The following is a 71,756-nucleotide window of genomic DNA, read 5'->3' on the forward strand; positions in this document are numbered from 1 at the left end:
ATTGATAGTGCAAGATCAACACTCTATCAACTGTGCAAACTAGACTGCACATAAATGCCATAAAATTTATCTGAGATTTTAGTAAATAAGGCCCGTTGCTGTCCGGGTCACGCAGCCGTCACGGCCCGCCCCCATACGGTCCGGCCATGTCTGCGTTGTCCGGACTGTGCCCCCAAAATGGCGGCACAACGCCGCTGGCCCGACTCCTCCTGCCCAGTGACCGCCTATGCCTGTCAATCAGGCAGAGGCGCTCACTGGGCAGAGATGCTGATCGCATCTCTGGCATGTGCCGGTGCACTGCGGCACCAGCACACACGCACTTCAGACCTGATCTCCTGTTGTGTGAATATGCACAGCAGGGATCAGGTCTGAATTAGGCCCTATATACAGCTGTCAGTAAGGCAGGGATGTGCTGCTGCCAGTGAGGCAGGGATGTGCTGCTGGTAGTGAAGCAGTGATGTGCTGCTGTCAGCGAAGCAGTGCTGTGCTGCTGTCAGCGAGGCAGAAATGTGCTGCTGTCATCGAGGCAGGGATGTGCTGCTGTCAGCGAGGCAGGGATGTGCTGCTGTCAGCGAGGCAGGGATGTGCTGCTGTCAGCGAGGCAGGGATGTGCTGCTGTCAGCGAGGCAGGGATGTGCTGCTGTCAGCGAGGCAGGGATGTGCTGCTGTCATTGAAGCAGGAATGTGCTGCTGCAGTGAGGCAGAGATATGCTGCCCACTATCTCCCTGTCACCCCTGCCTGAGTCACACACTTTCCCTGTCACCCCTGCCTCAGTTACCCACTATCTCCCACTCATACATGCTTCAGTCACCCACTATCTCCCAGTCATCCCTGCCTCAGTCACCTACTGACACCAGTGCAGACATTTCTGCTGCGGCCTCTCCACTCTCCAGCGTGAACGTCCTGACGACTGAGGAAATCCGCTTCCCAGTTGAGGACTCCGGGAATGAACACTGCCGATAGTCACACACTTTCCCTGTCACCCCTGCCTCAGTTACCCACTATCTCCCAGTCACCGCTGCCTCAGTCAACCACAATACCTGCGATCCCTGCCTCAGTCACCCACTATACCAGTCACCCCTGCTTTAGTCACCCACTGTCACCCCTGCTTCAGTCACCCACTATCCCTATCAACCCTGCCTCAGTCACCCACTATCTCCCAGTCACCCCTGCCTCAGTCAGCCACTATCCCTGTCACCCCTGCCTCAGTCTCTTACTGTCCCTGTCACCCCTGCCACAATCATCCACTATCTCCCTATCACCCCTGCCTTAGTCATTTATTATCCCTGTCACCCACTTTCTTCCCATACTTACCCAACCCCTTCCTATCACCCCTCCCTCAGTAACCCACTATCTCCCAGTCACCCCGGCCTCAGTCACCCACTATCTCCCACTCATACATGCTTCAGTCACCCACTATCTCCCAGTCATCCCTGCCTCAGTCACCTAATGACACCAGTGCAGACATTTCTGCTGCGGCCTCTCCACTCTCCAGCGTGAACGTCCTGACGACTGAGGAAATCCGCTTCCCAGTTGAGGACTCCGGGAATGAACACTGCCGATATTGCTGTCAGATGACATTCTACCCAATGGAGGATTTTTGATACTTCCAGCTTTGCCATGCAGTTTCGAGTGCCGCCAAGTTTCGAGTGCCGCCTTGATGATTTGTGTACACTACCGTGGTGGCGTTGTCAGATTGTACTTGAACAGGCCTGTTCTGTACTAGAGGCAGGGCCAGTGTCAATTAATTGAACACTGCCTGCAATTCCAGAATGTATATCAGGAGGAGAGATTCCTCCCTGGTTCACCGACCCTGGAGAAAGTGTTGCTCCAACACCGTGGCCCAGCCCAAAAGACTGGCATCCATTGTCAGGAGGACACAGCTGGAGATCCAGAAGGGATGGCTCCTGCTCAACTGTTGGTCCTGTAGCCACCAGCTCAGTGTCAGACGAACCTCCGGAGTCAAGGAGATCATTTGAGACATTATCCAATGAGGCAGGCCGTCCCACTTGGAGAGGATTAACCTCTGCAGAGGGCGGTAATGAAATTGAGCGTACTCTACCATATCGAAAGCCGACACCATGAGGTCTAGTACTTGCATCGCCATGTGTATCAACACTCTTGGGCGAGAGAGAAAGATACTGTCCTGAATTTTCAGGACTTTCTCTGGAGACAGAAACAATTGTTGGCTGTGTGTGTCCAGCAGTGCCCCTAGGTGCACCATGTTCCGAGCAGGGACCAGCAAGGACTTTTTTCAGTTGATGAGCCACCCGTGGACTTGTAGGAATTGGACCGCCAGTTCCAGATAACTGTGGAGAACCTCTTGGGAGTTCACCAGGATCAGCAAGTCGTCCAGATTTGGCAGGATCCTGATTCTCTGATGGTGAAGGGTCGTCATCACGGCCATGACCTTGGTAAATATCCGAGGTGCCGTGGCCAAACTAGAAGGCAGGACTTGAAATCCAAAAACAAACCAGGCACAACACTGCTTAGCTTCCATCATCAGATGAGATTGGACATATCCAGTGTGATGCGGCTGTAGATGATTTTTGCTGTTTCTAACTTCAACATCAATGAATAAGTTTCAAAATAGAATGCATCAAGAGAACGGTGTTGGTAGTATAAAACTACCTACAGCACCTGGTATTCCCAGGTGGTCTCACATCCAAGAACAAACCAGGCCTAAAATCAGGTGATATTGGGCATATACAGTGTGGTGTGGCTGTAGATGAGCTTAGTGGTTTCTGTTAGAGTTCTTCTACTTCTAACTACTCGTACATAAATGAATAAGCGGACGATTTATTAAACCTGGTGAAATGATAATTTGCATGGTGATAAAGTACCAGCCAATCAGCTCCTAATTGCCATGTCACAGGCTGGGTTTGAAAAATGACAGTTAGGAGCAGACTGGCTTGTACTTTATCACCTTGCACTTTATCAGTTCACTGAACTAATCTCCTCTTGTGCTATAAATAGTATGATATGGCTCAAAGTTCAATAAAAACAAATAAATAATTTCATATATTCTATATTTTTTATTACATATAAATATATATATATATATATATATATATATATATATATAGATCATATATGGCCCGGCACTCCTCCTCTGAGCATAACGCCCCGGTGCCCTCAGCAATACTTGTAGATAGTCAGGAAAAAAGACTGCGGCACTCAGGGTCTTGTATTGGTATGAAGATGTATTAAAAATACATAACAGAGAACATCAACGTTTCGGGGTGTCTAACCCCGTTGTCAAGATGTGAGAGAGTGAAGAAAGTGCTGAGGGTGACTTACCTATAAAGCGAAGAAACCCGCCAAACCGCCAGTGTGAGTCGGTCCGTGATCCCGGTGCGTAGAGCGGCGCTGTGTGATGACGTGCGTGCGCGGCTCGTGATGACGCGGCTGCTAGGTTGCTAGGCAGCAGTCGGGACGCCGGGGACGGGATGCGTGCACGTGACCTGGGCAAAATAACAGAGATCGGTGCAGTGAGACCTCCCCAGAACCCTTGGAAAGACATAGTAAAGGCATCTAGAATAACATGATAAACAACCAAACCTGGCGAAGAAGGAGGAAAGGGGGAGAGGGGGAGGGAAGGGGGGGATTATATGAGCCCCCTGTGTTGGTATGTGGGCAAGCAGCATGCAAGGCCGTGAACCGTGCATCACTGATACTGTGTGAAGATGTATAGAAAGAAAAGGGAAGAGCAGAGAGCAGTAAATGGAATGCAGACACTAAGTTGCCCAACAGAACAGACAAAGCTAAACAAGGCTGAGATCATGACGGATATCGACCATGATCCAGCAATTCTTGTAATCGTAAAGGCTGTGTTGTTGGAAAATCATCCAAATGTACTCCACACTATTCTTTCATTTAGTCCATCTGGCTGGGTAGTGTTGAGTCTGTAAATCCAAGAAGACTCCCTGCGAAGGAGTTGTCCATCCCTGTCCCCCCCTCTGAGGGATTTTGGAACGTGATCTATGATGATATGCTTAAGATCAGATAGGCGGTGCCTTGCTTCATAGAAGTGTCTGGCCACCGGTTGTTCCGAAGAACTCCCGGCGAGGGCCGCCTTGATTGCGGAGCGGTGTAAAGCCATGCGTTCCCGTAGGGATCTGATAGTCTTGCCCACGTAGCATAAGCCACATGGGCAAGTAATCAGGTAAATGATGTAGGTGGAGGTGCAGGTTACCACGTGGCGCATGACAATCTTCCTGCCTGTCCGTGGTACGATGAAAGTGGAACCTGTCAACATGTGGCTGCAGGTTGTGCAGCCCAAGCAGCGGTAGCACCCTGGCTTCTTGATCAAGAATGAATCCTTTTGAGACCGGATGGGAGAGCTCGAAATGTTGGAAATGTCGGTGTGCACTACCAAGTCCTTGATGTTCCGACCTCTTCTATAACACATCATTGGGGTCTTGTGCTTGAAGGGTAGACGTGGGTCCGAAGATACAATTGGCCAGAGCGCTCTATTAGCTCTGTTCAGTACCGCGCTGGAGGTGTCGAATGTAGTGGTCCAAACGATTCTGTTGTCAGTGGACCTCTTCTTGGTTTGTAATAAAGTGGAACGGGGTAGCTGTAGTACCTCCTTTTTGATGGCCTCCAGTGTAGTGCATTCGTAGCCTCTAGCGGTGAATCTTGACACCATCTTGTCCAATTCCTCCTCCAGGAGGTCAGGTTGACTGTTGATTCGAGCTGCCCTCATCATTTGGGATCTGGGAAGACCCAGTTTCAGTGGTTGCGGATGGTGGCTGTTGGCCCGCAGGAGAGTGTTTTTATCGGTGGGTTTATTGTATACACTGGTCTGTAGACTCCCCGCCTTGATGGCAACCTGGACGTCCAGGTAATTGATGGATGACATGGACCAGTGAAAGGTGATTTTAAGTGTCGAAGGTCTGTCATTGATGGATTCCAACAGTGATTTTAAAGCTGGTTCACCTCCTGTCCAAATGATGAAAAGGTCATCTATGTACCTGGTGAATAGTGATATATATTGAACGATGGACTGGTCTTGAAAGAACATGAGGACCTCTTCCTGGAACATGTACACGTTAGCGTATGATGGTGCCACATTACTTCCCATCGCGCACCCGGTTCTCTGCTGGTAGAATCGGCCGTCGAAGATGAAATAGTTTCGTGTAAGAGTTAATTCCAATAATGTCATGAAGAGGTCCAAGTCGACATCCTCCATCCTCTCTTTCACCAGGAAAGTTCTCATGGCTTCTAGACCCCCGGCATGCGGGATACTGGTATACAGACTGCAAATGTCCACCGTGCAGAGGATTGCTCCCTCGGGGACTGTACCATAGTTGTCCAATAAACGCAGAAAGGATGTGGTGTCTTTCAAATACGTCGCCTGCTTGAGGACCAACGGCTGCAATATGTAGTCAAGGAGCTGGGAAATAGGCTGATAAAGGGATTGTCTGGCAGAAATTATCGGGCGACCAGGGGGAGTCTCGAGATTTTTGTGTATTTTGGGAACAGTAAACAGAACAGGAACTACCGGAAACTTCTGTGTGAGAGCCTTGTGTAGCTTTTCAGAAATAAGGTTCTGTGAACAGGCTGTTGCCAAGATGGTATCCAATTCTTGTTTGTACTTTGCCGTGGGATCACCATCCAATAAGCTGTACGTATTGGGGTCTGCTAGCTGGGTCAGAATTTCCGAACGATAATATGCCATGTCAAGGATCACCACCCCGCCCCCTTTGTCTGCGGGGCGGATGACGATGTCGGTGTAAGATCCCAGGTTCCTGAGTGCTGCCCATTCCTGCTTGGACAAATTGTGATGATGCTCCTGGTTTGCCCTAGTGTATTTACTGGTTGCTTCATCTACCAAGCGTATGTATGTCTTGATGGAAGAGTTGGCGGACTGGGGGTCAAAGGTAGAATGACTCCTTTTGTTCAAAAACGGTTGAAAAATGGTTGTTTCGGCAGACTCTTGTTTGGGATGCTGTGCAAAATATTCCTGTCTGCGGAGCTTCCTGGCAAATTGGTACAGGTCAATCTTCCACTCTAGATCCTTGTGTTGATTGGTGGGGACAAATGACAGGCCGTTGTTGAGAACTTCTGTTTCGGCAGGCGTAAGGGTGCGTTGAGAGACTTAGTGTCTAACAACTGGTGCAAGCTACACGTAAGGCTCCAGTGTGAAGCGGTTATTTTGCACAATATCATCTCCTTTGCCAAGTGGCAGCATATTGAGGAATTCCAATATATAACAACTTATAAATATGTTATCTACTACATGGGTGCGAATTACAGCTGGTAAATTGATTTTTTAATCCAATATATGGACTGATTTTTATTTTTGAAAATTTCTCTGTGCACAGAGATCTAAGATCCACCTCCTATAGCTATGCAAATATATTGTTAGTGATTTTATTTGACCGGTCTAATAGTTTATTGTAAAGTATATATATATATATATATATATATATTTATATGTAATAAAAAATATAGAATATATGAAATTATTTATTTGTTTTTATTGAACTTTGAGCCATATCATACTATTTATAGCGCAAGAGGAGATTAGTTCAGTGTTCCAGTGTTACCGGAGACTTTAAAGTGCCGGTTCTTTTTTTACTTGATTTACCCCAAGTCAAGCTCTCTCCTGCAGCTTAAGTATACATTAATTGCAGTATTATTTGTACATAATTTTTAATACCAGTAATTTGATCACCAGAATATGGTGATGATGTATTAGCGCCTGGTTATATTCTTTTGTATTTTTTTACTTTATCAGTTCACCAGGCTTAATAGATCTGCCCCAATGTTTCAAAATGGAATGCATCAAGAGAACGGTGTTGGTATTGTAAAAATACACACAGCTCCTGGTATTTCCTGGTGGTCTCCCATCCAAGTACTAAAACCAGGACCAACACTGCTCAGCTTCCATGATCAGGAGAGATTGGGCAAATCCAGTGTGCTGTGGCTGTAGATGAGCTTGTGGTTTCTGTTAGAGCTCTTCTACTTCTAACTTCTGGTACATAAAAGAATATGTGTAAAAATTAAATGTACAGTACCAAGAAAAGGGTGTTGGTAGTTTAAAAACACCTAAATAATCTGATAATACATGGATGGGAGACTGCTTGGTATTAACAAAGTCCAATACTGCTTTGCTTCAAAGATCAAATGAGATTGGGCATATCCAGTGTGGTGTGGCTTTAGATAAGCTTTGTGGTTTCTGTTAGAGCTCTTCTACTTCTAACTACTGGTACATTAATGAATATGTATAAGGTTGTAGTTTATCCAATATCCCTTTACTACCTTACCTTCCCCCCCCCCCCCCTCCCCTCCCCTCCTTATAGCTTCCTTTGTTCTCTCCTCCTCGTGTGTGCGTTATTTGTTTTCTCATACGTCCTAGAGGATGCTGGGATCACATTAAGAACCATGGGGTATAGACGGGATCCGCAGGAGACATGGGCACTTTAAGACTTTCAAAGGGTGTGAACTGTCTCCTCCCTCTATGCCCCTCCTCAGGGCCGAAACTAGGACTACCGGCACCCGGGGCAAGACAGAAATTTTGCGCCCCCCCCCCCAAAAATAAATAAATAAATAAATATATATATATATATATATATATATATATATAATAAAATAGAAAAATAAAAAAAATAAGAAACAAACAAATTCAACACAGATATCCCTCAGACCAGCAGACACCAGTAATACACACATGATAGATATATATATATATATACACACACACACACACACACACACACACACACACACACACACACGCGTGTATATATGTACACAGCCACATACATATATTATATATCTATATATATATATATATATTTATATCTATATCTATCTATCTATATATATATATATATATATATATATTATATATATTTTATATATATATATATATATTATAAGGTCACGGTCGTGCCCTTATATTAAGGCTGAATCGAACAAACGGAATTCTCCCATAGGGAACTTCTGAGATGGGGGCATGGTGTTTGAGGGGCTACACCTCAAAACTGATTGGACGTACTGAGCTGAAATTTGCCATGGGAGCGTAGAATCGTCACACGGTGCTGCATGCCAAATTTCAGGGCAAAATAATAAAAAATGAGGAATTGGGAGTAACCTAAAGTTCCAACTGTCAGTTTTTTTCTGCCACTCCCTCTGTGGCTTTTTGACACCGTATTCCCATAGAGTGAATGAGGATTTTTTTGGGAAGGCATAACTCAGGATAGAGGACGAATTAAGACTTGGGGTTTGTTTTACTAGATAGAGTATGTCCCAGTGTAGTGCCTTTTGGGGTTAAGGTTTTTCAGGAAGTTACAGTTTTTTTTTAATTAAGTAAAATATGCCCCATTATAAAGATAGGGCTTTTCAATTTGTTGCGGCTGCGCAGTGGCCGCCAGCAGGGGGTGTACAGAGAGTAGCTCTGGCAGTTGGGCACGAGGAGACAGAGTGGGAAGGAGTCACGTGGAGCTGCAGGAGGACAGCCAGCGGTTCCCGGCGCGTGAGTTCACTGAGGTCCATGAAGCGGGAGGAGCTCGCCGGAGCTGCGTAGCACTGGGTGAGTTCTGTCAGGCAGCCCACCGCTGTGTACCCAGCTTCCACTTCTCCCCCGCTTGTCCGCCCTCCCTCCCGCTGTGTGCCCGGCCGCCCGCCGGACCTTCCCTGGTTGCTGCCTGCGTCTCCTCCCCGCGTCTGTGGTGCGGCTGGCAGTAGGAGCCGTCTCGGGCAGCTGTGTCCGGCCACTCCTCCCTCCTTCTCCTCCTGCTGTGTCCGGCCCTCCCTCCCTGCAGTATGCGATATTTATCAAGGTCTCTATGGTCACCAGTCCTCCCCTCCCTCCCTGCTGTGTGTCCGTCGTCCCCCACCCCCTCGCCCTCCCTGCTGTGTGTCCGTCTCCCCCCCCCTCGCCCTCCCTGCAGTGTCCCCCCCCCGCCCTGCAGTGTGTCGTCCCTCCCTGCAGTGTGTCAGGTGTGTCCCCCCCCCCTGCAGTGTGTCCGTTAGTCCCCCCCCTCCCTGCTGTGTGTCCGTCCGCCCCCCCTGCCCTCCCTGCTATGTGTCTGTCCGCCCTGCTGTTTGTCCTTCCATACCCCCCGCCCTCCCTGCTGTGTGTCCCCCCCCGCCGCCCTCCCTGCTGTGTGTCCGTCCCCCCGCCCTCCCTGCTGTGTGTCCAGCCACCCTCCCCTCCCGTGCTGTGTGTTCGGCCAACCCCCCTCCTCCCGCTGTGTCCGGCCACCCCCTCCCCTCCCTGCTTTGTGTCCGCCCCCCCCCTGCTGTGTGTCCGGCCACACCTCCTCCTCCCTTCCGTGTGTCCGGTCACCCTCCTCCTCCCTTCCGTGTGTCCGGTCACCCTCCCCTCCCTGCTGTGTGTCCAGCCACCCCCCCCGCCGTGTGTCCAGCCACCCCCCCCCCCGCCGTATTTCCCCCCCCCCCCTTGCCGTGTGTCCAGCCCCCCCCCCCGCCGTGTGTCCAGCCACCCTCCCCTCCCCTGCTGCGTGTCCGGCCACCCCCCCCTCCTCCCTGCTGTGTCCGGCCACCCCCTCCCCTCCCTGCCGTGTGTCCCGTCACCCCCCCCTCCCTGCTGTGTGTCCAGCCACCCCCCCTCCTTGCTGTGTGTCCGGCCACCCTCCCCTCCCCTGCTGTGTGTCCGGCCACCCCCCCTCCTCTTGCTGTGTCCGGCCACCCCCTACCCCCATCCCTCCCTGCCGTGTGTCCGGTCACCCTCCCCTCCCTGCTGTGTGTCCAGCCACCCCCCCCTCCTCCTCCTCCTCCCTGCTGTGTGTCCGCCCCCCCTTCCCCCCTGCTGTGTGTCCGGCCACCCCCCCCCCCCCGCTGTGTGTCCGGCCACCCCCCCTCCCTGCTGTGTGTCCGGCCACCCCCCTCCCTGCTGTGTGTCCGGCCACCTTCCCCAGACACGCAGCGCCTGACACACACAGACATGCAGCGCCTGACACACGCACATGCAGCGCCTGACACACGCATATGCAGCGCCTGACACACACGCACACACGCAGCACCTGACACACACGCAGCACCTGACACACACACACAGACGCAGCACCTGACACTCAAACGGACCTGACACACACGCACACACTCACACACAGCACCTGACACACACACAGACACGCAGCGCCTGACACACACAGACACGCAGCGCCTGACACACACAGACACGCAGCGCCTGACACACACAGACACGCAGCGCCTGACACACACAGACACGCAGCGCCTGACACACACACACTCACGCACCTGACACACACACACTCACGCACCTGACACACACACACTCACGCACCTGACACACACACACACTCACGCACCTGACGCACACGCACACTCACGCACCTGACACACACGCACACTTACGCACCTGACACACACGCACACTTACGCACCTGACACACACGCACACGCAGCATCTGACACACACGCAGCACCTCACGCACACGCAGCACCTGACACACACGCACACGCAGCACCTGACACACACACTCACACGCACCTGACACTCATACTCATGCACCTGACACACGCACTCACACGCAGCATCTGACATACACGCAGTCACGCAGCACCTGACACACACACAGCACCTGACACACAAACACGCAGACATGCAGCACCTGACACACACACGAAGACACGCAGCACCTGACACACACACACACACGCAGACACGCAGCACCTGACACACGCAGACACGCAGCACCTGACACACACGCAGCACCTGACACACACACACACACACAGCACCTGACACACACACACACACAGCACCTGACACACACACACACACACACACACAGCACCTGACACACAGACATGCAGCACCTGACACACACACACACACACACACACACGCAGCACCTGACACACACGCAGACAGGCAGCACCTGACACACACACACACGCAGCTCCTGACACACACACGCAGACACGCAGCACCTGACACACACACACGCAGCACCCGACACACACACACACACACACGCAGCACCTGAAACACACACACACACACACACAGCACCTGACACACACACACACACACGCAGCACCTGACAGACATGCAGTGCCTGACACACACACACGCAGCACCTGACACACACACGCAGACACGCAGCACCTGACACACACACGCAGCACCTGACACACACACACGCAGCACCCGACACACACACACACACACACGCAGCACCTGAAACACACACACACACACACAGCACCTGACACACACACACACACACGCAGCACCTGACAGACATGCAGTGCCTGACACACACACACGCAGCACCTGACACACACACGCAGACACGCAGCACCTGACACACACACGCAGCACCTGACACACACACGCAGACACGCAGCACCTGACACACACACGCAGACACGCAGCACCTGACACACACACGCAGCACCTGACACACACACACATACGCAGCACCTGACACACACACACACACACACAGCACCTGACACACACACACACACACGCAGCACCTGACACACAGACATGCAGCGCCTGACACACACACGCAGACATGCAGCACCTGACACACACATGCAGCACCTGACAGACACACACACACACGCAGCACCTGAGACACCCACACACACAGACATGCAGCACCTGACACACCCACACACACACACACAGCACCTGACACACATACATACATGTGGCATTTAACGCACACACGCACAGCACCTGACACACAATCATATACACTCAGAGCACCTAACACACACATACACTCGCAGCACCTCACAAACACTCGTATACACACGCAGCACCTGCCACTCACACATATATACACATGCAGCACCTGACACACACATACACGCGCAGCACCTGACAGTCACACACATACAGATGCGACACAAACACATACACGCTCAACACCTGACACCCACGTGGCAGCTGACGCATACAAATGCAGCACCTGAGATACACACATATACACGTGCAGCACCTGAGACACACACATACACGTAAGGCACCTGACACACACACATGTATGTACACGCGCGGCTCCAGGCACACACATACGTACATACACACGCGGCATTTAACACACACACACATACACGTGCGGCACCTGACACACACGTACGTACACGTGTGGCACCTGACACACACACGTATGCACACGCATGGCTCCTGACACACACACACACAAGCACGCGTGGCTCCTGACACACACACATGTACGAACACGCGCTGCTCCTGACACACACACACGTATGTACGTATATGCTCGGCACCTGACACCTACACGTATGTACGTATACGCACGGCTCCTGACACCCACACACATGTACACGCGCGGCTCCTGGCACACACACACACACACACACGTACACGCGCGGCACCTGACACACGCGTGTACGTACACACATGCACAGCACCTGACATACACACATGTAGGTACGCGCCACCTGACACACACACACACACATACACGCACGACACCTGACACACACGTACGTACACGCAAGGCACTGACACGTACGTACGCGCACGGCACCTGACACACACGTACATACTAGTGATGAGTGGGTTCGGTTCGTCGGAATCCGAACCCCCCGAACTTCACCCATTTTACACGGGTCCGAGGCAGGTTCGAACCTTCCCGCCTTGCTCGGCTAGCCCGAGCGCGCACGAACGTCATCATCCCGCTGTCGGATTCTCGCGAGATTCGGATGTCTGCATTCGTGGAAAGGGGTCCCATGTGTAAACATGGGACCCCTTTCAGTCCGTCTGGTCCGGGTGTTCGGTTTGTTGTTTTGCCAAGTACGTGGATTTAATCTGGAACCTGGATCAGGTGAGTATAATTATCTTATTTTCAGGTACCCGTGGATTCTACTTGGAGAAGAGGACCGACTGCTTCATGTCAACATAGGTAAGTATGTGTGTGTCGGCAGGTGTGAAATAAAGTTATACTTTCACGGTGCCTGTGTCCTGTTTTTATTTGGGTATTTTTTTCCCAGTAGAACTACAGGTACCAGCGGGCCCGTTTTTCTCCTGCATGCTGGTACTTGTGGTTCTCCAAGTACCAGCTTGCGGGGGAGGCTTGCTGGGACTTGTAGTACTACTAGAAAAAACAATATTCTTTAAATTTTCTCAAGGCTATCAGCCTCCCATCCGCAGCCCTTGGATGGGGGGGGACAGCCTCGGGCTTCACCCCTGGCCCTTGGGTGGCTGGGGGGGGGACCCCTTGATTGAAGGGGTCCCCACTCCCCCAGGGTACCCCGGCCAGGGGTGACTAGTTGGATATTAAATGCCACGGCCGCAGGGCACTGTATAAAAGTGACCCCCGGCTGTGGCATTATCTGTCCAGCTAGTTGAGCCCGATGCTGGTGTAAAAAATACGGGGGATCCCTACTCTTTTTGTCCCCCGTATTTTTTGCACCAGCACCAGGCGCAGAGCCCGGTGCTGGTTTTAAAAATACGGGGGATCCCCTGTCCGTTTTTCCCCCGGATTTTTAGAACCAGGACCGTCTCGAAGAGCCCGAGGCTGGTTATGCTTTGGAGGGGGGACCCACACAATTTTTTTTCTGGGTTTTTCACATTCCATTTAAAAAATAAATAATATTTTAAAAAATATATAAATAATACTTGTGCCTCCAAAAAAGACAAACCAAGTACCTAATCCCTTCTAATATAAATAGATATGCTATTACCAAAAAAAAAAAAAACAGCAAAAAAAAACATGTTTTTAAATTTTTTTAATTAGATTCCGCCAGCAAAGTGTTGCAGATTGAGAATGACGAATTTACTGTTTAAAAGCACTGTTGTCGAATTTACAAACTTCAATTGAATATACTTTTGTCGAATTGCCGCATTTGTACCATTGCAGAAAAGTCGAATTTGTCAAATGTCGAATTTTAAAGTCGAATTTTGAAAGCCTGTAAGAATAGGCCCCGCCCCCTTCTTCACATCAGCCGTCCCCTTCTACCCCTGTACCTTGCTCTCTCCTGTCTGTGCTCTCTCCCGTCTGTAGGACTAGGCCCCGCCCCCTTCTTACCCTCCTGTGACTGCTCTCTCCTGACAAGTGGACCAGGCCTGCCCCCTACACGCTGCTGGTGTCTTCATTGTTACTTGGTCTGGAGCTCCGTTGGGGAGAGAACTCACGTGAGCTCATTAAGAATTAGGAACTGGGATGTTTTAATTTTATTGTGAGTAGTGTAGTGTGGTGATGTAGTATGTTGTATGGGGGGTATAGTGTAATTATGAAGTGCAGCATATGGGAGGGCTGTAGCATAGTGATGTAGTGTGGCATATGGGGGGTGGTAGCGCATAGGCGTGCGTACAGGGGGTGCCTGGTGCGCACAGGCACTCCCTAATGTCCAGCACCGCTGCACGCCACGCTTGCTGTAGCACAGTGATCGCTGAGTGTGTGATCGGTGGAGCCTAGCCTGCAGCTCATTTCCGTACCTCCCACCACCGCTGCACCCGCCCCCCCTCTGCCTGCTGCTAATACTATGCTGAGTGCATTCGTCGGCAGCCTCACTGGGGGGACTGGCGTCACCTTGCAATGTGACGTGGTGATGTCCGCCCATGCTCTCCTCCCGCCCACCTGTGCTTTCCTCCTGCTGCGGTCTCTCAGTCCTAGTGTGCCGCGGCCGCCACACCACTGGCAGTGTTCCTCTAGGAGGGACTGGGAGCTGCTGGCAGACACATTCTGCTGAGACTTACTTGTCAGTGTGGGTTCCGGACGGCAGGCGGCGGGTGGGAGGGCAGACGGGGAGCAGGTGTCACAAGGAGTGTGTGGGTAACTAATTCACAATACTTCCGCTCAACGTGGCACTGCTGGTCCTTCATCTCCCATGTCTCTTCACCAGGTGGCGGGCGGCCCGGAAATTAAGTGATGTGTTGTGCAGCAGTCAGTGTGAAGTGACTGTGAGTAACACTGGTGGTGCTGATGATGATGCTGCAGAATCGGGAAGCAATTAATTCATAAATATAATGTACTCTATCAGTGTATTATACATACATAAACATGTACATACGTGTATTTGTGTATACATGTATATGCATGTATATACATGAGTGTGTGTGCATATATATATATATATATATATATATGAAAAAAAGGGGAATAGGGGTACCAGCGACTTACAGTGTCTATCAAATTAAAGTAACTATGAAGAATATAGCAGGATACGGTTTTAGAAAAAGGGTAACAATATATTTATTTATGCAATTTATAATATAATGATGGGATAAAAAAGTAGGTAAAAATTTTTTTTTTGATATGCAGTAAAAAAAAAAAGATTTTAAAAACATAAACAGGTAAAAATAGAGTATATAATTTAGCTAGAATCCAAAATCATGTAAAATCAGTAAAAACAATTTCATACTGATAAAAAATATTTCAGGATGATAAAAATGATGCTTATCTTTTTGAAGATGGAGAGTCAGTGGAGGTACACCCAACGCGTTTCGTCCTTAGACTTCATCAAGGGGTGATGAAGTCTAAGGACGAAACGCGTTGGGTGTACCTCCACTGACTCTCCATCTTCAAAAAGATAAGCATCATTTTCTCTGACGTCCTAAGTGGATGCTGGGGACTCCGTCAGGACCATGGGGGATTAGCGGCTCCGCAGGAGACAGGGCACAAAAGTAAAAGCTTTAGAACTAGGTGGTGTGCACTGGCTCCTCCCCCTATGACCCTCCTCCAAGCCTCAGTTAGGTTTTTGTGCCCGGCTGAGAAGGGTGCAATCTAGGTAGCTCTCCTGAGCTGCTTAGAATAAAAGTATAGACTTAGGTTTTTTTATTTTCAGTGAGTCCTGCTGGCAACAGGCTCACTGCATCGAGGGACTAAGGGGAGAAGAAGCGAACTCACCTGCGTGCAGAGTGGATTGGGCTTCTTGGCTACTGGACATTAGCTCCAGAGGGACGATCACAGGCCCAGCCATGGATGGGTCCCGGAGCCGCGCCGCCGGCCCCCTTACAGAGCCAGAAGAGTGAAGAGGTCCAGAAATCGGCGGCAGAAGGCATCTTGTCTTCAAGAAAGGTAGCGCACAGCACTGCAGCTGTGCGCCATTGCTCTCAGCACACTTCACACTCCGGTCACTGAGGGTGCAGGGCGCTGGGGGGGGCGCCCTGAGACGCAATGAAAACACTATTTATGGTAAAAAATACATCACATATAGCTCCTGGGCTATATGGATGTATTTAACCCCTGCCATTTTACCTCATAAAAAGCGGGAGAAAGGCCGCCGTGAAGGGGGCGGAGCCTATCTCCTCAGCACACAAGCGCCATTTTCCCTCACAGCTCCGCTGGAAGGACGTCTCCCTGACTCTCCCCTGCAGTCCTGCACTACAGAAACATGGTAAAAAAGAGAGGGGGGGGCACTAATTTGGCATATAAAAACATATATAGCAGCTATAAGGGAGAAACACTTATTTATAAGGTTGTCCCTATACATATATAGCGCTCTGGTGTGTGCTGGCAAACTCTCCCTCTGTCTCCCCAAAGGGCTAGTGGGGTCCTGTCCTCTATCAGAGCATTCCCTGTGTGTGTCCTGTGTGTCGGTACGCGTGTGTCGACATGTATGAGGAGGAAAATGGTGTGGAGGCGGAGCAATTGCCTGTAGTAGTGATATTACCCGATAAGGAGTCGACACCTGACTGGATGGTCTTATTTAAGGAATTATGTGATAGTGTCAGCACTTTACAAAAAACTGTTGACGACATGAGACAGCCGGCAAGTCAGTTAGTGCCTGTCCAGGCGTCTCAAACACCGTCAGGGGCTCTAAAGCGCCCATTACCTCAGTCGGTCGACACAGACACGGACACTGACTCCAGTGTCGACGGTGAAGAAACAAACTTATTTTCCAGTAGGGCCACACGTTACATGATCACGGCAATGAAGGAGGCTTTGCATATTTCTGATACTACAAGTACCACAAAAAAGGGTATTATGTGGGGTGTGAAAAAACTACCCGTAGTTTTTCCTGAATCAGAAGAATTAAATGAAGTGTGTGATGATGCGTGGGTCTCCCCCGATAAAAAATTGCTGATATCTAAGAAATTATTGGCATTATACCCTTTCCCGCCAGAAGTTAGGGCGCGTTGGGAAACACCCCCTAGGGTGGATAAGGCACTCACACGCTTATCAAAACAAGTGGCGTTACCGTCTCCTGATACGGCCGCCCTCAAGGAGCCAGTTGATAGGAAGCTGGAAAATGTCCTAAAAAGTATATACACACATACTGGTGTTATACTGCGACCAGCGATTGCCTCAGCCTGGATGTGCAGCGCTGGGGTGGCGTGGTCGGAGTCCCTGACTGAAAATATTGATACCCTGGACAGGGACAGTATTTTATTGACTATAGAGCGTTTAAAAGATGCGTTTCTATATATGCGTGATGCACAGAGGGATATTTGCACCCTGGCATCAAGAGTAAGTGCGATGTCCATTTCTACCAGAAGATGTTTATGGACACGACAGTGGTCAGGTGATGCGGATTCCAAACGGCATATGGAAGTATTGCCGTATAAAGGGGAGGAGTTATTTGGGGTCGGTCTTTCGGACCTGGTGGCCACGGCAACAGCTGGAAAATCCACCTTTTTACCCCAACTCACCTCTCAGCAGAAAAAGACACCGTCTTTTCAGCCTCAGTCCTTTCGTCCCCATAAGGGCAAGCGGGCAAAAGGCCAGTCATATCTGCCCCGGGGTAGAGGAAAGGGAAAAAGACTGCAGCAGACAGCCTCTTCCCAGGAACAGAAGCCCTCCACCGCTTCTGCCAAGTCCTCAGCATGACGCTGGGGCCTTACAAGCGGACTCAGGTGCGGTGGGGGGTCGTCTCAAGAGTTTCAGCGCGCAGTGGGCTCACTCGCAAGTGGACCCCTGGATCCTACAGGTAGTATCCCAGGGGTACAGATTGGAATTCGAGACGTCTCCCCCTCGCAGGTTCCTGAAGTCTGCTTTACCAACGTCTCCCTCCGACAGGGAGGCAGTATTGGAAGCAATTCACAAGCTGTATTCCCAGCAGGTGATAATCAAAGTACCCCTCCTACAACAGGGAAAGGGGTATTATTCCACACTATTTGTGGTACCGAAGCCAGACGGCTCGGTGAGACCTATTCTAAATCTGAAATCTTTGAACACTTACATACAAAGGTTCAAATTCAAGATGGAGTCACTCAGAGCAGTGATAGCGAACCTGGAAGAAGGGGACTATATGGTGTCCCTGGACATCAAGGATGCTTACCTTCATGTCCCAAATTGCCCTTCTCACCAAGGGTACCTCAGGTTCGTAGTACAGAACTGTCATTATCAGTTTCAGACGCTGCCGTTTGGATTGTCCACGGCCCCCCGGGTCTTTACCAAGGTAATGGCCGAAATGATGATTCTTCTTCGAAGAAAAGGCGTCTTAATTATCCCTTACTTGGACGATCTCCTGATAAGGGCAAAGTCCAGGGAACAGTTGGAGGTCAGAGTAGCACTATCTCGGGTACTGCTACAACAGCACGGGTGGATTCTAAATATTCCAAAATCGCAGCTGATCCCGACGACACGTCTGCTGTTCCTAGGGATGATTCTGGACACAGTCCAGAAAAAGGTGTTTCTCCCGGAGGAGAAAGCCAGGGAGTTATCCGAGCTAGTCAGGAACCTCCTAAAACCAGGAAAAGTGTTAGTGCATCATTGCACAAGGGTCCTGGGAAAAATGGTGGCTTCTTACGAAGCGATTCCATTCAGCAGATTTCACGCAAGAACTTTTCAGTGGGATCTGCTGGACAAATGGTCCGGATCGCATCTTCAGATGCATCAGCGGATAACCATGTCTCCGAGGACAAGGGTGTCTCTTCTGTGGTGGCTGCAGAGTGCTCATCTACTAGTGGGCCGCAGAAGAGCATATATGCTGGCGCATTCTCCATGATTGTGTCAGCTTATGTTTTGGTGCACTGCACTTTCCTTCACTAAGTTTTAGCCATTTTGGTTAAACGCAAGTGTAGTTGCTTCTCGCCCTTTTGGCTGTGATCTTGTATCGTGGTTGAAGAGTCTGCTGGAGGGATTGTTTTCTTCATTGGCGAGAGACTGAAGATATTCCAGGATGGAAGGCTTGGGAACACTATCCGTTTTTCAGTTGTGGAAGAGTTGAAAGACCGGATTGGACTACATTCTATAGTAAAGGATATCTTTGTATTTATTAATCCTCTCTTTATATGTGTCTGTCTTTCAATAAAGCTTCGGGCTTGTGATTCCTTCACCCTCTTACACTCCACACCCATAGCCTTATTAACTGTTGTATTATTGTATTGTTTAAATGTATAGTGCAGTTCATGATTTATAGTGTAGGCTGGCCTGTGCTGTAGTTCTTGAACTGTACTATACCGACAGCATTTGTATTGTGTTTTGGCTGTGCTGCAACACAGTACTTATGTGTGTAATGTTTATGTATGTTTTTTTGCTTCTTTATGTCAATAAAGACTGCTTTTTCAATCCAATATCTGAAAACAATCAATGTTTATCTTTGATGGCAATAGAAGTGGTATGATATTTGATGCTTTTGAATGGCAATATCTGATATGTCCCCTATCTGGGAACCATATATTAAATGGCTTTTCAGAAAAGGGAGATGGGAGAAGAGCTTTCAGTACTTGTAGGACCGATGCTCATTTCCTATTCTAGCCTCCAAAAACAGATTCAGTTGCATTTTCCAGCGTGTTTTGGATGCGCCTTTGCAAATGTCTTACATCGACAAACTTATTTAGTACTATTTTGCAAATAGGGTTACATTGTTGCAACATTGTGTTCCCTAATTGCTTGATTTTTTAAATGCAACAATTGATAAAGACACCTGATAACTGCTCTGTGGAGTCTTATTTTGTGTCTACTTCTTATCTACATTTAATTCTCTACCTCTAATCAAGGCATTTTTAAATGCCGGGGGCTGCCTGGACGTGAGGCCTACCTAGACTTTAGATCTGAATTTGAATGTACTTGTGAACTAACTTAATTTCCTACTTCTAAATTCATTCCTAAATTCACTACTTACATGAATCCTGTAGTTGGGCATTTTGGGACTTCGATTGTGGGCAATGTTTTGTGTCCAGACCAGCAGCAGGTGGTGTGCATTTGCTGGAAAGGCATCGAAGACCTCCGATATGCTGCATCTCCTGATGTGTGTCTCCCTCAAGTGTCTGTCAGCAAATGCCTGCTAGACACCCCATTTCAAGCTGATTGTGACATCACGGTACATGCATCATAGAACAGGCATGCTAGAACATGGGTCTTCAACCTGCGACCCTCCAGCTGCTGTGGAACTACACATCCCAGCATGCCCTGCCTCAGTTTTAGCATACCTTAATAGCAAAACTGTGGCAGGGCATGCTGGGATGTGTAGTTTCACAGCAGCTGGAGGGCCACAGGATGAAGACCCATGTGCTAGAGCCAAGCCGCAGGTACATTGAATGCTAGCAAGCTGAATATTTAAATCCTTTTTGTTCCGCAGCATTCCAATGTGGAAGATTCCATGGAACCAGAGATCCTTCCATTGAGAAGGACATGCTGCCTGGATGACTACACTGTGCAAATTAAATCACGGAGCCAGTTGGTTTGTGGGTGGCTCTGGTGACTGGGTGGTTGGGTGGGTGGTGTGTCGGAGGTGGAGCACATGCAAATGATTGTGTATCATCCAGCTAGTGAGAGCGAAAACACATGCAGGAGTGTGCCTGCTTGTCAGTGGGTTATGCACCTTGCCAGACGTCAAATCTACATAGAGCAGCTGGAGGGGACAAGAGCAGGTTTGCAAAATATAGATAGAAGAGCATATATGCTGGCACATTCTCCATGATTGTGTCAGCTTATGTTTTGGTGCACTGCACTTTCCTCCACTAAGTTTTAGCCATTTTTGTTAAGCTCAAGTGTAGTTGCATCTCGGCCTTTTGGCTGTGATCTTGTATCGTGGTTGAAGGGTCTGCTGGAGGGAGGGATTGTTTTCTTCATTGGCGAAAGACCACAGATATTCCAGGATGGAAGGCTTGGGAACACTATCCGTTTTTCAGTTGTGGAAGAGCACAGAGGTCGGATTAGACTACATTCTATAGTAAAGGATACCTTTCTATTTATTGCCCCTCCCCTTATATGTGTCTGTGTTACAATAAAGCTTCGGTCTTGTGATTCCCTCACCCTCTTACACTCCACACACATAGCCTTATTAACTGTTGTATTATTGTATAGTTTAAATGTATAGTGCAGTTCATGATTTATAGTGTAGGCTGGCATGTGCTGTAGTTCTTGAACTGTACTATACCGACAGCATTTGTATTGTGTTTTGGCTGTGCTGCAACACAGTACTTATGTGTGTAATGTTTATGTATGTTTTTTTGCTTCTTTATGTCAATAAAGACTGCTTTTTCAATCCAATATCTGAAAACAATCAATGTTTATCTTTGATGGCAATAGAAGTGGTATGATATTTGCTGCTTTTGAAAGGCAATATCTGATATGTCCCCTATCTGGGAACCATATATTAAATGGCTTTTCAGAAAAGGGAGATGGTAGAAGAGCTTTCAGTACTTGTAGGACCGATGCACATTTCCTATTCTAGCCTCCAAAAACAGATTCAGTTGCATTTTCCAGCGTGTTTTGGATGCGCCTTTGCAAATGTCTTACATCGACAAACTTATTTAGTACTATTTTGCAAATAGGGTTACATTGTTGCAACATTGTGTTCCCTAATTGCTTGATTTTTTAAATGCAACAATTGATAAAGACACCTGATAACTGCTCTGTGGAGTCTTATTTTGTGTCTACTTTTTATCTACATTTAATTCTCTACCTCTAATCAAGGCATTTTTAAGTGCTGGGGGCTGCCAGGACGTGAGGCCTACCTAGACTTTAGATCTGAATTTGAATGTACTTGTGAACTAACTTAATTTCCTACTTCTAAATTCATTCCTAAATTCACTACTTACATGAATCCTGTAGTTGGGCATTTTGGGACTTCGATTGTGGGCATTGTTTTGTGTCCAGACCAGCAGCAGGTGGTGTGCATTTGCTGGAAAGGCATCGAAGACCTCCGATATGCTGCATCTCCTGATGTGTGTCTCCCTCAAGTGGCTGTCAGCAAATGCCTGCTAGACACCCCATTCCAAGCTGATTGTGACATCACGGTACATGCATCATAGAACAGGCATGCTAGAACATGGGTCTTCAACCTGCGACCCTCCAGCTGCTGTGGAACTACACATCCCAGCATGCCCTGCCTCAGTTTTAGCATACCTTAATAGCAAAACTGTGGCAGGGCATGCTGGGATGTGTAGTTTCACAGCAGCTGGAGGGCCACAGGATGAAGACCCATGTGCTAAAGCCAAGCCGCAGGTACATTGAATGCTAGCAAGCTGAATATTTAAATCCTTTTTATTCCGCAGCATTCCAATGTGGAAGATTCCATGGAACCAGAGATCCTTCCATTGAGAAGGACATGCTGCCTGGATGACTACACTGTGCAAATTAAATCACGGAGCCAGTTGGCTTGTGGGTGGCTCTGGTCACTGGGTGGTTGGGTGGGTGGTGTGTCGGAGGTGGAGCACATGCAAATGATTGTGTATCATCCAGCTAGTGAGAGAGAAAACTCATGCAGGAGTGTGCCTGCTTGTCAGTGGGTTATGCACCTTTCCAGACGTCAAATCTACATGGAGCAGCTGGAGAGGACAAGAGCAGGTTTGCAAAATATAGACAGAAGAGCTCTCCAGCCTAGTTTGCTGTCTGTTTCCACTTCTCTTTTCTTGAGCCGCTCCCTTCTATGCCCTTGCGCACTATCCTGACTTCTCCCATCTGCTTACTTTGTGCCTTCCAACGCACAATGCGAACTACAGGTAGTGCTGCAGGGCCCACACCCTTTTACTTGCCATACAGAGCATCTCTGGAGCTGTTACAGTGCCCAGCTTCTGCAAGAAATCAGCTTGAATGCTTCAGGGGCTGGGGCATAGCCAACATGAGCCCCACACCGAAGGAGGGTGGAGGTGTTTAATGCAAACTATAGGTCATCCAAGCGCCGCAAAAGGCCGCCATGCCCTGCACGCCCCTTTTCTCTTTTCATATGCAGACGAGGGTTGAAGCCAACTTTGACCCACTGCTTGGATGACATCACCATATGCAAATCCATCTGCTGCAGGCCTTCCCGCAGGAATGCTTGCACTAGTTGTTGCATTTGGTTTGTTGTTTGGGGGTGCTTCAGTATTAGGCAGCCTTCTGCCCTCTCATGTTCATCTGAAAATATGTGTTCTCCCTGCAGTTGTTGTCCCCAGATGAGAGTTCCCTTGTGCTGCCTCAGTTGAATCTTCTTTACTTGACAGAGATGTGCCTGAGCAGCGGCCCTCCCCAGCCCTATCCCAAATCATACTTATTTTGCATAGGAGATACCATGGTCATGAAGATTGTTCTCCCAGGGTGAGGTTCATTCATTGCATTCTGGGTATGCTGACCCCTGTGATTTCCCCAAATTTGGGAAACTTGACTGCATTATTTGTGGTAGTGGGGGACTGTGTTTGTGCTTTCCTCTGGTCAGCTCTGGTAAAAGTCAGATTTCTTTGTCTCAGATCTTCCTCTAGCCTTGTTCTTCTTTCGAGAGTTCCCTTGTGCTGCCTCAGTTGGATCTCCTTTACTTGACAGGGGGGTGCCCAAGCAGCGACCCTCCCCAGCTCTAGCCCAACTCCTACTTACCTGCCAGGTGAGATACTATGATCATGAAGGTGCTTCTCCCAGGGCAAGGGTCACTCATTGCACTCTGGGTGTGCTGCCCCTGTGATTTCCCCAAATGTGGGAAACTTGACTGCATAATTTGTGTTTCTACTGGTCGGCTTTCATATAATTCAGATCTCTTTGTCTCAGGTCTCTCTCCAGCCTAGTTTGCAGTCTGTTTCCACTTCTTCTTTTTTGAGCCCCTCCCTTCTATACCCTTGTGCACTATCCTGACTTTTCCTCCTGTCTGCTTACTTTGTGCCTTCCAATGCACAATGCAAACTACAGGTAGTGCTGCAGGGCCCACAAACTTTTACTTGCATTACAGAGCAGCTCTGGAGCTGTTACAGTGCCAAGCTGCTGCAAGAAATCAGCTTGAATGCTTCAGGGGCTGGGGCATTGCCAACATGAGCCCCACACCGAAGGAGGGTGTGGGTGTTTAATGCGAACTAAGGGTCATCCAAGCGCCGCAAAAGGCCGCCATTCCCTGCATACCCCTTTTCTCTTTTCATATGCAGATGAGGGTTCCAGCCAACTTTGGCCCACTGCTTGGATGACATCACTGTATGCAAATCCGGCTTCTGCAGACCTTCCCCCAGGAATGCTTGTACTAGTTGTTGCATTTGGTTTGTTGTTTGGGGGTGCTTCAGTATTAGGCAGCCTTCTGCCCTCCCATGTTCATCTGAAAATATGTGTTCTCCCTGCAGTTGTTGTTCCCAGATGAGAGTTCCCTTGTGCTGCCGCAGTTGAATCTCCTTTACTTGACAGAGATGTGCCTGAGCAGCGGCCCTCCCCAGCCCTATCCCAAATCATACTTATTTTGCATAGGAGATATCATGGTAATGAAGACTGTTATCCTAGGGTGAGGTTCATTCATTGCATTCTGGGTATGCTGACCCCTGTGATTTCCCCAAATGTGGGAAACTTGACTGCATTATTTGTGGTAGTGGGGGACTGTGTTTGTGCTTTCCTCTGGTCAGCTCTGGTAGAAGTCAGATTTCTTTGTCTCAGATCTTCCTCTAGCCTTGTTCTTCTTTCGAGAGTTCCCTTGTGCTGACTCAGTTGGATCTCCTTCACTTGACAGGGAAGTGCCCGAGCAGCGACCCTACCCAGCTCTAGCCCAACTCCTACTTACCTGCCAGGTGAGATACTATGATCATGAAGGTGCTTCTCCCAGGGCAAGGCTCACCCATTGCACTCTGGGTGTGCTGCTCTTGCGATTTCCCCAAATGTGGGAAACTTGACTGCATAATTTGTGTTTCCACTGGTCGGCTTTCATATAATTCAGATCTCTTTGTCTCAGGTCTCTCTCCAGCCTAGTTTGCAGTCTGTTTCCACTTCTTTTTTTTTGAGCCCCTCCCTTCTATACCCTTGTGCACTATGCTGACTTCTCCTCCTGTCTGCTTACTTTGTGCCTTCCAATGCACAATGCAAACTACAGGTAGTGCTGCAGGGCCCACAAACTTTTACTTGCATTACAGAGCAGCTCTGGAGCTGTTACAGTGCCAAGCTGCTGCAAGAAATCAGCTTGAATGCTTCAGGGGCTGGGGCATTGCCAACATGAGCCCCACACCGAAGGAGGGTGGGGGTGTTTAATGCGAACTAAGGGTCATCCAAGCGCCGCAAAAGGCCGCCATTCCCTGCATACCCCTTTTGCTCTTTTCATATGCAGATGAGGGTTCCAGCCAACTTTGGCCCACTGCTTGGATGACATCACTGTATGCAAATCCGGCTTCTGCAGACCTTCCCCCAGGAATGCTTGTACTAGTTGTTGCATTTGGTTTGTTGTTTGGGGGTGCTTCAGTATTAGGCAGCCTTCTGCCCTCCCATGTTCATCTGAAAATATGTGTTCTCCCTGCAGTTGTTGTCCCCAGATGAGAGTTCCCTTGTGCTGCCTCAGTTGAATCTCCTTTACTTGACAGAGATGTGCCTGAGCAGCGGCCCTCCCCAGCCCTATCCCAAATCATACTTATTTTGCATAGGAGATATCATGGTAATGAAGACTGTTATCCCAGGGTGAGGTTCATTCATTGCATTCTGGGTATGCTGACCCCTGTGATTTCCCCAAATGTGGGAAACTTGACTGCATTATTTGTGGTAGTGGGGGACTGTGTTTGTGCTTTCCTCTGGTCAGCTCTGGTAAAAGTCAGATTTCTTTGTCTCAGATCTTCCTCTAGCCTTGTTCTTCTTTCGAGAGTTCCCTTGTGCTGACTCAGTTGGATCTCCTTCACTTGACAGGGAAGTGCCCGAGCAGCGACCCTACCCAGCTCTAGCCCAACTCCTACTTACCTGCCAGGTGAGATACTATGATCATGAAGGTGCTTCTCCCAGGGCAAGGCTCACCCATTGCACTCTGGGTGTGCTGCTCTTGCGATTTCCCCAAATGTGGGAAACTTGACTGCATAATTTGTGTTTCCACTGGTCGGCTTTCATATAATTCAGATCTCTTTGTCTCAGGTCTCTCTCCAGCCTAGTTTGCAGTCTGTTTCCACTTCTTTTTTTTTGAGCCCCTCCCTTCTATACCCTTGTGCACTATCCTGACTTCTCCTCCTGTCTGCTTACTTTGTGCCTTCCAATGCACAATGCAAACTACAGGTAGTGCTGCAGGGCCCACACCCTTTTACATGCTTTACAGAGCAGCTCTGGAGCTGTTACAGTGCCCAGCTGCTGCAAGAAATCAGCTTGAATGCTTCAGGGGCTGGGGCATAGCCAACATGAGCCCCACACCGAAGGAGGGTGGAGGTGTTTAATGTGAATTAGGGGTCATCCAAGCGCCGCAAAAGGCCGCCATGCCCTGCACATCCCTTTTTTCTTTTCATATGCAGACGAGGGTTGAAGCCAACTTTGACCCACTGCTTGGATGACATCACCATATGCAAATCCATCTGCTGCAGGCCTTCCCCCAGGAATGCTTGCACTAGTTGTTGCATTTGGTTTGTTGTTTGGGGGTGCTTCAGTATTAGGCAGCCTTCTGCCCTCCCATGTTCATCTGAAAATATGTGTTCTCCCTGCAGTTGTTGTCCCCAGATGAGAGTTCCCTTGTGCTGCCTCAGTTGAATCTCCTTTACTTGACAGAGATGTGCCTGAGCAGCGGCCCTCCCCAGCTCTATCCCCAAATCATACTTATTTTGCATAGGAGATACCATGGTCATGAAGATTGTTCTCCCAGGGTGAGGTTCATTCATTGCATTCTGGGTATGCTGACCCCTGTGATTTCCCCAAATGTGGGAAACTGGACTGCATTATTTGTGGTAGTGAGGGACTGTGTTTGTGCTTTCCTCTGGTCAGCTCTGGTAAAAGTCAGATTTCTTTGTCTCAGATCTTCCTCTAGCCTTGTTCTTCTTTCGAGTTGCTCCCTCGGTGTGGGGCTCATGATGGCTATGCCCCAGCCCCTGAAGCATTCAAGCTGATTTCTTGCAGCAGCTGGGCACTGTAACAGCTCCAAAGCTGCTCTGTAAGGCAAGTAAAAGGGTGTGGGCCCTGCAGCACTACCTGTAGTTTGCATTGTGCGTTGGAAGGCACAAAGTAAGCAGACAGGAGAAGTCAGGGTAGTGCGCAAGGGCATAGAAGGGAGCAACTCAAGAAAAGAAAAGTGGAAACAGACTGCAAATTAGGCTGGAGAGAGACCTGAGACAAAGAGATCTGAATTATACGAGAGCCGACCAGGTGAAACACAAATTATGCAGTCATGTGTCCAACATTTGGGGAAACCGCAGGAGCAGCACACCCAGAGTGCAATGGGTGAGCCTTGCCCTGGGAGAAGCACCTTCATGATCATAGTATCTCACCTGGCAGGTAAGTAGGAGCTGGGCTAGAGCTGGGGAGGGTCGCTGCTCAGGCACCCCCCTGTCAAGTGAAGGAGATCCAACTGAGGCAGCACAAGGGAACTCTCGAAAGAAGAACAAGGCTAGAGGAAGATCTGAGACAAAGAAATCTGACTTTTACCAGAGCTGACCAGAGGAAAGCACAAACACAGTCCCTCACTACCACAAATAATGCAGTCCAGTTTCCCACATTTGGGGAAATCACAGGGGTCAGCATACCCAGAATGCAATGAATGAACCTCACCCTGGGAAAACAATCTTCATGACCATGGTATCTCCTATGCAAAATAAGTATGATTTGGGATAGAGCTGGGGAGGGCCGCTGCTCAGGCACATCTCTGTCAAGTAAAGGAGATTCAACTGAGGCAGCACAAGGGAACTCTCATCTGGGGACAACAACTGCAGGGAGAACACATATTTTCAGATGAACATGGGAGGGCAGAAGGCTGCCTAATACTGAAGCACCCCCAAACAACAAACCAAATGCAACAACTAGTGCAAGCATTCCTGGGGGAAGGCCTGCAGCAGATGGATTTGCATATGGTGATGTCATCCAAGCAGTGGGTCAAAGTTGGCTTCAACCCTCATCTGCATATGAATAGAGAAGAGGGGCGTGCAGGGCATGGCGGCCTTTTGCGGCGCTTGGATGACCCCTAGTTCGCATTAAACACCTCCACCCTCCTTCGGTGTGGGGCTCATGTTGGCTATGCCCCAGCCCCTGAAGCATTCAAGCTGATTTCTTGCAGCAGCTGGGCACTGTAACAGCTCCAGAGCTGCTCTGTAAGGCAAGTAAAAGGGTGTGGGCCATGCAGCACTACCTGTAGTTCGCATTGTGCGTTGGAAGGCACAAAGTAAGCAGACGGGAGAAGTCAGGATAGTGCGCAAGGGCATAGAAGGGAGCGGCTCAAGAAAAGAGAAGTGGAAACAGACAGCAAACTAGGCTGGAGAGAGACCTGAGACAAAGACATCTGAATTATACGAGAGCCGACCAGGGGAAACACAAATTATGCAGTCAAGTTTCCCACATTTGGGGAAATCACAGGGGCAGCACACCCAGAGTGCGATGGGTGAGCCTTGCCCTGGGAGAAGCACCTACATGATCATAGTATCTCACCTGGCAGGTAAGTAGGAGTTGGGCTAGAGCTGGGGAGGGTCGCTGCTCGGGCACCCCCCTGTCAAGTGAAGGAGATCCAACTGAGGCAGCACAAGGGAACTCTCGAAAGAAGAACAAGGCTAGAGGAAGATCTGAGACAAAGAAATCTGACTTTTACCAGAGCTGACCAGAGGAAAGCACAAACACAGTCCCCCACTACCACAAATAATGCAGTCAAGTTTCCCACATTTGGGGAAATCACAGGGGTCAGCATACCCAGAATGCAAAGAATGAACCTCAATCTGGGAGAACAATCTTCATGACCATGGTATCTCCTATGCAAAATAAGTATGATTTGGGATAGAGCTGGGGAGGGCCGCTGCTCAGGCACATCTCTGTCAAGTAAAGGAGATTCAACTGAGGCAGCACAAGGGAACTCTCATCTGGGGACAACAACTGCAGGGAGAACACATATTTTCAGATGAACATGGGAGGGCAGAAGGCTGCCTAATACTGAAGCACCCCCAAACAACAAACCAAATGCAACAACTAGTGCAAGCATTCCTGGGGGAAGGCCTGCAGCAGATGGATTTGCATATGGTGATGTCATCCAAGCAGTGGGTCAAAGTTGGCTTCAACCCTCGTCTGCATATGAAAAGAAAAAAGGGATGTGCAGGGCATGGCGGCCTTTTGCGGCGCTTGGATGACCCCTAATTCACATTAAACACCTCCACCCTCCTTCGGTGTGGTGCTCATGTTGGCTATGCCCCAGCCCCTGAAGCATTCAAGCTGATTTCTTGCAGCAGCTGGGCACTGTAACAGCTCCAGAGCTGCTCTGTAAAGCATGTAAAAGGGTGTGGGCCCTGCAGCACTACCTGTAGTTTGCATTGACGTTGGAAGGCACAAAGTAAGCAGACAGGAGAGGTCATAATAGTGCGCAAGGGCATAGAAGGGAGCGGCTCAAGAAAAGAGAAGTGGAAACAGACAGCAAACTAGGCTGGAGAGAGACCTGAGACAAAGAGATCTGAATTATACGAGAGCCGACCAGGGGAAACACAAATTATGCAGTCAAGTTTCCCACATTTGGGGAAATCGCAAGAGCAGCACACCCAGAGTGCAATGGGTGAGCCTTGCCCTGGGAGAAGCACCTTCATGATCATAGTATCTCACCTGGCAGGTAAGTAGGAGTTGGGCTAGAGCTGGGTAGGGTCGCTGCTCGGGCACTTCCCTGTCAAGTGAAGGAGATCCAACTGAGTCAGCACAAGGGTACTCTCGAAAGAAGAACAAGGCTAGAGGAAGATCTGAGACAAATAAATCTGACTTTTACCAGAGCTGACCAGAGGAAAGCACAAACACAGTCCCCCACTACCACAAATAATGAAGTCGAGTTTCCCACATTTGGGGAAATCACAGGGGTCAGCATACCCAGAATGCAATGAATGAACCTCACCCTGGGATAACAGTCTTCATTACCATGATATCTCCTATGCAAAATAAGTATGATTTGGGATAGGGCTGGGGAGGGCCGCTGCTCAGGCACATCTCTGTCAAGTAAAGGAGATTCAACTGAGGCAGCACCAGGGAACTCTCATCTGGGGACAACAACTGCAGGGAGAACACATATTTTCAGATGAACATGGGAGGGCAGAAGGCTGTCTAATACTGAAGCACCCCCAAACAACAAACCAAATGCAACAACTAGTACAAGCATTCCTGGGGGAAGGTCTGCAGAAGACGGATTTGCATACAGTGATGTCATCCAAGCAGTGGGCCAAAGTTGGCTGGAACCCTCATCTGCATATGAAAAGAGAAAAGGGGTATGCAGGGAATGGCGGCCTTTTGCGGCGCTTAGATGACCCTTAGTTCGCATTAAACACCCCCACCCTCCTTCGGTGTGGGGCTCATGTTGGCAATGCCCCAGCCCCTGAAGCATTCAAGCTGATTTCTTGCAGCAGCTTGGCACTGTAACAGCTCCAGAGCTGCTCTGTAATGCAAGTAAAAGTTTGTGGGCCCTGCAGCACTACCTGTAGTTTGCATTGTGCATTGGAAGGCACAAAGTAAGCAGACAGGAGGAGAAGTCAGGATAGTGCACAAGGGTATAGAAGGGAGGGGCTCAAAAAAAAAAGAAGTGGAAACAGACTGCAAACTAGGCTGGAGAGAGACCTGAGACAAAGAGATCTGAATTATATGAAAGCCGACCAGTGGAAACACAAATTATGCAGTCAAGTTTCCCACATTTGGGGAAATCACAGGGGCAGCACACCCAGAGTGCAATGGGTGAGCCTTGCCCTGGGAGAAGCACCTTCATGATCATAGTATCTCACCTGGCAGGTAAGTAGGAGTTGGGCTAGAGCTGGGGAGGGTCGCTGCTTGGGCACCCCCCTGTCAAGTAAAGGAGATCCAACTGAGGCAGCACAAGGGAACTCTCGAAAGAAGAACAAGGCTAGAGGAAGATCTGAGACAAAGAAATCTGACTTTTACCAGAGCTGACCAGAGGAAAGCACAAACACAGTCCCCCACTACCACAAATAATGCAGTCAAGTTTCCCACATTTGGGGAAATCACAGGAGTCAGCATACCCAGAATGCAATGAATGAACCTCACCCTGGGAGAACAATCTTCATGACCATGGTATCTCCTATGCAAAATAAGTATGATTTGGGATAGGGCTGGGGAGGGCCGATGCTCAGGCACATCTCTGTCAAGTAAAGAAGATTCAACTGAGGCAGCACAAGGGAACTCTCATCTGGGGACAACAACTGCAGGGAGAACACATATTTTCAGATGAACATGGGAGGGCAGAAGGCTGCCTAATACTGAAGCACCCCCAAACAACAAACCAAATGCAACAACTAGTGCAAGCATTCCTGGGGGAAGGCCTGCAGCAGATGGATTTGCATATGGTGATGTCATCCAAGCAGTGGGTCAAAGTTGGCTTCAACCCTCGTCTGCATATGAAAAGAGAAAAGGGGCATGCAGGGCATGGCGGCCTTTTGCGGCGCTTGGATGACCTATAGTTCGCATTAAACACCTCCACCCTCCTTCGGTGCGGGGCTCATGTTGGCTATGCCCCAGCCCCTGAAGCATTCAAGCTGATTTCTTGCAGAAGCTGGGCACTGTAACAACTCCAGAGCTGCTCTGTATGGCAAGTAAAAGGGTGTGGGCCCTGCAGCACTACCTGTAGTTCGCATTGTGCGTTGGAAGGCACAAAGTAAGCAGATGGGAGAAGTCAGGATAGTGCGCAAGGGCATAGAAGGGAGCGGCTCAAGAAAAGAGAAGTGGAAACAGACAGCAAACTAGGCTGGAGAGCTCTTCTGTCTATATTTTGCAAACCTGCTCTTGTCCTCTCCAGCTGCTCCATGTAGATTTGACGTCTGGAAAGGTGCATAACCCACTGACAAGCAGGCACACTCCTGCATGAGTTTTCTCTCTCACTAGCTGGATGATACACAATCATTTGCATGTGCTCCACCTCCGACACACCACCCACCCAACCACCCAGTGACCAGAGCCACCCACAAGCCAACTGGCTCCGTGATTTAATTTGCACAGTGTAGTCATCCAGGCAGCATGTCCTTCTCAATGGAAGGATCTCTGGTTCCATGGAATCTTCCACATTGGAATGCTGCGGAATAAAAGGATTTAAATATTCAGCTTGCTAGCATTCAATGTACCTGCGGCTTGGCTTTAGCACATGGGTCTTCATCCTGTGGCCCTCCAGCTGCTGTGAAACTACACATCCCAGCATGCCCTGCCACAGTTTTGCTATTAAGGTATGCTAAAACTGAGGCAGGGCATGCTGGGATGTGTAGTTCCACAGCAGCTGGAGGGTCGCAGGTTGAAGACCCATGTTCTAGCATGCCTGTTCTATGATGCATGTACCGTGATGTCACAATCAGCTTGGAATGGGGTGTCTAGCAGGCATTTGCTGACAGCCACTTGAGGGAGACACACATCAGGAGATGCAGCATATCGGAGGTCTTCGATGCCTTTCCAGCAAATGCACACCACCTGCTGCTGGTCTGGACACAAAACAATGCCCACAATCGAAGTCCCAAAATGCCCAACTACAGGATTCATGTAAGTAGTGAATTTAGGAATGAATTTAGAAGTAGGAAATTAAGTTAGTTCACAAGTACATTCAAATTCAGATCTAAAGTCTAGGTAGGCCTCACGTCCTGGCAGCCCCCAGCACTTAAAAATGCCTTGATTAGAGGTAGAGAATTAAATGTAGATAAAAAGTAGACACAAAATAAGACTCCACAGAGCAGTTATCAGGTGTCTTTATCAATTGTTGCATTTAAAAAATCAAGCAATTAGGGAACACAATGTTGCAACAATGTAACCCTATTTGCAAAATAGTACTGAATAAGTTTGTCGATGTAAGACATTTGCAAAGGCGCATCCAAAACACGCTGGAAAATGCAACTGAATCTGTTTTTGGAGGCTAGAATAGGAAATGTGCATCGGTCCTACAAGTACTGAAAGCTCTTCTACCATCTCCCTTTTCTGAAAAGCCATTTAATATATGGTTCCCAGATAGGGGACATATCAGATATTGCCTTTCAAAAGCAGCAAATATCATACCACTTCTATTGCCATCAAAGATAAACATTGATTGTTTTCAGATATTGGATTGAAAAAGCAGTCTTTATTGACATAAAGAAGCAAAAAAACATACATAAACATTACACACATAAGTACTGTGTTGCAGCACAGATAAAACACAATACAAATGCTGTCGGTATAGTACAGTTCAAGAACTACAGCACAGGCCAGCCTACACTATAAATCATGAACTGCACTATACATTTAAACAATACAATAATACAACAGTTAATAAGGCTATGGGTGTGGAGTGTAAGAGGGTGAGGGAATCACAAGCCCGAAGCTTTATTGAAAGACAGACACATATAAAGGGAGGATTAATAAATACAAAGATATCCTTTACTATAGAATGTAGTCCAATCCGGTCTTTCAACTCTTCCACAACTTAAAAACGGATAGTGTTCCCAAGCCTTCCATCCTGGAATATCTTCAGTCTCTCGCCAATGAAGAAAACAATCCCTCCAGCAGACTCTTCAACCACGATACAAGATCACAGCCAAAAGGGCGAGAAGCAACTACACTTTTGTTTAACCAAAATAGCTAAAACTTAGTGGAGGAAAGTGCAGTGCACCAAAACATAAGCTGACACAATCATGGAGAATGCGCCAGCATATATGCTCTTCTATCTATATTTTGCAAACCTGCTCTTGTCCCCTCCAGCTGCTCCATGTAGATTTGACGTCTGGCAAGGTGCATAACCCACTGACAAGCAGGCACACTCCTGCATGAGTTTTCACTCTCACTAGCTGGATGATACACATTCATTTGCATGTGCTCCACCTCCGACACACCGCCCACCCAACCACCCAGTCACCAGAGCCACCCACAAGCCAACTGGCTCCGTGACTTAATTTGCTCAGTGCAGTCATCCAGGCAGCATGTCCTTCTCAATGGAATAATCTCTGGTTCCATGGAATCTTCCGCATTGGAATGCTGCGGAACAAAAAGGATTTAAACATTCAGCTTGCTAGCATTCAATGTACCTGCGGCTTGGCTCTAGCACATGGGTCTTCATCCTGTGGCCCTCCAGCTGCTGTGAAACTACACATCCCAGCATGCCCTGCCACAGTTTTGCTATTAAGGTATGTTAAAACTGAGGCAGGGCATGCTGGGATGTGTAGTTCCACAGCAGCTGGAGGGTCGCAGGTTGAAGACCCATGTTCTAGCATGCCTGTTCTATGATGCATGTTCCGTGATGTCACAATCAGCTTGGAATGGGGTATCTAGCAGGCATTTGCTGACAGCCACTTGAGGTAGACACACATCAGGAGATGCAGCATATCGGAGGTCTTCGATGCCTTTCCAGCAAATGCACACCACCTGCTGCTGGTCTGGACACAAAACAATGCCCACAATCGAAGTCCCAAAATGCCCAACTACAGGATTCATGTAAGTAGTGAATTTAGGAATGAATTTAGAAGTAGGAAATTAAGTTAGTTCACAAGTACATTCAAATTCAGATCTAAAGTCTAGGTAGGCCTCACGTCCTGGCAGCCCCCAGCATTTAAAAATGCCTTGATTAGAGGTAGGGAATTAAATGTAGATAAGAAGTAGACGCAAAATAAGACTCCACAGAGCAGTTATCAGGTGTCTTTATCAATTGTTGCATTTAAAAAATCAAGCAATTAGGGAACACAATGTTGCAACAATGTAACCCTATTTGCAAAATAGTACTAAATAAGTTTGTCGATGTAAGACATTTGCAAAGGCGCATTTAAAACACACTGGAAAATGCAACTGAATCTGTTTTTGGAGGCTAGAATAGGAAATGTGCATCGGTCCAACAAGTACTGAAAGCTCTTCTACCATCTTCCTTTTCTGAAAAGCCATTTAATATATGGTTCCCAGATAGGGGACATATCAGATATTGCCTTTCAAAAGCAGCAAATATCATACCACTTCTATTGCCATCAAAGATAAACATTGATTGTTTTCAGATATTGGATTGAAAAAGCAGTCTTTATTGACATAAAGAAGCAAAAAAACATACATAAACATTACACACATAAGTACTGTGTTGCAGCACAGCCAAAACACAATACAAATGCTGTCGGTATAGTACAGTTCAAGAACTACAGCACAGGCCAGCCTACACTATAAATCATGAACTGCACTATACATTTAAACTATACAATAATACAACAGTTAATAAGGCTATGTGTGTGGAGTGTAAGAGGGTGAGGGAATCACAAGACCGAAGCTTTATTGTAACACAGACACATATAAGGGGAGGGGCAATAAATAGAAAGGTATCCTTTACTATAGAATGTAGTCCAATCCGACCTCTGTGCTCTTCCACAACTGAAAAACGGATAGTGTTCCCAAGCCTTCCATCCTGGAATATCTTTGGTCTTTCGCCAATGAAGAAAACAATCCCTCCCTCCAGCAGACCCTTCAACCACGATACAAGATCACAGCCAAAAGGCCGAGAAGCAACTACACTTGAGCTTAACAAAAATGGCTAAAACTTAGTGGAGGAAAGTGCAGTGCACCAAAACATAAGCTGACACAATCATGGAGAATGTGCCAGCAGATATGCTCTTCTATCTATATTTTGCAAACCTGCTCTTGTCCCCTCCAGCTGCTCTATGTAGATTTGACGTCTGGCAAGGTGCATAACCCACTGACAAGCAGGCACACTCCTGCATGAGTTTTCTCTCTCACTAGCTGGATGATACACAATCATTTGCATGTGCTCCACCTCCGACACACCACCCACCCAACCACCCAGTCACCAGAGCCACCCACAAACCAACTGGCTCCGTGATTTAATTTGCACAGTGTAGTCATCCAGGCAGCATGTCCTTCTCAATGGAAGGATCTCTGGTTCCATGGAATCTTCCACATTGGAATGCTGCGGAACAAAAAGGATTTAAATATTCAGCTTGCTAGCATTCAATGTACCTGCGGCTTGGCTCTAGCACATGGGTCTTCATCCTGTGGCCCTCCAGCTGCTGTGAAACTACACATCCCAGCATGCCCTGCCACAGTTTTGCTATTAAGGTATGCTAAAACTGAGGCAGGGCATGCTGGGATGTGTAGTTCCACAGCAGCTGGAGGGTCGCAGGTTGAAGACCCATGTTCTAGCATGCCTGTTCTATGATGCATGTACCGTGATGTCACAATCAGCTTGGAATGGGGTGTCTAGCAGGCATTTGCTGACAGACACTTGAGGGAGACACACATCAGGAGATGCAGCATATCGGAGGTCTTCGATGCCTTTCCAGCAAATGCACACCACCTGCTGCTGGTCTGGACACAAAACAATGCCCACAATCGAAGTCCCAAAATGCCCAACTACAGGATTCATGTAAGTAGTGGATTTAGGAATGAATTTAGAAGTAGGAAATTAAGTTAGTTCACAAGTACATTCAAATTCAGATCTAAAGTCTAGGTAGGCCTCACGTCCTGGCAGCCCCCAGCATTTAAAAATGCCTTGATTAGAGGTAGAGAATTAAATGTAGATAAGAAGTAGACACAAAATAAGACTCCACAGAGCAGTTATCAGCTGTCTTTATCAATTGTTGCATTTAAAAAATCAAGCAATTAGGGAACACAATGTTGCAACAATGTAACCCTATTTGCAAAATAGTACTAAATAAGTTTGTCGATGTAAGACATTTGCAAAGGCGCATCCAAAACACGCTGGAAAATGCAACTGAATCTGTTTTTGGAGGCTAGAATAGGAAATGAGCATCGGTCCTACAAGTACTGAAAGCTCTTCTCCCATCTCCCTTTTCTGAAAAGCCATTTAATATATGGTTCCCAGATAGGGGACATATCAGATATTGCCTTTAAAAAGCAGCAAATATCATACCACTTCTATTGCCATCAAAGATAAACATTGATTGTTTTCAGATATTGGATTGAAAAAGCAGTCTTTATTGACATAAAGAAGCAAAAAAACATACATAAACATTACACACATAAGTACCGTGTTGCAGCACAGCCAAAACACAATACAAATGCTGTCGGTATAGTACAGTTCAAGAACTACAGCACAGGCCAGCCTACACTATAAATCATGAACTGCACTATACATTTAAACAATACAATAATACAACAGTTAATAAGGCTATGGGTGTGGAGTGTAAGAGGGTGAAGGAATCACAAGCCCGAAGCTTTATTGAAAGACAGACACATATAAATGGAGGATTAATAAATACAAAGATATCCTTTACTATAGAATGTAGTCCAATCCGGTCTTTCAACTCTTCCACAACTGAAAAACGGATAGTGTTCCCAAGCCTTCCATCCTGGAATATCTTCAGTCTCTCGCCAATGAAGAAAACAATCCCTCCAGCAGACTCTTCAACCACGATACAAGATCACAGCCAAAAGGGCGAGAAGCAACTACACTTGCGTTTAACCAAAATGGCTAAAACTTAGTGAAGGAAAGTGCAGTGCACCAAAACATAAGCTGACACAATCATGGAGAATGCGCCAGCATATATGCTCTTCTATCTATATTTTGCAAACCTGCTCTTGTCCCCTCCAGCTGCTCCATGTAGATTTGACGCCTGGCAAGGTGCATAACCCACTGACAAGCAGGCACACTCCTGCATGAGTTTTCACTCTCACTAGCTGGATGATACACATTCATTTGCATGTGCTCCACCTCCGACACACAGCCCACCCAACCACCCAGTCACCAGAGCCACCCACAAGCCAACTGGCTCCGTGATTTAATTTGCACAGTGCAGTCATCAAGGCAGCATGTCCTTCTCAATGGAATAATCTCTGGTTCCATGGAATCTTCCGCATTGGAATGCTGCGGAACAAAAATGATTTAAACATTCAGCTTGCTAGCATTCAATGTACCTGCGGCTTGGCTCTAGCACATGGGTCTTCATCCTGTGGCTCTCCAGCTGCTGTGAAACTACACATCCCAGCATGCCCTGCCACAGTTTTGCTATTAAGGTATGCTAAAACTGAGGCAGGGCATGCTGGTATATGTAGTTCCACAGCAGCTGGAGGGTCGCAGGTTGAAGACCCATATTCTAGCATGCCTGTTCTATGATGCATGTTCCGTGATGTCACAATCAGCTTGGAATGGGGTGTCTATCATGCATTTGCTGACAGCCACTTGAGGGAGACACACATCAGGAGATGCAGCATATCGGAGGTCTTCGATGCCTTTCCAGCAAATGCACACCACCAGCTGCTGGTCTGGACACAAAGCAATGCCCACAATTGAAGGCTCAAAATGCCCAACTACAGGATTAATGTAAGTAGTGAATTTAGGAATGAATTTAGAAGTAGAAAATTAAGTTAGTTCACAAGTACATTCAAATTCAGATCTAAAGTCTAGGTAGGCCTCACGTCCTGGCAGCCCCCAGCATTTAAAAATGCCTTGATTAGAGGTAGGGAATTAAATGTAGATAAGAAGTAGACACAAAATAAGACTCCACAGAGCAATTATCAGGTGTCTTTATCAATTGTTGCATTTAAAAAAATCAAGCAATTAGGGAACACAATGTTGCGACAATGTAACCCTATTTGCAAAATAGTACTAAATAAGTTTGTCGATGTAAGACATTTGCAAAGGCGCAAACAAAACACGCTGGAAAATGCAACTGAATCTGTTTTTGGAGGTTTGAATAGATGCAGGATCAAGTAGCTCAATGGGTAAGGTATTTGATTAGAATTCAACAGGTTATAGGTTTGAATCCTGGGTATGATAGTTTGAGGTGTTATTTAATAAAGTATGTTTATATATTAGTCACACATGGCTTACTTGTACAAATGGCATGTCACCAGTTAGTGCTGACTGCTGATATGCCATTTGCACAAACACGCCATGTGTGACTGTATATGCATTTAAGGAGGGCACCCCGGCAATACCACAAACCATTGAGTGTCAAGTATACTAGATATATCTTCATATCTCATGTGCTTTCTCTGAGACCAATCTTGTTATGCCCCTTCCCCACAAGGCATGCGCCTTTTGTCCATATTGCAAAAATGGGGAGGGGGGGGGGCATATAATTATCTGTCACAGGGCACCAAAAAGTCTAGTTATGGCTCTGGTATGCATTATGTAATCTGGCAGACCATATCTCCAACACTGGCTGGTTGGAATAGAAATCCGGTTATCTATGTGAGCAAATGACCATCAACGATTTACTCTCAAACACTAGAAAATGGACAAAAATGGTCCCCTAAACAAATTGGTTAAATTTTGGGTTTAACCAATTTGTGTAATGACCATTTTTGACCACTTTTCTAGTGTTTGGGAGCAAATGGTTAATTGACATTTGCTCCTATACATTACCAGATTTTCATTCCATCCATCCAGACTGGATAGATAGCCTGACAGATAATTGTGTAGTGTACGCCCAGGATAACTGTCAGTTGTGCTTTCTTTTATGACGGCACATAAATGGGTGGGCAGATCCAGAGCAAGCACTGCCCACTCATGCATAGTTGTCAACTGATGTGAAGTTCCAGGGGGCAATCTCAGTTATAAAGAAAAGTATCTGGAAATTGTCCCTAGTTTATAAAAAAAATAAAAAAAAATTGATCAACTCCATTTATTTAGTATGATATCCCAGGTGATAGGATGCCGGCAGTCAGAACAACATACTTTATTAAATAACACATCTCAAACTACCATACCCAGGATTCAAACCTATAACCTGTTGAATTCTAATCAAACACCCTACCTATTGAGCTATTTGATCCTGCATAAAAATTGTGAACATTATATGAAGCTATTGGTACTTTGAAAAAAAAAGTATCAGCATTACAACGCAGCAGATCCATGCAGTTTGCAGCCACACACTACATGTATCTGCTCAGCCACAATGCTGATTATTTCTTCACAAAGTACAAGGTAAGCTCCAAACAGAATTCTCTAGCTTAGAATTATGCCAAACCTAGAAGTCGGGCCCCCCACCCTGGGATCCCCCAGAGGGAGGCCTGCACCGTCATGCGGCAGGCTTGTCCGTTTTGGAAGCAGGCTGATGGGCAGCCCAGGCTTGCTTCAGTCTGGGCTTGGCAGGTCTGGAAGCATGAGCTTGCTTTGGGTATGCCTGACCTTGGGTACGCTTTACCTTGAGGATGAAAGGGCCAAGGGAAAGTACTTTTAGCCTTCTGCGTGGTAGGAGTCATACTAGGTAGGCAAGCTGTTTTAGCAGTAGCCAGATCAGCTACAATCTTATTGAGGTCTTCTCCAAAGAGAGTGTCTCCCTTGAAAGGAAGCACCTCCAGGGTTTTCTTGGAATCCATATCCACCGACCAGGATCTCAACCAGCTGTATAAAGTATTACCTTGGAACTGGCTCTCCACTCCCCATTATCTGGTTATCATGGCTTCCTCCGCCAGTGTCCAGACTCGCTTGCTGAAGCTCGGCCACTTCTTCCTAGCAGCAGGCTCCTGGATCACTGGGCAGCAGAGGTGCTTGGGAGCCGGAAGGGGGCGGAGCAATCAGGCAGGCAGTTGCAGTGCTGCCCAGCTATCTGTGGTGTGAGAAGAAGCAGGGGCACCCCACCGCTGGCAGTGCTGCAGCTAGCGGTGGTGGCAGCGGCGAGGCTGCTGGGCTGGGTCTTGAAAAAGGTGGAAAGAAGGGTGTTACGGCATGGAATGTACAAACTGCGAGACCCTGCTGGTAGCGCCTTTGTCTATTTAGTAGGAAGGGCACGTAACAGCCGGAGGGCAATGGAGGAAGCCCCTTTAGGGCTGGAGCCCGGCGGCAACTGACTCCGTTGTCTCTGGCAGTTCCGCCCCTGGACTAGAGGAATGGTCAAGAACATGGCAACATTTAATGCCAAAAAATGCAAAATCATACACGTCTCAAAAATACAAAGGCTAACTATAATATTAAGGGCATTATAATGGCAAGAGGAAAGCTATCTAAGTATTACTATTTCAGGTGAGCAATGTAACAAAGCAATAGGAAAGGCAAGTCAGATGCTTAGGTAAAGAACCAGTAGCAGAAAAAAGTAATACAGGTTGAGTATCCCATATCCAAATATTCCGAAATACGGAATATTCCGAAATACGGACTTTTTTGAGTGAGACTGAGATAGTGAAACCTTTGTTTTTTGATGGCTCAGTGTACACAAACTTTGTTTAATACTCAAAGTTATTAAAAATATTGTATTAAATGAACTTCAGACTGTGTGTATAAGGTGTATATGACACATAAATGAATTCTGTGAATGTACACACACTTTGTTTAATGCACAAAGTTATAAAAAATATTGGCTAAAATTACCTTCAGGCTGTGTATATATGGTATATATGAAACATAAATGCATTCTGTGCTTAGATTTAGGTCCCATCACCATAATATCTCGTTATGGTATGCAATTATTCCAAAATACAGAAAAATCCGATATCCAAAATTCCTCTGGTCCCAAGCATTTTGGATAAGGGATACTCAACCTGTAATGCCACTGTATAGGTCCTTGGTACAGCCACATTTAGAATCCTGTGTTCAGTTCCAGAAGCCATATCTCAAGTCCTGTTGGAGAAAGAGCACTATATAAATAAATAGTATCAGAATTTGTTTCACGGCACCCCTAGGCCAAAGTTTTTTTTATTGAGAAATTCAGAAAAAAATATAAAATTAAGTAAATTGTGTTTATAGCATGTCATCCTCAGGTTCAGTTATGTTGTGAGGGAATGGTTTTGCCAATTTAATAAAGTATAAATAATTTTAATTGGTCCTGGACCACCAAACTATGCTACCAGTGCAAGAACCCCAGTTTGGAAACTACTGCCATAAAATAAACCTTTTTTGTTTTTTTTAAACTACATGTAATACACCTTAGATCTCAGTTCCTAAAAGGTTTTAAACCCTTGCATACAGTAAACTACACATATTTAAAAATCCTACACCGGGCACAAGTGCTCACGGGCCAATTTCATGGCAGTCTCGGATAGAAGGGCATTGTGGATTCACCAAGGGAATGCTGATGCTGACTCCAAGAAGCCTCTTCAAGATCGCAGGAGCAGAGTCCTCTGCTTCTGCCAAATCCACTGCATGACGCTGGGGCTCTCTTGCAGGAGCCCACACCAGTGGGGGGCACCAGGGGCGGAACTACTGGCAGGGCAGGCAGTGCATTGCACTGGTGCCCCACCGCACTCAAGGGCCCACAGCCGCCGGCATTACAATGAGTCACAATGACTCATTGTATTATGCCGCAGCCGCACACCAGCGCTCCCGTCAGGTCTGCGTCCTGCGACTCCCGCCGCCCGCCCGTCGTAACGAACAGATCAGGCCAGGGCACTACGGGCAGCAACCGCAGCACCAGACACGCTGCCGCCTCTGTAACACACGAAGAGGGAGGAGGGTCGCTTGGAGATGAGAGGAGCAGCGGCACGGGCGGGAGGAGGAGGAGGAGGGAGCTGAAGGAAGGAGCCGCAGCAGCGCTTTGTTACTGGTGGAGGCGCTGCTGCTGCTGCCCCTCTGCTTCACTATAGGCTGTCTTCCGAGAACAGCCTATAGTGAAGCAGAGGGGCAGCAGCAGCAGCGCCTCCACCAATAAGACAGCGCTGCTGCGGCTCCCTCCTCCACCTCCCTCCTCCTCCTTCTCTACTGCCCGGGAATCGTCAAGCTGCACGAGAAGCCTGAGCCAGCGGAGAGGGTAAGTATAATTCTTCTTTCTTTCTTTCTTTCTTTCTTTCTTTCTTTCTTTCTTTCTTTCTTTCTTTCTTTCTTTCTTTCTTTCTTTCTTTCTTTCTTTCGTCTCTTTCTTTCTTTGTTGGGACTGCCTGCCGCTATGTGTAAAAAGGGGGAATCTGCCTGCCGCTATGTGTAAAAAGGGGGAATCTGCCTGCCGCTATGTGTAAAAAGGGGGAATCTGCCTGCCGCTATGTGTAAAAAGGGGGAATCTGCCTGCAGCTATGTGTAAAAGGGGGGAATCTGCCTGCAGCTATGTGTTAAAAGGGGGAATCTGCCTGCAGCTATGTGTAAAAAGGGGGACTACCTGCCGCAATGTGTAAAAAGGGGGAATCTGCCTGCCGCTATGTGTAAAAAGGGGGAATCTGCCTGCAGCTATGTGTAAAAAGGGGGACTGCCTGCCGCAATGTGTAAAAAGGGGGAATCTGCCTGCCGCAATGTGTAAAAAGGGGGAAGCTGCTTGCCGCAATGTGTAAAAAGGGGGAATCTGCTTGCCGCAATGTGTAACAAGGGGGAATCTGCCTGCCGTAATGTGTAACAAGGGGGATGCTGTCTGCCGTAATGTGTAACAAGGGCACGCTGTCTGCCATAATGTGTAACAAGGGCAAGCTGTCTGCTGTAATGTGTAACAAGGGCAAGCTGTCTGCTGTAATGTGTAAAAAGTGTACGATGTCTGCCATTATGTGTAACAAGGGCAGGCTGACTGCTGTTATGTGAAAAAAGTGTACGCTGTCTGCCGCTATGTTTAACAAGGGCAGGCTGTCTGCCGTTATGTGTAAAAAGTGTACGCTGTCTGCCGCTATGTTTAACAAGGGCAGGCTGTCTGCCGTTATGTGAAAAAAATGTACGCTGTCTGCCGCTATGTGTAACAAGGGCACGCTGTCTGCCGTTGTGTAAAAAAGGGGGATGCTGTCTGCCGTAATGTGTAAAAAGGGGACGCTGTCTGCTGTAATGTGTAAAAAGAGGACGCTGTCTGCTGTAATGTGTAAAAAGAGGAATCTGTCCGCCGTAAGGTGTAAAAGGGTCTCTACCTGGTGTAGTGGTGCTACTGTGCGGCGTAATTTGAATAATGGAGACTACTGTGCACCGTTTTATGAATTGGTATTATTTTGTGGCCACACCCCTTAACCACGAAGCCACGCCACTATGTTTTTTTGCGCGCGCCTACGGCGCGCACTGCCCCTGTTTTGCATGCAGGGGTGGGGCTCCAATGCCGTTTCTTGCACACACTGCTAAAATGTCTAGTTACGGCACTGTTGCTAAGTATCCACTTCCCTGAGCAGGCCCCCCTAACCAGATCCTCTTCAGGGGTGAGGGGGTGGACTTGGATGGGAAGGTATGGGGGGGGGGCCCAAGCCATTTTGTCGCACATGGGCCCACTGCTCGCTAGTTCCACCACTGGGGGGCACGTCTAAAACTCTTCAGTCAGTTCTGGATTCATTCGGACCTGGACTCGTGGGTTTTACAAATAGTGTCCCAAGGGTACAAACTGGGGTTTCAAGAAGTTCCCCCTCACCGATTGTTCAAATCAGCCTTAGTCAGCAGGGAGAAGGTTTTTATTCAAGCCTCTTCGTGGTCCCGAAGCCGGACGGCTCAGTCAGACCAATCTTAAATCTGAAATCCCTTAATTTCTACCTAAAGAAATTCAATTTCAAGATGGAATCTCTCAGGGTAGTGATCTCCAGTCCGGGGGATAAAGGAGATTTCCTGGTTTTGGTAGACATAAAGGATGCCTACTTACATGTTCCCATTTAGCCACTGCATCAAGCTACCTGAGGTTTGCAATTCAGGATTGTCATTATCAATTTCAGACGTTGCCGTTTGGTCTGTCCACGGCTCCGAGGATTTTCACCAGGGTGATGGCGGAAATGATGGTTCTCCTTCGCAAGCAAGGAGTCACAATTATCCCGTACTTGGATGATCTCCTGATAAAGGCGAGATCCAGGTACCAGTTGGTGCAAAACATCTACTCTCCCTGACAGTTCTTTAACAACATGGTTGGCTCCTAAACTTGCCAAAATTGCAGTTGGTCCTAATGACGCGGTTGTTGTTTTTGGGAGTGATACTGGACACAGAAGAGGTTTTCTTCTAGTGGAATGGCTCTGGAGATCCAGAGTCTGGTCAAACAAATTCTGAAACCAGCAAGAGTGTTAATCCATCAATGCATTCGGTTGCTGGGGAAGATGGTTGCGGCCTACGAGGCCATTCAGTTTGGCAGGCTCCATGCCAGAGTGTTCCAGTGGGACCTGTTGGACAAGTGGTCCGGATCCCACCTACACATGCACCGGAGGATAATCCTGTCTTCCAAGACCAGAATCTCACTCCATTAGTGGCTGCACAGTTCTCACCACCTAGAGGGGCGATGGTTTGGGATCCAGGACGGGATCCTAGGGACCACGGATGCAACCCTCCGAGGCTGGGGAGCGGTCACACAGGGGGAAAACATCCAAGGAAGATGGTCAAGTCAGGAAAGTTGTCTCCACATAAATGTTCTGGAGTTAAGGGCCATTTAATAACTGCAGACACAGTACGCACTGGGACGGGTGCCCAGCATCCTCTACGGACTAAGAGAAAAGGATTTACCAGTAGGTATTAAAATCCTATTTTCTCTAAAGTCCTAGAGGATGCTGGGGACTCCGTAAGGACCATGGGGATAGACGGGCTCCGCAGGAGACATGGGCACTTTAAGAAAGACTTTAGTTCTGGGTGTGCACTGGCTCCTCCCTCTATGCCCCTCCTCCAGACCTCAGTTTGATACTGTGCCCAGTGGAGACTGGGTGCTTTTCAGGAGCTCTCCTGAGCTTTCTGACAGAAAGTATTTTGTTAGGTTTTTAATTTTCAGGGAGCACTGCTGGCAACAGACTCCCTCATCGAGGGACTGAGGGGAGAGAAGCAGCCCTACTCTCTGAGTTGCAAGGTCCTGCTTCTTAGGCTACTGGACACCATTAGCTCCAGAGGGATTGGTACGCAGGATCTCACCCTCGCCGTCCGTCCCAGAGCCGCGCCTCCGTCCCCCTCGCAGAGCCGGAAGATAGAAGCCGGGTGAGTATGAGAAGAAAAGAAGACTTCAGAGGCGGCAGAAGACTTCATGATCTTCACTGAAGTAACGCACAGCACTGCAGCTGTGTGCCTTTGCTCCCATACACCTCACATACTCCGGTCACTGTAAGGGTGCAGGGCGCAGGGGGGGCGCCCTGGGCAGCAATATAAACCTCTTTCGCAAAAATATAACATATATACAGCTGGGCACTGTATATATGTATGAGCCCCCACCAATTTTACAGTTTAAGCGGGACAGAAGCCCGCCTCCGAGGGGGCGGGGCTTCTCCCTCAGCACTCACCAGCGCCATTTTTTCTCCACAGCACCGCTGAGAGGAAGCTCCCCGGACTCTACCCTGCTTATACCACGTTAGACAAGAGGGTTGAAAAGAGGGGGGGGGCACATAATTCGCAAATTACATACAGCAGCACTACTGGGCAAACATTAAGTTACTGTTTTATTCCTGGGTTATATAGCGCTGGGGTGTGTGCTGGCATACTCCCTCTCTGTCTCTCCAAAGGGCCTTGTGGAGAAACTGTCTTCAGAAAAAGCATTCCCTGTGTGTGTGGTGTGTCGGTACACGTGTGTCGACATGTCTGAGGAAGAAGGCTATATTAGAGAGGAGCGGGAGCAAATGAATGTGGTGTCTCCGCCGACAGCTGATTGGATGGATATGTGGAATGTTTTAAATGCTAGTGTAAACTCATTGCACAAAAGATTAGACAAGGCAGAAGCTTTGGGACAGTCAGGGTCTCAACCCATGCCTGATCCTATGTTGCAGGGACTGTCAGGGTCTCATAAGCGCCCACTATCCCAGTTTGTTGACACAGATACCGACACGGATTCTGACTCCAGTGTCGATTACGATGATGCAAAGTTACAGCCAAAATTGGCAAAATCCATTCGATTTATGATTATGGCAATAAAAAATGTTTTGCACATCACAGAGTAACCCCCTGTCGCTGACAAGAGGGTACATATGTACAAGGGAAAGAAGCCTGAGGTAACCTTTCCCCCCTCACACGAGCTGAACGAGTTATGTGAAAAAGCTTGGAAATCTCCAGATAAAAGACTGCAGATTTCCAAAAGGATTCTTATGGCGTATCCTTTCCCATCAACGGATAGGTTACGATGGGAATCCTCCCCTAGGGTGGACAAAGCATTAACACGCTTATCCAAGAAGGTAGCCCTCCCGTCCCAGGATACGGCTACCCTCAAAGAGTGTGCTGACCGCAAACAGGAGATTACCCTGAAGTCCATTTATACACATTCAGGTACCTTACTCAGACCGGCAATTGCGTCGACCTGGGTGTGTAGTGCTGTAGCGGCATGGACAAATGCCTTATCTGAGGGGATGGATAGCCTAGACAAGGATACTATTTTATTGACCCTGGGGCATATAAGAGATGCTGTCCTATATATGTGTGTATGCAAACTACCGGTGGTGCTGCAGGGCCCACACCCTTTTACTTGTCTTGTAGATCAGCTCTGAAGCTGTTACAGTGCCCAGCTGCTGCAAGAAATCAGCTTGAATGCTTCAGGGGCTTGGGCATGGCCAACATGAGCCCCACACCGAAGGAGGGTGGGGGTGTTTAATGCAAACTTGGGGTTATCCAAGCGCCGCAAAAGACCGCCATGCCCCACATGCCCCTTTTCTCTTTTCATATACAGATGAGGGTTCCAGCCAACTTTGGCCCACTGCTTGGATGACATCACTGAATGCAAATCCGTCTGCTGCAGACCTTCCCCCAGGAATGCTTGCAATAGTTGTTGCATATGGTTTAATGTCTGAGGGTGCTTCAGTATTAGGCAGCCTTCCGCCCTCCCATGTTCATCTGAAAAGATGTGGTCTCCCTGCAGTTGTTGTCCCCAGACGAGAGTTCCCTTGTGTTCCTCAGTTAAATCTCCTTAACTTGACGAGGGTGTGCCCGAGCAGCCGCCCTCCCCAGCCCTTTCCCAACACATACTTATCTTGCATATGAGATCTCTTGATCATGAAGATAGTTCTCACAGGTTGAGGTTCATCCTGGCTCCGCTCCCCGCTGGAGAGCGCTGATGGGGACAGCAGCGGGCTTCAGCAGCAGGGTGAGTATGTGTGGCCAGAGACCTCCCTTCCCATGTGCAGGCCTGCAGAGTGTGCCGCGCAGGATGGGGCATGTGACACTCTCCCTCCCTGGGGCTCTTCCAGATGTAGCTCCTCAGCAGTATTTTTCCCGGGCTGCGCAGCGCTCTCCCCGACTGGCATCCGCCCTGGAACACTGCCTTCCTCAACGCAACATCAGCAGGGGGCCCGGGCCTCATCACCATCCCAGGTCTTTCTCATGTATGTATCATGTATGTGTGTGTGATATATGTATGAATCATATATGTTTGTGATATATATATATATATATATGTATCTATCTATCTATCTATTTATCTATCTATCTATCTATCGTATGTGTGTGTATATATGTATCTATCATGTATGTATGTATGTATGTATCTATCTATCTTGTATGTATGTGTTCTATCTATCTATCTATCTATCTATCTATCTATCTATCTATCTATCTATCTATCTATCGTGTGTGTGATATATGTATGTATCTATCATGTATGTGTTATATGTATGTATCACACCTTCCTCTATACATATACATACATACATACATACACACACCTATATCTGTACGTACACTGATATACACACACCAACATCTATACATAAACACGCTGACCCCTAAACGTACACCAACGTACCCACATGTGAATCTATACATACATGTGCTGACACCTGGACATACACTGATGTACCCACACCTAACATCTATACATACACATGCTAACAACTGGACGTATACAGACGTACCCACATTTGCATCCATGCATATATAGATGTAGGTGTGTGTACGTCAGTGTACGTCCAGGTGTCAACGCGTGTATGTATAGATGCAGGTGTGGGTACGTCTGTGTATGTCCAGGTGTCAGAATGTGTATGTATAGATGCAGGTGTGGGAACGTCAGTGTAGGTTCAGGTGTCAGCGCGTGTATGTATAGATGCAGGTGCTTGTATGTCCAGATGTCAGTGCATGTATGTATAGATGCAAGTGTGGGTACGTCGGTGTATGTCCATTTGTCAGCGCGTGTATATATAGATGCAGGTGCTTGTATGTTGGTGTATGTCCAGGTGTCAGCATGTGTATGTATAGATGCAGGTGTGGGAATGTTGGTGTATGTCCAGGTGTCAGGGCGTGTATGTATGGATATTAGGTGTGGGTACATCAGTGTATGTCCAGGTGTTAGCGCATGTATGTATAGATGCAGGATAATAGCACAAAGCACCTAAACCTGAATAAAGTAATGGGCGCGATCGTGAAAAGACACCGTTTGGTTGCCCAAATGGGTCTCTTTGCACACATTTCAGCTTGTTTCCCCTGGGGGTAGCGAGCTGAAATAAACATGTCGCACCCGTTGGCAGCAACATTAGAATAGCTGCTGACGGGCACGATTGAGGGAGGAAAGGGACATTTGAATCCAGCCCATAGATGCAATGTGAATATGTAATTTGTACCTTCCTATCTTAAAATGTATATAGTAGTGTATACACTAGAGGTCTTTCCGAACCCCCTAATCCTAACATTGTAATTTGCTTTAGGGCGCACCTCCAATTAGTCTAGTGTTTCGTATTTTCACATTAAATACTTTCTTGCATTGGTTGGTTAAAGATTAGATCGTATATTTTTCTAGATATAGCTGTGCATAGTCTACAAGGCTACATGCTTCTCCCCTAACTAGAGATGTGCAGCGGGCATTTTTCGTGTTTCATGTTTTGGTTTTGGTTTCGGATCCGCAGTTGTGTTTTGGATACGGACGCGTTTTGGCAAAACCACCCTTTCGGGTTTTGGATTCGGGTGATTTTTTTTTAAAACCTCAAACAGCTAAAATCATAGAATTTGGGGGTAATTTTGATCCTATAGTATTAAGCTCAATAACCAATTTCTACTTCTTTCCAGTCTATTCTGAACACCTCACACCTCCCAATATTATTTTTAGTCCTAAAATTTGCACCAAGGTCCCTGGATGACTAAGCTAAGCGACCCAAGTGGGCAGCACAAACACCTGGCCCATCTAGGAGTGGCACTGCAGTGTCAGACAAGATGGCACTTAAAAAAATAGCCCCAAACAGCACATGATGCAAAGATAAATAAAAAAAGAGGCGCAAGATGAAATTGTAGTGTGTCTCTCCTGCTCAGTGTCAGTTCTCAGTAGTATCCTCATCAGTGCTCAGTATCACTGCTCATTGTCTTGTGCTGCATTGTGGTGCTCAGTATACTAGAGTACATTACTAATAGTCCAGTGCTGCATCTTGCTGCTCAGTGTCAGTTCTAGTATCCTCATCAGTGCTCAGTATCACTGCTCATTGTTTTGTGCTGCATTGTGGTGCTCAGTATACTACAGAACATTACTAATAGTCCAGTGCTGCATCTGGCTGCTCTGTGTCAGTTCTAGTAAACTCATCAGTGCTCCGTATCACTGCTCATTGTCTTGTGGTGCTCAGTATACTACAGTACATTACTAATACTCCAGTGTCTTGTGCCGCATATGGCTGCTGTAGGGTGCTGTGGTAGTGTCCTGTCACTGTGCATATGTCATCATTCCAGTCACAGTGACATACCCTCCAACTGTACCTTTTTAATAGGTATTTTCTCTGACGTCCTAGTGGATGCTGGGACTCCGTAAGGACCATGGGGAATAGCGGCTCCGCAGGAGACAGGGCACAAGAATAAAAGCTGTAGGATCAGGTGGTGTGCACTGGCTCCTCCCCCTATGACCCTCCTCCAAGCCCCAGTTAGATTTTTGTGCCCGAACGAGAAGGGTGCAGGCTAGGTGGCTCTCCTGAGCTGCTTAGAATAAAAGTATATTTTAGGTTTTTTATTTTCAGTGAGTCCTGCTGGCAACAGGCTCACTGCATCGTGGGACTAAGGGGAGAAGAAACGGACTCACCTGCGTGCAGAGTGGATCGGGTTTCTTAGGCTACTGGACATTAGCTCCAGAGGGACGATCACAGGTTCAGCATGGATGGGTCCCGGAGCCGCGCCGCCGGCCCCCTTACAGAGCCAGAAGAGCGAAGAGGTCCGGTGAAATCGGCGGCAGAAGACGATCCTGTCTTCAGACTAAGGTAGCGCACAGCACCGCAGCTGTGCGCCATTGCTCTCAGCACACTTCACACTCCGGTCACTGAGGGTGCAGGGCGCTGGGGGGGAGCGCCCTGAGACGCAATATAACATGATATACCTTAGATTGGCTAAAGAATACATCACATATAGCTCTGGGGCTATATGGATGTATTTTAACCCCTGCCATTTTTTACAGAAAAAGCGGGAGATAAGGTGGTCGTGAAGGGGCGGAGCCTATCTCCTCAGCACACAAGCGCCATTTTCCCTCACAGCTCCGCTGGAAGGACGGCTCCCTGACTCTCCCCTGCAGACTTGCTACTGAATCAGGGTAAAAAAGAGAAGGGGGGGCACTATTGGCAGCTAAAAACTATATAAACAGCAGCTATAAGGGATTAACACTTATATAAGGTTATCCCTGTATATATATATAGCGCTTGGTGTGTGCTGGCAGACTCTCCCTCTGTCTCTCCAAAGGGCTTGTGGGGTCCTGTCCTCTATCAGAGCATTCCCGGTGTGTGTGCTGTGTGTCGGTACGTGTGTGTCGACATGTATGAGGAGGAAAATGATGTGGAGGCGGAGCAATTGCCTGGGTTAGTGATGTCACCCCCTAGGGAGTCGACACCTGACTGGATGATCGTATTTAAAGAATTAAGTGATAATGTCAGCACTTTGCAAAGAACGGTTGATGACATGAGACAGCCGGCAAATCAATTAGTGCCTGTCCAGGCGTCTCAGACACCGTCAGGGGCCCTAAAACGCCCGTTACCTCAGTGGGTCGACACAGATCCAGACACAGATACTGAGTCTAGTGTCGACGGTGAGGAGACAAACGTAATGTCCAGTAGGGCCACACGTTACATGATCACGGCAATGAAGGAAGCATTGAACATTTCTGACACTACAAGTACCACAAAGAAGGGTATTATGTGGGGTGTGAAAAAACTACCAATAGTTTTCCCTGAGTCAGATGAGTTAAATGAGGTGTGTGATAAAGCGTGGGTTTCCCCCGACAAAAAACTGCTAATTTCTAAAAAATTATTGGCACTATATCCTTTCCCGTTAGAGGTTAGGACACGTTGGGAAACACCCCCTAGGGTAGATAAAGCGCTCACACGTTTATCTAAACAAGTAGCGTTACCGTCTCCTGATACGGCCACCCTCAAAGAACCAGCAGATAGAAGGCTGGAAAATATTCTTAAAAGTATATACACACATACTGGTGTTATACTGCGACCAGCAATCGCTTCAGCCTGGATGTGCAGTGCTGGCGTCGCGTGGTCGGATTCCCTGACTGAAAATATTGATACCCTGGATAGGGACAATATACTGTTAACTATAGAGCATTTGAAGGATGCATTACTATATATGCGTGATGCACAGAGGGATATTTGCACCCTGGCATCAAGAGTAAGTGCTATGTCCATTTCTGCCAGAAGAGCGTTATGGACGCGACAGTGGTCAGGCGATGCGGATTCCAAACGACATATGGAAGTATTGCCGTATAAAGGGGAGGAGTTATTTGGGGCTGGTCTATCAGACCTGGTGGCCACGGCAACGGCTGGAAAATCCACCTTTTTACCCCAGGTCACTTCACATCAGCAGAAAAAGACACCGTCTTTTCAAACTCAGTCCTTTCGTTCCCATAAGTACAAGCGAGCTAAAGGCCATTCCTTCCTGCCCCGGGGCAGAGGAAGGGGAAAAAGACTGCACCATGCAGCCGCTTCCCAGGAGCAGAAGCCATCCCCTGCTTCTGCCAAGTCTTCAGCATGACGCTGGGGCTTTACAAGCAGACTCAGACATGGTGGGGGCCCGTCTCAAGAATTTCAACGCGCAGTGGGCTCACTCGCAAGTGGACCCCTGGATTCTACAGGTGGTATCGCAGGGGTACAAACTGGAATTCGAGGCGTTTCCCCCTCGCCGGTTCCTGAAGTCTGCTCTACCAAAGTCTCCCTCCGACAGGGAGGCAGTTTTGGAAGCCATTCACAAGCTGTATTCCCAGCAGGTGATAATCAAGGTACCCCTCCTACAACAGGGAAAGGGGTATTATTCCACGCTGTTTGTGGTACCGAAGCCGGACGGCTCGGTGAGACCAATTTTAAATCTAAAATCCCTGAACACTTACATAAAGAGGTTCAAATTCAAGATGGAATCACTCAGAGCGGTGATAGCAAACCTGGAAGAAGGGGACTATATGGTGTCTCTGGACATCAAGGATGCTTATCTCCACGTCCCAATCTACCCGTCTCACCAAGGGTACCTCAGGTTTGTAGTACAAAACTGTCATTATCAGTTTCAGACGCTGCCGTTTGGGTTGTCCACGGCACCTCGGGTCTTTACCAAGGTAATGGCCGAAATGATGATTCTTCTTCGAAGAAAAGGCATCTTAATTATCCCTTACTTGGACGATCTCCTGATAAGGGCAAGGTCCAGGGAACAGTTAGAAATCGGAGTAGCACTATCTCAGGTAGTGTTACGTCAGCACGGGTGGATCCTAAATATTCCAAAATCGCAGCTGATTCCAACGACACGTCTACTGTTCCTAGGAATGATTCTGGACACAGTCCAGAAAAAGGTGTTTCTCCCGGAGGAGAAGGCCAGGGAGTTATCCGAGCTAGTCAGGAACCTCCTAAAACCAGACCAGGTGTCAGTGCATCAGTGCACGAGGGTCCTGGGAAAAATGGTGGCTTCTTACGAAGCGATTCCATTCGGAAGATTCCATGCAAGAACGTTTCAGTGGGATCTACTGGACAAATGGTCCGGATCGCATCTTCAGATGCATCAGCGGATAACCCTGTCGACAAGGACAAGGGTGTCTCTTCTGTGGTGGCTGCAGAGTGCTCATCTACTAGAGGGCCGCAGATTTGGCATTCAGGATTGGGTCCTGGTGACCACGGACGCCAGCCTGAGAGGCTGGGGGGCAGTCACACAGGGAAAAAATTTCCAGGGCTTGTGGTCAAGCATGGAAACATCTCTTCATATAAACATTCTGGAACTAAGGGCCATTTACAATGCCCTAAGTCAAGCGAAACCCCTGCTTCAGGGTCAGGCGGTATTGATCCAATCGGACAACATCACGTCAGTCGCCCTCGTAAACAGACAGGGCGGCACGAGAAGCAGGAGGGCAATGGCAGAAGCTGCAAGGATTCTTCGCTGGGCGGAAAATCATGTGGTAGCTCTGTCAGCAGTGTTCATTCCGGGAGTGGACAACTGGGAAGCAGACTTCCTCAGCAGACACGACCTTCACCCGGGAGAGTGGGGACTTCACCCAGAAGTCTTCCACCTGATTGTAAACCGTTGGGAAAAACCAAAGGTGGACATGATGGCGTCACGTCTAAACAAAAAACTAGACAGATATTGCGCCAGGTCAAGGGACCCTCAGGCAATAGCGGTGGACGCTCTGGTGACACCGTGGGTGTACCAGTCAGTGTATGTGTTCCCTCCTCTGCCTCTCATACCAAAAGTACTGAGAATCATAAGAAGGAGAGGAGTAAGAACGATACTCGTGGTTCCGGATTGGCCAAGAAGGACTTGGTACCCGGAACTTCAAGAGATGCTCACGGAAGACCCGTGGCCTCTACCTCTAAGAAAGGACCTGCTCCAACAGGGGCCTTGTCTGTTCCAAGACTTACCGCGGCTGCGTTTGACGGCATGGCGGTTGAACGCCGGATCCTGAAGGAAAAAGGCATTCCAGATGAAGTCATCCCTACCCTGGTCAAAGCCAGGAAGGATGTAACCGCAAAACATTATCACCGCATTTGGCGAAAATATGTTGCGTGGTGTGAGGCCAAGAAGGCCCCTACAGAGGAATTTCAACTGGGTCGTTTCCTCCATTTCCTGCAAACAGGACTGTCTATGGGCCTAAAATTAGGGTCCATTAAGGTTCAAATTTCGGCCCTGTCGATTTTCTTCCAGAAAGAACAGGCTTCAGTACCTGAAGTTCAGACATTTGTAAAAGGGGTACTGCATATACAACCTCCTTTTGTGCCTCCAGTGGCACCTTGGGAACTCAATGTTGTTTTGAGGTTCCTTAAGTCACATTGGTTTGAACCACTCACCACTGTGGACTTAAAATATCTCACATGGAAGGTGACGATGCTGTTAGCCCTGGCTTCAGCCAGGCGTGTGTCAGAATTGGCGGCTTTATCATATAAAAGCCCTTACTTAATTTTTCATTCTGACAGGGCAGAATTGAGGACTCGTCCTCAATTTCTCCCTAAGGTGGTTTCTGCTTTTCACATGAACCAACCTATTGTGGTGCCTGCGGCTACTAGGGACTTGGAGGACTCCAAGTTACTTGACGTTGTCAGGGCCCTGAAAATATATGTTTCCAGGACGGCGGGAGTCAGAAAGTCTGACTCGCTGTTTATCCTGTATGCACCCAACAAGCTGGGTGCTCCTGCTTCTAAGCAGACTATTGCTCGTTGGATTTGTAGTACAATTCAACTTGCACATTCTGTGGCAGGCCTGCCACAGCCAAAATCTGTGAAAGCCCATTCCACAAGGAAAGTGGGCTCATCTTGGGCAGCTGCCCGAGGGGTCTCGGCTTTACAACTTTGCCGAGCAGCTACTTGGTCAGGGGCAAACACGTTTGCTAAATTCTACAAATTTGATACCCTGGCTGAGGAGGACCTGGAGTTCTCTCATTCGGTGCTGCAGAGTCATCCGCACTCTCCCGCCCGTTTGGGAGCTTTGGTATAATCCCCATGGTCCTTACGGAGTCCCAGCATCCACTAGGACGTCAGAGAAAATAAGATTTTACTTACCGATAAATCTATTTCTCGTAGTCCGTAGTGGATGCTGGGCGCCCATCCCAAGTGCGGATTGTCTGCAATACTTGTACATAGTTATTGTTACAAAAATCGGGTTATTATTGTTGTGAGCCTTCTTTTTAGAGGCTCCGCTGTTATCATGCTGTTAACTGGGTTCAGATCACAGGTTGTACAGTGTGATTGGTGTGGCTGGTATGAGTCTTACCCGGGATTCAATATCCTTCCTTATTATGTACGCTCGTCCGGGCACAGTATCCTAACTGAGGCTTGGAGGAGGGTCATAGGGGGAGGAGCCAGTGCACACCACCTGATCCTAAAGCTTTTATTCTTGTGCCCTGTCTCCTGTGGAGCCGCTATTCCCCATGGTCCTTACGGAGTCCCAGCATCCACTACGGACTACGAGAAATAGATTTATCGGTAAGTAAAATCTTATTTTTTCATGGTCTGTACCTATTTTTGGCTCTCCAAACTTCCATTGAAAGTATAGGAAAAGGGGCGTGACAACGCCCCCTTTACATGTGACCACGCCCCTTTTTCTAATTTGTACCGATTTTTGTGTGTAAAATGTTGGAGGGTATGCAGTGATATCTGGTATCTATCTAGTGGTATCTAATTCCAGACATTACCACCGTCTAATTCCAGATATATTACTGGCATATAATTCCACACATTAAAAAATGGAGAACAAAAAGGTGGAGGGTAAAATAGGGAAAGATCAAGATCCACTTCCACCTAGTGCTGAAGCTGCTGCCACTAGTCAAGGCAGAGAAATGCCATCAACATTATGTAATGATTATACGATACATTATATATCATATCATTGTATGGTTGTAAAATACAACTTAAAAACTTTAATGAATAAATACATAAAGTAGCTTTTATGTAACCTTTTTAAACCTATTAGCATAGACCGAATCTCATCGTGTGTATAGGCCTTTAGTTCAACAACAGCATGGGACCAGTTAGTGTGTTTTGACCACTGCACAGCACCTGGTGTTATATAGTAAGCACCACTATGGCATAGTATACAGCATTATGGGCCTGATATGAGTGTGACCAGCGGTGATGTGGAATGCAGTAGGAGGTGCTGTTTAGTAAGCACCACTTCTATATTCACCATGCAGTATATTGTGTGAATATAGAAGTGTTGGCTGTGTTATGTATTAGAGTAATTATTGCAGCTCCCAGCTAAAATTGCAACAATGTAATTTAGTGACAAGCTGCAGAGATTAACCCTTTCTGTGGCTGCTGCACAACCTCTATTCATATCGCTGAATTCAATTAGGGAGATGTTCTCACCCCAAGAGCAAGCGCAGGTATATGCCACACTTATGGTAACATTGGATTTGCAGATATTTTCTTGCAGGGGTGTTTCTAAACAATTTGGCTTCAAATGCGTGCCCCCCGCCACCATTGGCATTAAAAATTGTGCCCCTCCCCCATATATATATATATATATATAAAAAAAAACTATATTTGCGTGAGCGCTCCGGACGGGATGGGGGGGCGTGACCTCGCAAAAATGGGTATGGTCTCCATAAAATGGGCGTAGCCTTGCAGGCAAAGACTACCTTACACCCCAGTTCTTGACCCTGCACCAACAGACCTCGGCCACCACAGGGAAAAAAGTACAGTAATTTCCACCATGTTAAGCCCCACACATTAATGCCCTTTGGAACATATTATGTCACTCACCACAATATCTGTGATACACTATGCCCTACAGTAAAGCTTCTAATTACTTTTACAAAAACTGCTCAATGCCAAGAGTTTCACGTGCTGGGTGTCATGCTCATTGCCAGGGGTTTCACTCTCTGGGTGTCATGCTCATTGCCAGGGGGAACGCAGTAGGAGGTGTTATATAGTAAGCACCACTATGGCATAGTATATATCATTATATATATTGTGAGCACTGGTGATGTTGAGTGCAGTAGAGCTGCTGCTGGGTAATTACAATTGACTACAACCACCAATATATTCTGCTGCACTATATATATGCAAAGCTAATTCTGCTGGGTAATTACAACTGACTACAACCACCAATATATTCTGCTGCACTATATCTATATTTGCAAAGCTAATTCTGCTGGGTAATTACAATTGACTACATCCACCAATATATTCTGCTGCACTATATCTATATATGCAAAGCTAATTCTGCTGAGTAATTACAATTGACTACAACCACCAATATATTCTGCTGCACTATATCTATATATGCAAAGCTAATTCTGCTGGGTAATGCAAATTGAAACATTAATGCATAGTATGTGATTTTGAAGTACTTTTTTAAAGTTTTGAATGATATAGACCCAGTTTAATCTTTGTGGAATGCCTGGTTGTTGTTTTTAAGGTAATTTATTGCCTGGCATTTGAGGGGGTGGGGTGTGGTTACAGATTTCAATTATTGGTTTCACTTGTAATAGTCTTCTACTTAAGTCCAATGGTGTAGGCTGTGCAAAGCCGTTTGGCTGTGCATTTATTGATCTAAGCGTGCATTTTTATCAAAGCGTGATAAAATTGACACATAACAGCAGTGTTCAATCAGCATTAATTTATCTTCAGCTGATATCGATTGTGAATTGACGTTTCTTCTCTTCTTGTCACCTACAGGTAATTACAATTGACTACAACCACCAATATATTCTGCTGCACTATATCTATATATGCAAAGCTAATTCTGCTGGGTAATGCAAATTGAAACATTATTGCATAGTATGTGATTTTGAAGTACTTTTTTAAAGTTTTGAATGATATAGACCCAGTTTAATCTTTGTGGAATGCCTGGTTGTTGTTTTTAAGGTAATTTATTGCCTGGCATTTGAGGGGGTGGGGTGTGGTTACAGATTTCAATTATTGGTTTCACTTGTAATAGTCTTCTACTTAAGTCCAATGGTGTAGGCTGTGCAAAGCCATTTGGCTGTGCATTTATTGATCTAAGCGTGCATTTTTATCAAAGCGTGATAAAATTGACACATAACAGCAGTGTTCAATCAGCGTTCAATCGAAGTGAAAAAGAAGGAAAACAGAAGCACACCAATCTAACAAAACAAAGAAAACTGAAGAACTAATAACAAATGTGAGTCACTTACTCCTCAGATCACTCACCTCCTGATTGTTGCATCTGATTACATAGCACATAACTACCTTACTTGGACATTTCATAAACCATCCATTTCACCTACAAATGCCTGTATCTGTATTATTGTAATTTTGTTTTTTAAGCACAGCTGCACCAATGCAATTTTACCTGCAAACACTTAAAACATCTAACATAATTACCATTGCTTCTTAAACCTCTCACAATCCTTTCATTTCTTACACTCCAAATTCTTTTCTGCACCCACTTTATCTACGCTTTTGACTCATTTCATACTAAATCTACACCCCTTGAGCCTACACTGCTTTTCTCACCTGCATTTCTGCAATTCTTCTGCTCGGATTGCCTTACAGTCTCCTCTCCTACTTCCACTTTCCCTCAACCTATTTACCTACTTAACACTATGTCAAGGTTTTCTTATACTCCCCACATCACTCAGTGTCTACCTAATAATGTATCTTTAGCCTTCCCCCCTAGTCTCCTCCACCTCCTCCTCTCTCCCCTCCTCTGTCTCCCCTCCATCCCTCTGTTTTCTTCCCCCACCTTTCCTGTTACCCCACTTTCATTCACCTCTGCCCCATGGTCCTGCTACCCCACAACTCAGCCCTGCTCCCTCTCTCCCTTCCCTGTCACCTCCCCACACCCCCATCCACATCACACTGACCTCCCTCCCTGCCCACCTCCTGCAGTTTCCCCTCCTAGCTCAGGCACCCGTACCATCACTACTCTCTCATCATCCCTGCCCTCAAAGTTAATCCCACCTCATCGCTACAGCAACCCTGAAAATCTAATTCACATCTCTCCCACAAACTCATACCCCCTATCCTGTGCCCTCTGGAATGCCAGATCTGTTTATAACAAACTGGTCCCCACTCATGACCTTTTCATTTCCAACTCCCTACACCTACTAGCCATTACTGAAACTTGGATTACGCCCTCTGACACTACTTCTGCTGCTGCTCTCTCTGCTGGGGGCCTTACATTCACACACACACCCCGACCTGGGGGTCGCCATGGGGGTGGTGTTGGGGTCCTTTTACCTTCTAGTTACTCCTACCAACTCATACCACCAGAACCATCCCTTATATTCTCTACATTTGAGGTCCACGCCATATGCCTCTTCCAACCAGTCCATCTTAGAGTAGCTGTCATTTACCGCCCCCCTGGCACTGCTTCCAAATTAATCGACAACTTTGCTTCCTGGCTTCCTCACTTCCTCTCTTCTGACATTCCCACCATTATCCTAGGCGATTTCAACATCCCTATTGACATCCCCACACAATCCCCTGCCTCTAAACTCCTTAACCTCACCTCTTCACTTGGTCTCTCCCAGTGGACCTCCTCACCCTCCCATGTGAATGGGAGCTCACTGGATCTGGTCTTCACTCACCGCTGTGATATTTCTGATTTTTCCAACTCCCCATTTCCCCTCTCTGACCACCACCTGCTCTCCTTCAACCTATCTCTCTCGACTTCCCCATCTCTACCTCCTAAGGCCACCATCACTAAGCGTAACATTGAAGCTATTGACACCACATTCCTTTCCTCCCTGTTTGACTCACTTCTCTCTCCTATTCTCTCTCTCTCATGCCCTGAACAAGCCACTTCCACATACAATGCTTCCCTTACTTCTGCTCTTGACTCTGTTGCTCCACCAACCACTATTCACCCTCACAAATTAACACCTCAACCCTGGCACACCAAATGCACCAGATATCTGCAAAAATGCTCACGTACGGCTGAGCGACACTGGAGGAAATCACGCTCTAAGGCAGACTTCCTCCATTTCAAACTTATGCTCTCATCCTTCAGTGCTGCCCTTTCTCTTGCTAAACAGTCATACTTCAAGAACCTCATCTCCTCCCAGTCTTCCAACCCCCGGCGCCTCTTTGCCACTCTCAACTCACTCCTCTGCCCACCTCCACCTCGTCTCCCTTCCTCACTCTCTGCTCTTGACTTTGCCACTTACTTCACATCCAAAATTGACTCCATACGTCAGGACATCACATCACACCAGACTATCAGTAACCAGCCTTCTCCCAACCCTTACGAACCCTCCCCATCCCTCGCACCAACTCTGTCATCTTTCTCCCATGCATCTGGAGAGGAAGTCATGGCCCTCATTCGTTCCTGTCCCCTCACCACCTCCCCACTTGACCCAATCCCCTCCTGCCTCCTTTGCCACCTCTCTTCTTCTGCTTTTTCCCATCTTTCCCACCTTCTCAATCTCTCCCTCTCATCAGGCACTGTCCCCTCTGCCTTCAAGCACGCTCTCATCTCTCCTATTCTTAAAAAACCTACCCTTGATCCAAACACTCTCTCCAACTACCGACCCATCTCTCTCCTCCCTTTTGCCTCCAAACTCCTTGAGCGTATTGTCTACAACCGCCTTACTTCCTTTCTTTCCTCACACTCACTGCTTGACCCATTCCAGTCTGGCTTCCGTCCTCTCCACTCCACTGAAACTGCCCTTACAAAAGTATGCAATGACCTCCATTCTGCTAAATCTAAGGGACACTACTCTCTACTTATTCTACTTGATCTCTCTGCTGCTTTTGACACTGTGGACCATCCTCTCCTACTGCAAATCCTTCACTCCATTGGTCTGCGTAACACAGCCCTCTCTTGGTTGTCGTCCTACCTTTCTGACCGTTCATTCTCTGTCTCCTCTCATGACTCCACCTCCCCCCCTCACTTCCACTAACTGTAGGGGTACCCCAAGGTTCTGTCCTTGGTCCTCTTCTCTTCTCTCTCTATACGTCCTCACTAAGTAAGCTCATTAGTTCTTTTGGTTTCCAATATCATCTCTATGCTGATGGACACTCAAATCTATCTTTCCTCTCCAGACCTCTCCCCTACTCCTCCTCACTCGTATCTCCAACTGTCTCTCTGCTATCTCTTCCTGGATGTCCCAGCTCTTTCTTAAACTTAACATGTCTAAGACCGAGCTGATCATCTTCCCTCCCTCCCGCATAACCTCACCTCCTACAATCTCATTATCTATTGATGGCACTACTATCTCCTCTACCCCCCCAAGTGAGCTGTCTTGGAGTAATCCTTGACTCCTCCCTCTCCTTCAAACCACACATTCAGCACCTCTCACAAACCTGCCGTTTTCATCTAAAAAAATATTTCCAGGATCAGACCCTTTCTGACCCAGGATGCTACTAAGTTAGACTCTTATCCACTCACTGGTCATCTCCAGACTGGACTGCTGTAATCTCTTCCTGGCTGGCATTCCTGACAAATACCTCTCTCCACTCCAATCTATCCTCAATGCTGCTTCCCGGCTCATTTTCCTCACCAAACGCACTACGTCCACCTCTCCTCTCTTACTAGTCCTTCACTGGCTCCCCTTCCCTTTCAGAATCCCATTTCAAGCTTTTCACACTTGCTTACAAAGCCCTCACCCACTCCTCTCCCATCTACATCTCTGATCTTATCTCGCTTTACACTCCCACCCGTCCTCTTCGCTCTGCTAATGCACACCGACTCCTGCCTACGGATTACTTCCTCCCACTCCTACCTCCAAGATTTTTCACGTGCTGCACCACTTCTCTGGAATTCCCTACCTCTCCCCCTCAGACTCTCCACCTCTCTACAAAACTTCAAACGGTTCTCAAGACCCACTTCTTCACCCAACCCAGCCAAATCTCATCCTAAACCTCTGTTCCACGCTCTCTATGTACCCCATCTGTCTCACCCCCTGTCTGTCTACCCCTCCCTTTTAGAATGTAAGCTCTCACGAGCAGGGCCCTCTTCCCTCATGTGCTTACTCTTTTCTTACTTTAATAATCTTCAGCTGCACCAAATCCAGCAGTCTTCTGCCACCTGATACTTATTCCAGTGTCATCTGCTGATGTAGCTATGTTTATTTACCCCTGTACTTGTCCTATATTGTCGTCAACTGTAAGTTGCTGTTTCCTGTTTGATTATTTATTTATGTACTCTGTAATTGGGCACTGCGGAACCCTTGTGGCGCCATATAAATAAAGGATATAATAATAATAATAATATAATATATAGCAGTACGGTACAGTAGGCTACTGCTCTACCTACCTCTGTGTCGTCAAGTATACTATCCATCCATACCTGTGGTGCATTTAGAAAAAAACATGTCTCGCGCAGAGCAATCTATAAATCCATAATTTTTCAGACAGCAACAGTGGGTATTGTAATAGTCACCCAATCCATCACTTTTATAGGGTTACATGCACCCACATGCTACAGCCTGTCTTAATAATTTTACTGTCACGCTGTGTGTGTTTGTGTTTTTATTTGGGTATTTTTTGTTGTTGTAGAACTACAGGTACCAGCAAGCCCGTTATTTCCCCGCCTGCTGGTACTTGAGGTTCTCCAAGTACCAGCAAGCGGGGAGGCTTGCTGGGCCTTGTAGTTCCACAACAAAAAAAACAATATTCTTTTTTTACACACACATGGCTATCCAGCCCGGCACCCACCACCCAGGGGTGCTGGGGACAGCCTCGGGCTTCACCTCTGGCCCTTGGGTGCCTCGAGGGGAGGAACCTCTTGATTAAGGGGTCCCCACTCCTCCAGGGAACCCCGGCCAGGGGTGACTAGTTGGAGGGGTAATGCCAGGGCCGCAGGGACCTACATAAAAGTGTCCCCCAGCTGTGGCATTATCTCTCTGGCTAGTGGAGCCCGGTGCTGGTTTTAAAAATATGGGGGACCCCTACATCTTTTGTCCCACGTATTTTTGGAACCTGGACCGTTCTAAGAGCCCGGTGCTGGTTGTCTAAATACGGGGAACCCCTGTCCATTTTTTCCCCCAGTATTTAAATAACCAGGACAGGCTCAAAGAGACCGAGGCTGGTTATACTAAGGAGGGGGGACCTCACGCATTTTTTTTTACCCATGCAGACCCTTCTCCTTTAAGTTAATGGAAGCCCTGGACAACAAAATTGCATTCATGTCCTCCTCCCTCACCCTTCCCAGTCCCAAAACACTCATTTTTTTTTTCTTTAAAAATGTATAATATATAACAAGAACAATGAGCAGGCAGGCAGCGGGCATTGGCGGCATCGGACTGAGATAGAAATTAGTGGTGGAGGGCTGGGTCAGTTGATTGTGGGAGAGTTTGTAAGCCATTGGCGGTGGCAGCGGGTATCGGCTCAGAGGCAGTAGCGGGCATTGGCTAAGGGTCATCGGCAGGATTCGGCGGAAATTATGGCTGTAGTGCCTCACTAGCCACTGACCTCACCGCACGCCACTGTGGGACAGATGTAACATGCAGAGAGAGGTAGATTTGGGAGGGGGAATGTCCTAGCATAACTGTTAATTGCAGTGTAATACTGTAATTCAGCTGTGCAGCATTTGTGGCTAAATGTCAAAGAAGCCAGTATTTACCCTGCATGCAAAACAATAAATGTATTTGAACATACCTCCCAACTATACCAATTTTTGCAGGACAGTCACTTTTTTGGGGAATGTCCAGCTAACCCAAACAACCCCCCCCCCCCTGTGGGGGCCGCAGTGTCCCATAGTCATGTGGAAGGGGGGGGGGGGTGGAAGGCTCCCTGTAGCTTGTTGCTCTGCAAATATGCACATTGTGGGTAATTCAGACCTGATTGCTAGGGTGTGTTTTTTGCATCCCTGTAATCAGGTAGTTGCCGCCTACAGCGGAAGGGAAAATTTGCTGTGCAGGTGTGTGATCACATGTGCACAAGAGCTGCACAGCTCAGCACTTACTCAGCCATTGAGGTGACGTCACAAATCCTCCCACAAAACGCCCGGTCCCTCCAGGGTTTTTCCGGACACTCCCTAGAAACATTCAGTTGCCACCCACACAAACACCCTCTTCTTGTCAATCTTCTTGTGATCTCCGGACCGTCGCACTTACGCATTGTGGCGCATACGCATGTGCAGTGCAGACCTGATTGCCCGCTGGGTGAAAATAAATTGAAGCGATCTGGTCTGAATAAGCCTCAATGTCTATTCACGGGAGACAGAGGGGCTGGGGCATGGCCAGCAGCTCACAGAGCACCTATAATGACAAAAATGGGAGACATGGCTCATGATCGCGATATACCTGCGAAGGTACGCCCTCTACTGATTGACAGGCAGAGGCATTCGCATTTTCTGCGGGGCACCCGGAGAAAATGTAGGCACACGCACAGGATGGACCCTGCGTATATGCCCCCATCCTCTTCATAGTTTTTGCGGTTGGAACGCGTATTACGATCCAAACTGAATTAGGCCCTATGTCTTATATACACGAGCAGTGTGAAAATGGGGGTAATTCGATGGGGGTAATTCCAAGTTGATCGCAGCAGGAATTTTGTTAGCAGTTGGGCAAAACCATGTGTACTGCAGGGGAGGCAGATATAACATGTGCAGAAAGAGTTAGATTTGGGTGAGTTATTTTGTTTCTGTGCAGGGTAAATACTGACTGCTTTATTTTTACACTGCAAATTAGATTGCAGATTGAACACACCACACCCAAATCTAACTCTCTCTGCACATGTTAAATCTGCCTTCCCTGCAGTGCACATAGGTGGTCATTCCGAGTTGTTCGCTCGGTAATTTTCTTCGCATCGCAGCGATTTTCAGCTTAATGCGCATGCGCAATGTTCGCACTGCGACTGCGCCAAGTAAATTTGCTATGCAGTTAGGAATATTACTCACGGTTTTTTCATCGTTCTGGTGATCGTAATGTGATTGACAGGAAGTGGGTGTTTCTGGGCGGAAACAGACCGTTTTAGGGGCGTGTGGGAATAAATGCTACCGTTTCTGGGAAAAACGCGGTAATGGCTGGAGAAACGGAGGAGTGTCTGGGCGAACGCTGGGTGTGTTTGTGACGTCAAACCAGGAACGACAAGCACTGAACTGATCGCACTGGCAGAGTAAGTCTCGAGCTACTCAGAAACTGCACAGAGATGTCTTATCGCAATATTGCAAATCTTTCGTTCGCAATTTTAAGATGCTAAGATTCACTCCCAGTAGGCGGCGGCTTAGCGTGTGCAATGCTGCTAAAAGCAGCTTGCGAGCGAACAACTCGGAATGAGGGCCATGGGGGGTAATTCTGAGTTGATCGCAGCAGGATTTTTGTTAGCAGTTGGGCAAAACCATGTGCACTGCATTTACGAACAGATGATTTTTTATATAAATTTTAAAATGTTAGTAAATGTGTGTTTTTTTTTCAACCTGGAAGCCCAACATCGATTAAGATCGATCTTAAATAGACCCCTGGGTTTTAAGGATAACCATGGTTGAGTCCAATGGTTAATTCACATTGACCGAAGTTCTAATTAAGTCACCTGTGCTCAAGCATGATATCCTTAAAATCTGGATTGCAATGACAGCATTTGGGAACTATGCCTAAGGGTTTAATTTTTACATTTATCCACTGACAATAAATCTACCTACAATATCCCTGTAACTGTTATGATTACAGTATTTCACTAAATAATTTAATTTGCTGAACCTTCTGTAAAAAGAAATATTAAGATGCTGTAATTCCCAGATGCAGCAAATTTGTTAGCTAGTGGGCAAAACCATGTGCACTGCAGGGATGGGGGGGGGCAGATATAACATTTGCAGAGAGATTTAGGTGGGTTATATTGTTTGTGTGCAGGGTAAATACTGGCTGTTTTGTTTTTACACTGCAATTTAGATTTCAGTTTGAACACACCGCACCAAAATCTAACTCTCTCTGCACATATTATACACCCCCCCCCCCTGCAGTGTACATGGTTTTAGCTAATAAATTTGCTGCTGTGATCAGATCTGAGTTAAGCCCTATGTATTTGGCACTGGCAAAGGGTTAGAGGCCTTGCTGTAGAGCTCACACCTTTCTTATCATGCATTGTAATATTTCCTGTGTCCTGATGTTGTGCTCTCTGCTCCATCCAAGTAAACAGCAATGTAGCGTGGCTATCAAAGAGCGTGAAGATTGCAGATTTCCTGGGATTAATGCTAAAGAATGCTATTATAGAGGCTGCTGCTTTAATTCAAGTGTCACTGGGGTTAAATGGTGTTTTTAACCTTAAAAACACAGGTAGAGTATACAGTACAGTGGTAGAGTGGGAGCATGTAGTGCTATTGATTACAGATTTGATGGAGCTTAAACATGGATAAGGTCCATAGCTATAAGAGTTTATCTTGTGTATCCTTTATTCTTAGTCATGGTCAGATAAGATTAGAAAATACCATTTATGTGGAAATTTCCTGTTAGCTGTTTTAGCTAAATTGCACCAGTTAAAAAAAAAAAAAAAAAAACTAAGCTGCTGTAATTCCTGGATGTTTCCTTACTGCATCAACAGGAAGTGACAAGAAACAATGTAATGTGGAACCGTACAGCAGAAGGGATTGCGGCTACCCCACAATAAGTGCAGCGGAATGTAAGAAGAGGAATTGTTGCTTTGACTGCAGCATTCCCGGGGTTAACTGGTGTTTCTTCAAGTCACAAGGTATGGAGCTGCTGTATAGTTACTGGCAAGTCAGTAGTTGTATGATGCTCACACCCAGGGCCGGATTAACAATGGGGCGGATGGAGCTGCAGCTCCAGGCCCCCCATTGCAAACAGGCCCACAGGAGACTGACAGCCATGACAGGAAAATAACTTTTTCCTGTCACAGACTGTCAGCGACTGTCCTCTCTCCCATGCCCCGACGCCAGCACTCTCACCAAGAGCCACAGGACGGTGCAGGCAGTGTGGTGGCAGCATCTCTCCCCCAGTCTCTCCTTCTCCGGGGTCCTGACTGATCCTGTCACTCACAAGCTCCGCCCCCTCAGACTACACGAGGAGCTGCTGCTGCTGCATGAAGCCTGGTAATTGTAAGTTGTACAATGGCTTCTGGATAAGTAGCATCGACTGCTTTGTGTGTGTAGTGTTTGTGTGCATGTAGTGGTGTGTATGTATGTACATGTGATGTTGTGTATTGTATGTGTGTTTGTGTGTACTGTATGTCTGTGTAGTGTATGTGTGTAGTGTGCACTATGCACTATGTGGTGATGTGTGTGTACTGTCTGTGTGTATATGTGGTGGTGTGTGTGCGTGTACTGTGCATGTGTATATGCATGTGTATATGCAGTGGCGTGTGTGTGTGTGTATATATATATATATATATATATATATATATATATATATATATATAGTGGTGTGTGTAGTGATGTGTTTGTGTACTGTATGTGTATGTAGTGTATACTGTGCGTGTGTATATGCAGTGGTGGTGTGTGTACTGTGTGTGTATATGTGGTGGTGCGTGTTTGTTGTGTGTACTATGTGTGTGTATGTGGTGGTAGGCAGGGATAAAAGTGAAACAACAAATGAATACCTAGCGCTTATCAAGGCATCAAAACTGTTTGGCCAATCGCTATATTATTGTATGTAGAATTCTCATGTAATGCTGCAGTACTGTGATGCCAGGGTTAAGTAACAACAAAAAAAGGTAATAGGAATACTTAGGGCGTGCCATAACATATTTATTAAAAATGAATATTACTGTACATACACATTATGCACACATAATAACAATACTGTAAGTCATTAAAAATATATTAAATGAACAAGACTTGTCTTATTTCTAATCATTAAGGTTACCCAATAATCGATGGTATCCAATTCTAAAAAGTGCCAAATAGAAGTTTAGTTTCAACAGTTGTATTCTGATAAAGTTAGTGCTTGTTTATTCCAGCAATGTCAGTCTCTGGAGGGGGGGAGCCTGACTGTACGGCACAAATAGGTAAATGTATTATAGCCGCACGCATCATGCCGCTATAACACTTCCTGCGTCGCCTCATTACTGAGGCGAAGCAGGAAGGGACATCAACAAGATGTATTAACATCTTGTCTGCCGAAGCGCTCCCCCCTCCGGTGATGTACCCCTGAGCACACAGCGCGTCAGCTCAGTGCTGACGCGCTGCGTCTCCTACCCGGCCGGCTCCTCTGTGCATGCGCAGGAACTCGTTACTCAGGTGAGAACTTCAGCGCAGTCCGGTGCCGGCACCCGCCACAGGCAGCGACAGCTCTGTACCTGCTGTAGTGTATGGTGCAGGTGTATGACACCTGCAGCTGTCCAAATCGACAGCTGCAGGTGTCGGAATGGTCAGCGATGCTGACCGTTCATATATTGCCCGCGCATATCCGCCTGCTATGTTTTAGATAGCCGCACCGCAGCCATCATACATGGGGGAGAAGAGGTATAACGCACATCATGTGCGCTGATACCGCTTCTCCCCCATATTGCCAGATCATACATTTACCCAAAAAAGAGCACGGCGCTATGCTCCACCTCCTAGATGTTACACTTATCCCCACAGCAATGATGTAACGGAATAACTTTTACGCTGACAAAAGGAGGTCGCCGGGGCTCTGTATGTAACGTACCAGCGCTATGCTCCACCTTTGATGTTTGTAGTTATTGTACAAAGTTACTGTATATCCAAGATGCTATTAACAAACATTAGGAATGGAGAAGGCCAGCAGCTGTTAAAGTACTTTACCCACGATGCTGTGGGGATAAGAGTAACATCTAGGAGGTGGAGCATAGCACCGCGCTCTTTTTGAACCGTACAGTCAGACGCCCTCTCTCCAGAGACTGACATTGCTGGAATAAATAAGCACAACTAACTTTAATGGAATACAACTATTGAAACTAAAATTCTATATGACACTTTTTAGGATTGGATACCATCGATTAAGGATTTCTGTCCATAAACCCTTATTAGGTAACCTTAATTATTTGAAGATAAAAGGAGTCTTGTTCAATTGTTCAGTTAATATATTTTTTATGATATATTGTTATTATGTGTGCATAATGTGTATGTAAAATAAATTTTTTATAAATTTGTTATTGTGCTCCCTAGGTATTCCTGATACCTTTTTTTGTTAGGGGTTAAAGTGTATCAGAACGGGGCAGAACTGCGTTTCCGTCAGTTGTATGTGGAATAAGCGGCACTGCTACCATGGGCATTTATTATGTGTATAAGCGGCATTGATACTGTGGACGTTAACATGTATGTAAGTGGCACTGCTACCACGGACATTTATTATGTGTATAAGAGGCACTGCTGCCACGGGGAATTATGTGTATAAGGGGCATTCCTACCGTGGGCATCATTATGTGTATAAGCGGCACTGCTATTTACAGGGGGTTTCCTTTTGTTTGTTAACTTTCACATTACACTGTTGATATAAGTGAAGTGGAGATGGCAATTAAGGTGACTGAAGGAAGGCCACACCCCCACACCACTGATCATGCCCCCCACACCACTAGCCACACCCCATGTGGCGGTGCACAATTAGGCCCTTTGTAAATTTCAGCTCCAGGCCCATGTGGACCTTAATCTGGCACTGCTCACACCTGTTAAGCTGGATACACACAGAATGCCCTACACAGGGGGTGAAATGAGCGCCCCCCCCCACCCCTCGTACGCTCAGTACACATCACGCTGTGCTGAGCGGGGGGAGAGATGTGTGCTGAGCAGTTCGCTCAGCACACATCTCTCCCCAAAATCGGGCCGTGAATACGGACCTTTAAACTGGATCCACACTTAGATTATCTGTCCAATTTTTTTTTTTTTCTAGTTGAAACAAAATTATGCTAATATGTGGCAGCAAATGACAATTGACCATTTGCTCACAAACACTGGAAAACATCCAAAAATGGTCATTTAGATAAATTGGTTAAATCCATTTCATTTAGCTAATTTATCCAAACTACCTTTATTGTATCTTTGTGGGTGAATGATGTGTGGGTCAGTGTTGAGGGTGGTGGAGGAGATGGGTAATAGGCACAGCAGGGTGTGGACAGTCAAATAGTGTGCTTAGAGGTTCAGAGTCATTGTATGAGACTCTGGCAACAGTGACTTGATGAGTCTGGTGTCCATAGGGTGGGACGCACTAACCTTTTTATGCTATTGAAATAGTTCTCCTCCTGACCGACGCAGTTCCTTGCTCCGAGGTTGGTGTATTGTCCTGTTGCAGCGCCTCTCCACTGTGGTCACAGTGAGCTGTGTGGTGTTGCTGGCGCATGCCAATCTCCCCCCAACCTCCCTCTGGCATTTCAGACCTACGTACGCATGATGGGATCTTGTATGATATGCGCGTGTGCTGTAGAGATGAAAGTGGCGGTGAGGAGGCAGATCGTGAGATGGGGAAACTTTGTGGACTGTTAGCGAAGGGGAGCACTGGGCAATCTGAGTTGCAAAGAGGGCAGCAGAAGAGGTTATTGCATGTGCACTGGTGACAGGTCCATCCTTGGTGGCTAGCCTCAGTGGTAAAGGGGTACATGAGCTAGTGTCCCTTGGTCAGCCATGTACCATGGCCACCTCCCTACCTCCTATATATTCTCCCTAATCTGTCACTTTGTTACGGTCTGCTGCTGGCACTGGTGTATCGTCCTGCAGATGCCGTCTCCGCCCATTGCTGTGACTTCCCCCAGAGTTAGCCACACAGAGTGACAGATCTGGGAAAATATATAGGAGATCATTACTTTCACTTGCAGCCTACCTTATTTTTTGCAGCCTAGCATGCTCCTGACCCCTTCTCTCACTAATACTTATACAACATTCATGAACTCATCTTAAGGTTTCTTTATTATTCAGTCACACTGTCTTGGATCCAAACCATTTCCTGTGGCATTGCAGTCAAACAATTGAGCTATTTACCCTTGCATAGAAAGGTATAATCTAAGCTAGAGAATTCTATTTGGAGCTCACCTTGTACTTTGTGAAGAAATAATCAGCATTGTGGCTGAGCAGATATATGGAGTGTGTGGCTGCACACTGCATTGATCTGCTGAGTTGCAATGCTAATAATATTTTTTTGCAAAGTACCAATAGCTTCATATAATGTTCACAATTTTTATGCAGGATCAAGTAGCTCAAT

At 47.2% G+C, this 71,756-nt stretch overlaps 15 non-coding genes across 15 annotated transcripts; 7 read left to right on the top strand and 8 right to left on the bottom strand.

The window, feature by feature from the left end:
• Window positions 1-23,343: 23,343 nt before the first annotated feature.
• On the top strand, window positions 23,344-23,507 carry LOC134995101 (U1 spliceosomal RNA). Its single transcript, XR_010197980.1, has one exon. It is a non-coding gene; the product is annotated as a U1 spliceosomal RNA (small nuclear RNA).
• A 152-nt stretch (window positions 23,508-23,659) lies between these two features.
• LOC134995115 (U1 spliceosomal RNA) lies at window positions 23,660-23,822 on the top strand. Its single transcript, XR_010197993.1, has one exon. It is a non-coding gene; the product is annotated as a U1 spliceosomal RNA (small nuclear RNA).
• Window positions 23,823-24,496: 674 nt separating this feature from the next.
• Window positions 24,497-24,660, top strand: LOC134995107 (U1 spliceosomal RNA). The gene has a single exon (XR_010197985.1). It is a non-coding gene; the product is annotated as a U1 spliceosomal RNA (small nuclear RNA).
• A 152-nt stretch (window positions 24,661-24,812) lies between these two features.
• Window positions 24,813-24,975, top strand: LOC134995113 (U1 spliceosomal RNA). The gene has a single exon (XR_010197991.1). It is a non-coding gene; the product is annotated as a U1 spliceosomal RNA (small nuclear RNA).
• A 675-nt stretch (window positions 24,976-25,650) lies between these two features.
• LOC134995108 (U1 spliceosomal RNA) lies at window positions 25,651-25,814 on the top strand. Its single transcript, XR_010197986.1, has one exon. It is a non-coding gene; the product is annotated as a U1 spliceosomal RNA (small nuclear RNA).
• Window positions 25,815-25,966: 152 nt separating this feature from the next.
• On the top strand, window positions 25,967-26,129 carry LOC134995114 (U1 spliceosomal RNA). The gene has a single exon (XR_010197992.1). It is a non-coding gene; the product is annotated as a U1 spliceosomal RNA (small nuclear RNA).
• Window positions 26,130-26,804: 675 nt separating this feature from the next.
• Window positions 26,805-26,968, top strand: LOC134995104 (U1 spliceosomal RNA). The gene has a single exon (XR_010197983.1). It is a non-coding gene; the product is annotated as a U1 spliceosomal RNA (small nuclear RNA).
• Window positions 26,969-27,325: 357 nt separating this feature from the next.
• Window positions 27,326-27,488, bottom strand: LOC134995117 (U1 spliceosomal RNA). The gene has a single exon (XR_010197995.1). It is a non-coding gene; the product is annotated as a U1 spliceosomal RNA (small nuclear RNA).
• Window positions 27,489-27,640: 152 nt separating this feature from the next.
• LOC134995105 (U1 spliceosomal RNA) lies at window positions 27,641-27,804 on the bottom strand. Its single transcript, XR_010197984.1, has one exon. It is a non-coding gene; the product is annotated as a U1 spliceosomal RNA (small nuclear RNA).
• A 671-nt stretch (window positions 27,805-28,475) lies between these two features.
• Window positions 28,476-28,638, bottom strand: LOC134995116 (U1 spliceosomal RNA). The gene has a single exon (XR_010197994.1). It is a non-coding gene; the product is annotated as a U1 spliceosomal RNA (small nuclear RNA).
• Window positions 28,639-28,790: 152 nt separating this feature from the next.
• On the bottom strand, window positions 28,791-28,954 carry LOC134995109 (U1 spliceosomal RNA). The gene has a single exon (XR_010197987.1). It is a non-coding gene; the product is annotated as a U1 spliceosomal RNA (small nuclear RNA).
• A 670-nt stretch (window positions 28,955-29,624) lies between these two features.
• On the bottom strand, window positions 29,625-29,787 carry LOC134995112 (U1 spliceosomal RNA). The gene has a single exon (XR_010197990.1). It is a non-coding gene; the product is annotated as a U1 spliceosomal RNA (small nuclear RNA).
• A 152-nt stretch (window positions 29,788-29,939) lies between these two features.
• Window positions 29,940-30,103, bottom strand: LOC134995110 (U1 spliceosomal RNA). The gene has a single exon (XR_010197988.1). It is a non-coding gene; the product is annotated as a U1 spliceosomal RNA (small nuclear RNA).
• A 675-nt stretch (window positions 30,104-30,778) lies between these two features.
• Window positions 30,779-30,941, bottom strand: LOC134995111 (U1 spliceosomal RNA). The gene has a single exon (XR_010197989.1). It is a non-coding gene; the product is annotated as a U1 spliceosomal RNA (small nuclear RNA).
• Window positions 30,942-31,093: 152 nt separating this feature from the next.
• Window positions 31,094-31,257, bottom strand: LOC134995102 (U1 spliceosomal RNA). The gene has a single exon (XR_010197981.1). It is a non-coding gene; the product is annotated as a U1 spliceosomal RNA (small nuclear RNA).
• Window positions 31,258-71,756: the final 40,499 nt, after the last annotated feature.

Source organism: Pseudophryne corroboree, unplaced genomic scaffold, assembly GCF_028390025.1.
Source record: "Pseudophryne corroboree isolate aPseCor3 unplaced genomic scaffold, aPseCor3.hap2 scaffold_1367, whole genome shotgun sequence".
In the NCBI taxonomy this organism is placed as follows: domain Eukaryota; kingdom Metazoa; phylum Chordata; class Amphibia; order Anura; family Myobatrachidae; genus Pseudophryne; species Pseudophryne corroboree.